Raw genomic sequence first — 60948 nt, forward strand, 5'->3', positions numbered from 1 at the left:
AAGTGCTCAGAACAGTGCCTGGCCCGTTGCGATCACTCAGTAGATGGTAGGTGGGTTGTTATTGTTATAGCTACTGTTATTATGTTAATTATTTTCCCTAAGCAAAGAGAAACAAGTCAAAATCTTAAAATAATCCAAACACTGAATGAACCATTGTTAAATCTAAAGTAAAAATAGTATTTAAAAATCTTTGAAAATTTCTTCGAACCAAAAAATTTCTATTTGCCTTGTATACTTGTTAATGTCACTTCCTAACATATATCTCTTAGAGTGGTCTAAGTACTTTGAAAACTCAATAACTTTGAAAAGTCAATAATCCAGACTGCTAGGAATAAAAAATCTATCTAGATTAAATGCATTCAGTAACCTCACAAAAATCCATGTTGCCACAAGAAGGGATGAGAAAGTAGAGCAAAAGCATATCCCATCTTAGTCTGGGTTAGAATGGATACATGTCTATGTATGGTTGAGTCACTTAGCTGTGCACCTGAAACTATCACAACATTGTTAATTGGATATACTCCAATATAAAATAAAATTTTAAAAATGAGAAATAAAAAAATAGCATACCCTATCTTTTATTTTTAGGTGTGAAGACAAATTGTTTTCTTTAGTCCAATTAAAGAGCTTCAGTGACAACAAATATCCTTATTGTGCACCTACTGTGTGCCTGGACTTGTTCAGGACACTTGGGTGAGCACATCAAACAAGAGAGACAGCCTCTGCTCTAATGTAGCTTAAAGTCTAATGTGGTTTTTTTCAAAAAGAGATCTTGGGCTTCCCTGGTGGCACAGTGGTTAAGAATCCGCCTGCCAATGCAGGGGACACAGGTTTGAGCCCTGATCTGGGAAGATCACACATGCTGCAGAGCAACTAAGCCTATGCACCACAACTACTAAGACTGCGCTCTAGAGCCTGTGAGCCACAACTACTGAGCCCACACGCTGCAACTACTGAAGTCTGCATACCTAGAGCCGGTGCTCTGCAACAAGAGAAGCCACCACAATGAGAAACCCGCACACCACAGCAGAGAGTAACCCTGGGCTTCCCTGGTAGCGCAGTGGTTGAGAGTCCGCCTGCCGATGCAGGGGACACGGGTTCGTGCCCCAGTCCGGGAAGATCCCACATGCCGCGGAGCGGCTGGGCCCGTGAGCCATGGCCACTGAGCCTGCGCGCCCTGGAGCCTGTGCTCCGCAACGGGAGAGGCCACAACAGTGAGAGGCCCGCGTACCGCAAAAGAAAAAAAAAAAAATAGTAGCCCTTGCTCGCCGTAACTAGAGAAAGCCCGTGCACAGCAACAAAGACCCAATGCAGCCAAAAATAAATAAAATAAATTTTTTAAAAAAGAGAGATCTAACTCTATTTTATAAATTGTTGGTATTGTCTGTTTTCATCTCATAAAGTTGTATATTAAATTAAAATTTGCATTTTAAAGTTTAAATTTAAGTAACAAATATTAAATTCTGGAATCAGGGATCAAATTAGATCTTTGTATATGTTTTCATTTATTTTTAAAAATGTATCAAATACCTACCCTAAATACCTACTTGTGCTAGAAAATGTGAAATTTTAGTCCAGAGAGTAATTATCTTTTTCAGAGATGTTTCTCTATATAAAATTAGAAAACAGAATGCTATTATCATTATAGATTTTATTGAGTAGTTTTAATAAGTGGCTTTTGGGGGGGGTTGCTGGAATTTAAATGTATTACTCTCAAATTTTGGACGAGTGGAGCATAAAATATTTCTAAACAATTTATACGAGAAATTCTTCAAGGTAAAACATGTCCACATAGTTTTCTTCAAGGAGAAAGTATATTTCACATATATCAATATACATAACTGTGGGGTTGTTTTTACTGAACTGGAATAATAAATATTGACAAATTCATCTCTGAGAACCAGTTACAAATCCAACTAATGAAAGTCCCCTACTTCCAATATGTCTGCCGTAGTATTACATCTAACACCTGATGAACAAATACATCATCAATAATAACAATTATGAAATATCACAGTCACCCAGGTGGGAATCTACTCTATTAAACTAAGATATATTTATCTAATCCTCATAGGGGTCTGATTGGAAAAACTATATATTCTTTTATTCGATACAATTGGCAAAACTGGAGGCTTACACCCGGTAGTCTGGGCTGGGTCAAGGTCTTATTCTTGGTCCCCACACCCTACTCTCATAGTCTAGCCTCCTTTCCAAAAGAATTTGCTGCCATCAGCAAAAACACAAGAGTGTTTTCTTCTGTTGTTTTTTTAATCCTAAGAAAAATGTTGCCAACTATGACCTGCTTCTCTCTCCTATCAGGTAACAATGGTTCTGGTGTTCTGAACATTGATTTAGATGCCTCTTTTCATCTCTAGGTTCTTTGGAAGCACCTATCACTATAATGCCTATGCCCTCAGACAAATAATATGAGTCATGCTTAAAAAGAGATAAATTTTCTCCAGGTCTTTATTACATTTTAATAGTGCAAAGAATAAGGCAGGGGACAGATAATGGAAAAGGCAAGGAATAGTGGAAGGAAACTTCTTTGATGGTTCTTTGGCTGAATCACCAGACCATAACTCAGATATCGGCTATCCTCGCTTAGATTTCTGAATCATGGACCAAAAAGACAGAGAAGTAATGGTGACATTGAGATGCAGTAGCATAAACCTTGCAGTATACATCTAATCTGTGCATTGTCACAAATTCATAGTGGAGGACCACGCTAAATGTTAAAGTGTTTTCATTAGGTTTTCTTATACTTCCAGTAATTACTTACAGTCCTTGCACAAAATACCCAAGTCTGCCTTATAATGAATTCTACAGTGTAGAACAATTAGAGCACTGTTAAAATAAGAATCTAAATTGGTTTTCTAAAATTTTTATTTTATATTGGAGTATAGTTTTACATTGGATTTACAATGTTGTGTTAGTTTCAGGTATACAGCAAACTGATAACAGTAATACATATACATATATCTATTCCTTTTCAGATTCTTTTCCCATATAGGTCATTACAGAATATTGAGTTCCCTGTGTTATACAGTAGGTCCTTGTTGATTATCTATTTTATACAGTAGTGTGTATATGCTAATCCCAACCTCCTAATTTATCCCTCCTCCCACATTACCCCTTTGGTAACCATAAGCTTGTTTTCTAAGTCTGTGAGTCTATTTCTGTTTTGTAAATAAGTTCATTTATATAATTTTCTTAGATTCCACATATAAGTGATCTCATTACATATTAGATACAACTTCATAAATTATTAGTGAAACAAAAATGCCATGTGTAAAGATACTAGAAACATGTCAAGATAACGTTTAACTCTGTGTTCTCACGTTTTCATGTTGTTTGGGGCATGAGTGCCTTGCTTTCCTAGTTTATTTACTTGTAAATAATTTAATTAATTTAACAATTTTAGTTTGATTTGGTTCTGTTTCTGTTTCATTGGAAGCATGTTCAGCTCCACAGTCAGGCATCGTCCTTGTGGGACACGTCTGGGAGGGCAGGTAATGGTCATTTGTCCCTCTTACTTGTTTTTCAAGCTTCAAGTCAGCAGGCAGAGGGATGAGGCAAGCAATAAGGCCCAGTCTTTCAAACCCCTTCTGAGACCACTCATGCTGGCGGCACCGCCAGGAAGAGCTGCTGGTGCCCTGGAGAAGGGCAGGGAGCTTCCCATTTAGAAACAACTCTGTGAATCCCCCCAAAGGCCATTCTTCTCCCAGCAACCACCAGAAAGGGCAGGGACAGAAAACAAGGAAATCTCTGTTTAAATTCAGTGCTTGTTCCAAATGTCACTTCTGGTGATATAATTTTGAAAGAAGAAAATCAATTATGATGGAAGTTTAATAACTTACAGAAGACAGGTGATTAAAAAGAAGTACAATAGTTTATCATGCCAAAACACCTTTCAACATTCAGAATTCAAAGCACTTTTCAGTCCTGAACTGAGTATAAATCTGATACCCACCAGGGTTCTTGGCCTTCCCCAATCAATAGAAATTGACTAGAGGCCAGACAAGAAATTCAGGCAAGGCTTTTTATTGGGGCCCCTGCTGCAGCAGGGGGAGTGAGAACAAACAGCAGGTTCCCTTGCTCGCTGGCTAAGGCGGGTGGGGCGAGCTTGTTCCTTATATGAGGTCAGGGTAGGGGTGTGTCCAAGGGTCAGGCCGGAGGGGTGTCTTAGGTGCTTTGCCCATCCCTTAGGTGGTGTTGAGCGCAGTGGGCATGTGCAGCACTCTGCTTTTGCTCCCGACACCCTGTATTTGCTCCGGGCTCTTCAGAAGTGGCAGTTGATTATTTTGGTCTTTTGTATCTTTTTGTCCATAATTTGCCCCAGCTGAGCATGCATGCAGTTATTTTTAGTCCCATACAATTTCTTTGTATTTTGTTGCTCAAGGAGAGGTGTGTCCATGTGCAAGCACTGCAGCACTGCCGCAAAGGGTCCAAGGTCCCAGGCCTGTCTTAGTTCCTATCGCACAAAGAGATGTGGAACTTCGTGCTTGTAAACTTCTTGATCTTATCCATGCTGTGAGAAATACACAAACCTGTTTTTTTTTTAATACAATGCATTAAAACTTTTATTTGTGAATACCATAATATTTGCACAGAAATTTCTCACAAACCTTACATGGCTTCAAAAAAAATAGTTAATTGGAATGAATATTGTGCTTACAATGAGACTTCTTGAAAGGTAGATCTTTCACTTCTAAATATATTTTCATTATTCTTGCAAGGTACTTTAATCATAATTAGAATCTTTTAATGTTATTTTTAAATCTTTATTTTCTTACAGCCTTTGTACTAAGGCTTTTGGAGCATTTTTAATATTATGTGATGATATCACGTTACATTAATCTTCAAAGCAATTGCAAAGAATCTATCAGTGACAAGGGATGTCAGCTTGTTTTATGTTGATTTCTTTTTGTTGATGTCCAATTAAAAGCAACATACAATAAAAAAATTAAGTTATTGATCTTGAATAATGATTCACTTTAGACCTTGTTTTATTGAATATCTGTCTCATCTCCATACTCCATATTTGAGTACTCATAATCCTGAGTACTCAAAAAGTAATTGTTTATAGTTTCGGTTGTGTTACACTCTCCACTCATCATTACATCATACTGTTTGATATTATAACTACTGTGCTAGGATATATTTCTCTCTATTCTTTCTTAGCCTTATTTTTACCCAAGCTTTTTAGTTACTAAAATTTTAAAACCAGTATCTTTTAATTCTGAAACCAAATCAATGCAGACAGTATTAATTTTCCACTGTTTCTATATTGTGATTTTTGAAATCTATAGCCACAGTCACCACTAAAAAGTAGTATTTTAAAAGGCAAATGATGCATTGCTGTATCTCACAGTGCCTGATCTGATAGCCAGTGGTATTCTTCCGTAGTTTATGTGGGCAAGAGATAGGGGGCATAAAAAAAAGTGAGACTCCTAAGTCAGAGAAACTGGGCTCTAATTCTGATTTTGTCACTTAATAGCATTATGACATTAGGAAAATTCTGTTTTTGCATCTGTAAAACCAGAATAATACATCTTGCCTCACTGAGTTGTTTTGAGGGTTATAGGAGTTATGATTGATTATTGTGTCCAACACTGTGTGGTCAATAAATGTTAACTTTTTTTCCCTCTCTTCAGCCCCAGTGTCCTCATCTATAAATCAGCAATAATAATATCTTTATTGCCCAGTGGTATGCTGGAGCTGGCTCATACCAGCTCACGAGAGCTGCTTGTTAAATTTTTAAGACCTTCGTAAGCCTGTTTTTTTTTTTTTAACACAGTCGATAATAAATATTAAATTACATAAATTTACAATTAAATAAACTATATTAAAAACAAAGGCAATAAATATTCAAACTCATCACTTCTTAAGTATTTTACTATTATCATGCTCCTAAGGTTATGTAGGTGTGTTGGTAATCAGTGTGGGGGAAATATTATATAAACAACACCGCATTCAGTGAAGTCATTATATTGGAAGCTTGGAATTACAAATGCTTTAAATCAGGGCTTTTTTCCCACTAGAGAGCTGATTGCTAAACATTTATCAGTACTGTGCATATCTACCTGGTTTTTAAATGGAAAAGCACCCCACACATATAATTTTAGAAGTTTATTCTAAGTTTGGAGTTCTAATATTTCTCCAATGTCATGTTGAAAACATTGAGGAACAGATGCTGCTAGTGATCATGGCAACATCAGTAGTTAATAGCACGCTGAGTATGTACCTTGGGGGAAGGTGGCCCTGAAGTCTGGGTGTGCAAAATGATTGGATCCTTGTATTCAAATAGATATTAACCTAAATGTCCGTCAACAGATGAATGGATAAAGAAGATGTGGCACATATATACAATGGAATATTGCTCAGCCATAAAAAGGAACGAAATTGAGTTATTTGTAGTGAGGTGGATGGACCTAGAGTCTGTCATACAGAGTGAAGTAAGTCAGAAAGAGAAAAACAAATACCGTATGCTGACGCATATATGTGGAATCTAAAAATAAAAAGGTAAGAATAAAGACGTAGACATAGAGAATGGACTTGAGGACACGGGGAGGGGGAAGGGGAAGCTGGGACGAAGTGAGAGAGTGGCATGGGCATATATACACTACCAAATGTAAAATAGATAGCTAGTGGGAAGCAGCCACATAGCACAGGGAGATCAGCTCCGTGCTTTGCCATGACCTAGAGGGGTGGGATAGGGAGGGTGAGAGGGAGATGCAAGAGGGAGGGGATATGGGGATATATGTGTGCATATGGCTGATTCACTTTGTTGTACAGCAGAAACTAGCACAGCATTGTGAAGCAATTATACGCCAATAAAAATGTATTTTTAAAAAACAGATACTAAACATATAACAGTAATCATTTGCCAGGCATGGATTTCAAGAAGTAAGCCCTGCAAATGGCACTAAATATCATGTAGTCTCTCATTCTAATTATAATCTGTAATTCAGTGCCTCCATTTTTAGAATAGACTTGACAGTACTTGCATGTTTATTCTCTACAGTGTCATGATGTGCATTTATAAGGTGTCTTTTGATATAGAGGTCAGTGAATTGTGTAAATGATTATTTCTGAGCAGTTACAGCCTTAAACCTAATTCCATGAGACATAGAAGCTCCAATGAAGTCAAAGGTTTTTACCCCTGAAAAATATACTTTAATTATTTAAGACTATGATATCCGCAAAAAATGGATTTACTCAAAAGTTCCAAGAAAAAAAAAATAAATTTAGACTTTAAAATACGTACTAGTGATGGAGTATTCCCATATATTTTTCAATTATTATTTAGAGTATTTTTCTTGTCAGTGCTGTTTTTAAAAGCTCTTAAATCTCATAAACCTGTACTTTGAAGAAGCTGTTTGCACCTAAACCCTTTTTCATTTTGAAGTAGCGAGTTGAATCTGTTAAAAAGGAATCTCAGCATGCCAACTTTGAAAGAATAAGAAATGACAAAGTGTAATGTTTGGGGAAAATACTATAAATTAGCCATTTTGAAAATAAAATCTGGAAAATATAAAGAATAAAGAACAAGTTAATATTTGAATAATATTTCCAGCAATGATTTATCTCTCTTACACTAAAACTCATTTTTTTAATCCAAGAGATTAGCTTCTATTACAAATTACTTTATTACAAAGAAAGTTATTCTAATCTGATTATGTAATTTGAGAGATAATTATGAGAAAATCACATTTTATTGTTAAATTTCCTAAATTTTATATTTTGCTTTTAAATTAGTAAATCGTTTTTCTATCCACATATTTTTCCTGTGTTAGTACACAGTGTTCTTTTTAACTTTACAATTATGAGATTCAGTTTCGTCTCTATTGCTTACTGATCATGAATAAATTAATAAATTAATTAATATAATACAATTAATAAATGTATATATAAATAATAAATATAAATAAATTAATATAATTCTCCTGATTAGTTTCTTGCACTCATAAAAACTAGGAATAACAGAACCTAAGAAGCAGTTCTAAAAATGTTCATGTCAAGCAAAAGTTGATTTCCACAAATGTTCCTTTTGGAGATGATGTTAGCATTTCTCCTGACACTAATGCATGGTAGGGTAAACACACTGTACTGATACAAGGGTTCAAAATGTCAAAATACCAGTCCTTGTTGAGGTCATTTTAACTTGCCACTGAAACAGAGAACATAGAAAGAAATGAACATTCACAACACTAAAAACTGAGATTGGATGTATTACCTACATGAGACTGTGGAAAGAATCTATCCAAATTGTAAGGCATGGAGTAGACTATGAAAAATTTGGCTGCCCTCAACTCTCACTTGAAATAAAGAACATTTGGAAAATGGTACAAGATACTTTGAACCCCTCAACTCCACCCCATTTGTCACTGGCTTCAAAGAATGAGGGTATTTACCCATTAGAAAATAAGATAGTCAATTTTCCACTTCCATCACAGCGCGCACGCGCACGCACACACACCGTATTCCAGTAAGGACTGGAGCCAATGGAGAGATGCCCTTGCCCTAGCACTTGCCCTTGAGAGAGGCAATTCTTCAGTACAGTTTACGTGTTCCTTCAAAAGTCCTCACTGGAATAAAGTCCCAGTGGTCCACAGTTGTAATGAACTCAAAACACCACCTTTATTGACTTTCTCTGCCTCACTCGAGCTTCTTGAGATCATACTTCAACGGAACTATCTAGTCATGAGTCCTTATGGCAGACTCTCTTTTCAGGGACACCCAAACTAACAGGAATGTCCTACTTCCCCCTTCTTCGGCTTCTTTCTGCTTTTATTCACCCTTTGAGACTTAGCTCAAATATCACCTCCTCAGGACAGCCTTACCTGACTCCGCCACTCTGATTAGATTCTCTTTTATTATAACATTATAATTGCTCTGAAGTGATGGTGGTTTTATTAATCTGATTGTGGTAATCATTTTACAAAGTTTATGTGTAGCAATCATCGTAATGTGTGCTTTATACAATCTTATTTGTCAGTTATACCTCAATAAAGCTGTGGGGGGAGAACAAATTTTTTGAAATGTCAAGCAGTATTTTTCCTGCTGGGAATGTCGGTTTACTCCTATTTTTCAATCTTACTCAAAACCCCTTATTGCATAATTTATGAGCTACAGCAGCTTTTGACCATTGTTTTTTAAAATTACAAACTGCGAAACCCGTGGTGGCATTTTGCTAAATGGCCTTGTACATGTTGGCTTTTGAACATGTATAGAATAAAAGCACACAATAAAAAAAATCAAAATGCTCCCTTTTTTAAAAAAAAATTTATTTGGCTGTGCCAGGTCTTAGTTGCGGCTTGCAGCCTCCTTAGTTGTGGCATGTGAACTCTCAGTTGCAGCATGCATGTGGGATCTAGTTCCCTGACCAGGGATCGAACGCGGGTCCCCTGTATTGGGAGCATGGAGGCTTAACCACTGAGCCACCAGGGAAGTCCCCAAAATGCTCACATTTCTGTTGGAATATGTATGTGAGTGCTGGGTCACAATGTAAAATGTTTTGTTAAGTGAATTGTGGTTTAAAGTGTTTGAAAGTCCCTGCTCTAGGCTGGTGCTTCTCCCAAATGTTCGGGACCCTCAAATCATAATAGTTCAGCTAAAAATGCAGCTTTCTTGCCTCATCCCAGAAATTCTGATTGAATAGGTCTAGGGTGGGGCTCAGAAATTTGCATTTTAGAGGAACTACAAGTGATTCTCACTAAATCACTAATTACAGACACAGATGATAACACTTCTGGGGTTGCAGTGAAGGGATGTAAAGAATTGCTTGTCAGTTCACTTTTCTAGCATTGCAGAGGGCTTCCCCATGATCAGAATTGTGGAGAAGACCTTAATTCGTGATATGAAGCAGCGTAGGGCAGTGGTTAAGAGGGTTTGTAAAATGAGACAGACTCGAGTTCCAATCCTAGTTTGTCATTTACTAGTTATGAGATATTGGGACTCTCTTTTACTTTGTTTGTGTAAATGGGGTTAATAACTGTTCCTACTGCATAGAGTTGAAAGGATTCAATGAGATAAAGCAGCTTCTGCATGATAATAAAGGAAATATTAGCCATTGTCATCTTTAGGAATCACCAACATTTTGAGAAAAATTCTACTTGCTCACTTAATTTGACAGACATTAGTTGAGTGTGCAAAGAACCGTGCTAAGTGCTTTTAGAAATGCAAAGATGAAAAACAGCCCCTACTTTCATGGAGCTTACAATCTGACATGGTCATAGACTTTTACAGCAGAAAATAATCAGGTTACCCAATCGGGCTCTCATTTAACAGGTGAAGAAACTGAGACTCAAGAGCCTAAGCAAGTCGTCCATATAGTTAGTGGAGAAGTCTGAAGTAGAGCCCAGACACCTGACCCAGGCCAACGTCCTTCCACCAGCCCAGACTTCACTTCATGGCTGGGAGCCCAGTCCTGACAGTGGTGTGCTGGTAAATGTAAACAGCCAGCTCTCTGGGCACAAAAATGTTTGTGCATACATTTATATGTAATTGTATTCAACCCTTTACTCATGTAAAGGATAAGTAACACATGGTCTACAAATGATAATGACATATGCAATACTCTATAAGGTAAATGCCGTATGACCAACTGATTCTCAGTGGATGTTTTGATTTTCCTCAATTCTTCTATCCATAGCCAACCCACGGTTGCAATTCAACGATGATTTGACTAATGGCATTGTATCTCAATCCACTAAATCTTTTTTTAATTGTGGTAGCACACATATAACACAAAAGTTACCATCTTAACCGTTTTTAAGTGTACAGTTCAATAGTGTTAAGCATATTCACATTGTCGGACAACTAATCTCCACAACTTTTTCGTCTTGCAAAACTGAATCTCTGTACCCATTAAACAGCACCTCCTCATTCTTCCCTCTCCCTAAATCCTGGCAACCACTCTTCTACTTTTTGTTTCTTTGAATCTGACTATTCTCGATACTTCACTTAAGTGGAATCATACAGTATTTGTCATTTTGTGACTGGCTTATTTCACTTAATATAATGTCATCAAGATCATCCATGATATAACGTGTGAAAAGATTTCTTTCCTTTTTTAAGGGCTAATGTTCCATTGTGTGCACATACCACATTTGTTTGTCCATTCATCCATTGATGGACATTTGGGTTGCTTCCACCTCTTGGCTCTTGTGAACAGTGCTGCTATGAACATGGGTGGGCAAATATCTCTTTACAATCCTGCTTTTAATTCTTCTGTATATATACCCAGAAGTGAAACTGCTGGATCATATGGTAGTTCTATTTAAAAATTTTTGAGGAACTGTCCTTCTTTTTTCCATAGTGGCTGCACCATTTTACATTCCCACCAACAGTGCAAAAGTGTTCTCCCGCTTCTCCACATTCTCACCAACACTTATTTTTTGGTTTTTTGATAGTAGCCATTCTCATGGGTGTAAGGTGATCCACTAACTCCTTTCCCAATAAAATTTGTCATTAAATCTGACATCATCTACTGTTAAACTGTGTGAAAATTAATAAAGTAAAACCTCACTAAAATGGAGTCAGGAGGCCAGAGGGAGAAGTTCTCACGTCAGTACAGATCCCAACAGGAAGAGAGATACTTTGCCTCTCTGGCAGGGAGTGATACTACTTCACTACCACCAGAAGGAGGAAGAAAGATTTTTCTCCGGCCTGACAACAGCCCAGCCAATGAGAGACTGTCACAACTCAGCCAATGAAAAGCCACTATACTTTGAGCTTTCACTTTCCTCCAATGGACTTTTTGTTTATGACAGCCCCACCCAACTTCCCCTTCTCTATAAGAGTTTCCCCTCCTGCGCTTCACCAGATTTGCATGTGGTTTGCCGTAGTTGCGTGTCCCAAGTTACATTTTGTGCTGCTCCTAAATAAACGCGTTTTGTTGGTAAATAATTTGCTGTTCTGTTGTTTTAAGTTAACGCTAGATGGAGGTCCCACAGAGATCCAGAGAAGAACGCTGACAACTCCGAGGCTGGTGAGCAAACAGGTGTCGCTACCTTGGAGCCCACGGAACTCCTGCTTTCTTGCTGACCCTGAAATTTGAGGGTAAGTGTTTTTGCTGGATCCAAGCTCCACTCTTTTTGCATTTTGAAGCTCTTCAGCCTTTATTGAGGATCTGTTTAAAGCCTTTGTCCTTTATTTGTTAAGGCGTTGTTTGGGCTGTGAGTACTCACACTTCCGTTTCTTTTGAAATCAGGCAGTTCCTACTGTAACTGTGCTGGTATTTGACCTGCCGGCTATTAAAAATTATTCTTTGCTCTAGGGAAAAACCTCTGAAAAATTGGATCCCAGTTATCTAAATGTTTTGAGGTCACACCCCCCCCTCCCAGGCCCCAGCCAATTTTAGTTTAAAAACCGTGGTGCCTCCTCGTGTTTATTTGATTTATGACTTAACCAAAAGTAACATCGATGGCCATTATGGGGCACTTCTGGACTCTCCAAACTTACCTTTCTTAAAATCTGTTACACAGTCACGGCTCTGAAATAGCCAAACTCAATTGGATGTTTATTTTGATTGGTATTTTGAGGCTTCCAACCATTATCAGGAGTCTAAAAAATTGCCTCTGTGCAGAATACGATAATTAAATTAATTGAGGTGAGCTGTTAAAGAAAGACAAAATGCCTTCCAAAGGCTCACGTTTGTCCCCCGCTTTCCTCCGTCTCAGGCTCCACCTCTAGTGCCATTTTCCTCCTTCTCTGAACCTAGCAGAAACTGCCCCTTTAGTGTTAAATCTTCTGAGGAGCCATATAAACCCCCAAGTACTTAGGTCCCCTGAACTAAGGCCAAACTGTGAGCTGCAGTTAAAGAGTTCCCTGAAGTAACCGAGGACCTCCCCACCATATGTCTGCTGAAGAATTTCACATAGTTATTCAAACCTACCAACACGGTTTCTCAGGTTTATATGAGTTAGTCCACATGCTTGCTGGTGAGGGTCAAGCCGAACACTGGATGAAACTAGCCCAATGGGAACATACTGGAAGGGATTAGAAAGGCAAACCCCTAACTTGTCAAGAGGCTGCAGCACTCACTGAAAACCCCCAGTGAGCAATTACAGCAGCCTTTCCTAAGCCTGTTGATGGGAACAAAATTCAGGCTTGCGCACAAAAATCCGATGACGCTGTCCGTGACTATTGTAGTTGACTTCAGATTATTTTTAAAGAAAATCCTGTCTGTCTTCAGATGTTTAAGTCCACTGGGTTAGGCTTTAACTCCATGTTTATTAATGGGCTTAATCAGGACCTTTCTCTTTTAGTTGAAAGGACCAGGATGGAATGGGAAAGTATGTTCACTCCAGATTTAGTTAATTTGGCAAATCAGCATACTCAAACCCTGGAAGAGTCGCCCAAAAGACTGCTAAAATTCTTTGTCTTCACCTCTGGCAAATGAAGTTCCCTAAACAGAAGCAAAACCTTCCAGTTTCTGCTATCATTGCAAAGAGCCAGGACATTGGAAAAATGGTTGTTACAAATGTAAATGTTTCAGGTATCTTTAGCTTTCTCACCGGCCTTCCCAAGGTCCTCCCATTTCTCGGTGACAGGCTTCTGAGCACCTCCAGTCGCGTTTCCCATGCTCCTCCTTAGCTCAGAGGAAACAGCTCTCCAGATGTGGAATGAGTCTCTCTCTGTCCTAACGGACACTGGAGCCACACCACTTGGTGCTCAACCCCTCTGCTGTGAAGCAGCCCCTGCCTCGTAGTACTAAGACAGCTCACATAGGGGCTGTCTGCAGTGAACCTCAAGAGGTTCCTCTCTCTGAACCGATTCCCTTTTGTTTAGGCCCCTGGAGAGATGCACACCCTTTCTCCTTTGCTCCTCTGCCCCTATCCATTTATTAGGTTTAGACTTCTTGGAGAAGTATCATGCCAGGATTTCTTTCTTCCCAAAGGGGGAAATAATTCTAGAATTTGACAGAAACCATCAAATTAGCCAACCAAGAGAAGTAACCAAGAGATGTTAATTAATTAACATCTTTTTCTTGCCTTTGACAGTACAGGAGCTGGTTCTGGAAACACTGATCATTTTTCCCTGTTGAATCAGCTACCATCACCACCCTTACGGGCAAAATCTCTAATAATGGAAAAATTCACCGTGCACAAAAGATTCAAATAGATCTCAGAATCTCTCCCCAGAATTAGACAATACCCTATGAGTAAAGAAGCCCTTCAAAGAGTAAAGCCCATAACAGAAGATTTCAAGGCTCAGGGCATCATCATCCTTTGCAGTAATCCCTGTAATACTCCTGTTTTACCTGTGAGAAAACCCAAGGGCCAAGAATGGAGGTCTGTCCAGGACCCCTGAGCAATACACAACGCCATTATCCCTCGACGCCCTGTTGCTCCTACTGACATCCATTCCCACTGGGAGCACATTTTCACTGTAATTGATTGATGTAGTGCATTCTTTAGTATTCTAGCTGGTAAGGCAAGTCAATATCTTTTTGCCTTGGGAAAGATGACCTTACACCTGGAGAAAAATGCCCCAGGATTTCACAGAAAGTCCGTTTTACTTTTCACAAAACTTGAAAGCTGGTATAAAGTTTTCTGCGGGTTCTACTTAGTTACAGTATATAGATGATTCACAACATATAGATGCTCTCCTTCTTGAATCTGCTCACAGGAAGACAGCATCCACTTACTAAAACTTTTGACTTAAGGTCAAAAGGGACGTAAAGTCTCCAAAGAAAAGCTGCAATCTGCTCAAACTCAGGTTCGATATTTAGAGCACCTGATCTCAGAACGGTGGCTACGTCTGGATCCTGAGAGCCTTCATGGCACCCTGAACTTCTACAAACCTAAAACTAAGAACCAATTACAAGGTTTTCTCAGGCTAGCTGGTTACTGTTGAAATTGGAGTCCAAATTTCTCTCTTATGGCTCAGCCCCTCTATGCTTTATTGAAACCCAGCAAACCTGACCCCATTAATTGGGGAGGTCAAGATGACACAGCTTCTGAAGGCTTAAAGAAAAGCTTATTGAGACCACCTGCCCTTGGACATTCTAACTATCAGCTTCCCTTTTCCCTTTTATATGTGAGAAGGAAGGGAATGCCCTTGGAGTACTCACCTGCAAACATGGGGACCATCATTGACCCATAAGGGTATTATAGTCTGACACCTGGTAATAATCTACAGGAGATTCCTCTAACCAATGCAGATTTTTCGTGGTTTACAGATGATTCTTATTTAAAGGGAGAAAATGGTAAATAGAGTGCTGGATAAGCTGTTGCAACTCCTTTTGATATCACTGAGGCAGCACCTTTACCAATGGCTACTTTGGCCCAACTCGCTTCATTATACAATCTTTTTTTTTTTTTTTAACATTCTTATTGAAGCATAACCTCTCCACAATGGTGTGTTAGCCTCTGCTCTACAACAAAGCGAATCAGTTATACATAGACACACATCCCCATATCTCCTCCCTCCAGCGTCTCCCTCCCGCCCTCCCTATCCCACCCCTCTAGGTGGTCACAAAGCACCGAGCTGATCTCCCTGTGCTATGCGGCTGCTTCCACTAGCCACCTATTTTACATTTGGTAGTGTATATATGTCCGTGCCACTCTCTCACCTCGTCCCAGACCACCCCTCCCCCTCCCCGCGTCCGCAAGTCCATCCTCTATGTCTGCGTCTCTATACCTGTCCTGCCCCTAGGTTCCTCAGAACCATTTTTTTTTTTTTAGATTCCATATACATGTGTTAGCGTACAGTATCTGTTTTTCTGTCTCTGACTTACTTCACTCTGCATTATACACTCTTACTTGGGCTTAAAATTTAGCCAAGGGCAAAATGACAAACATTTATAGCAATAGTCAGTAAGCCTTTGGAGCAGCCCACGACTTTGGGAGGCTATGGAAACAACGAGGTTTCCTACCTCTAATGGGGAAGAAATTTTAAATGGCTCTTATATCCAAAATCCATTAGATGCCATACTCTACCCAGAAGCCTTGGCTATTATTGAGATCCCTGGGCATGGCAGGCTTGACTCCCTAGAGGCTAAAAGAAACCACCTTGCGGATACTTGTGCCCAAAATGCTGCTCTCAAAGGAATTAACGGCCAAATTTCTGTTATGGTCCAAAGGACTGCTCCCCAAAATAACAATCTAGAAAAATTGATGAGAAATGCCCAACATTTGATCCCAGAAAAGGAAAAACAATATTGGAGATCTAATAATCGTTGGTTTGATAAAAAGAACTCCAGTTCAGGTTAAATAACAAACTGGTCCCACGAGGAATTCTAAGATTCCTGCTTCTTGCGATAGTCCACTGACAAAATGATAGTATTCATGAACCACTCTGGTTGGGAAATACTAATAAAGACACAAAGAGTGCCTCCCTTGCTTGTCCCCCTGTCCAGAATACAATCCGGGGAAACCTGGCTGCACTGCTCCTGGGTATTTTGAAATGCTGAATGGGCCATTCAAGGTTGGCAAATGGATTTCATACAGGTGCCCCCATCTCATGGATATAAATATAAATATGTTTTACTCATGGTATGTATGTTTTCTCCCTGGATCAAAGCTTTCCCTTATAGACAGGCTACTGCTTCTTCTGTGGCTAAACTTATGTTAGAAAATATTATTCCTACCTGGGGAACTCCTCTTGAACTTCAAAATGATTAAGGAACCCATTGTACTGGCCAGGTATTATGACAAATCTGTGCTTTGGGCCAGTTTTACAACACTTTCACTGTGCTACATCCTTAATCCTTAGGGTTAGTCAAATGAACTAAGGCCAGTATTAAGGCCCAATTGATTTACATTTCTCTAATATTAGCTCATGGAACTATACTCAAATTTTTTTTTTTTGGCTGCATTGGTTCTTCATTGCTGTGGGTGGCTTTCTCTAGTTGTGGCGAGTGGGGGCTACTCTTTGTTGTGGTGCACGGGCTTCTCATTGCAGTGGCTTCTCGTTGTGGAGCACGGGCTCTAGGCACACGGGTTTCAGTAGTTGTGGCTTGCGGGCACTAGAGCACAGGCTCGGTAGTCGTGGCACATGGGCTTAGTTGCTCTGTAGCATGTGGGATCTTCCCAGACCAGGGCTCGAACCTGCATCCCCTGCATTTGCAGGCGGATTCTTAACCATTGTGCCACCAGGGGAGTCCCATACTCAATATTTTGTAATAACCTATAAGGAAAAATAATCTGAAAAAGATATATATATATATATATATGAACTGAATAAATTTGGTATACACCTAAAACTAACACTACTTTGTGAATCAACTATACTTAAATAAATTTAAAAAAAAGACCCACTTGGCAAAATTCCAAATACCCTGGCGAAAAGCATTGACATTGGTCCTTCTAACTCTCAGACCCACTCCTTTTGGAGCTTATAAACTCTCACCCTTTGAGATAATCATAAGACATCCAATGCAATTGGCTTCTGCTTCTTTTGACCCACCGTTGACAAAAGAAGATATACTTCGATATTGCACAGGTCTAATTGCTTCTGCTAAAAATAACAATGGTTAGAGTAATCTTTTCACATTGTGCTCTCAGGAAATGAAGACCTTAAGCATCACATCTTACAACCTGAATATTCCATCTATTGGAAAAGACACCTCCAGAAGGGCTCTCTTCAACCTCGCTGGAAAGGCCCCTATCAGGTACTGCTAACCAACCTTCTGGATTCTTATCTGAACTCATAGTCTCTGACTTTGCAACCTATAGGCTATATAATACTGAGAAAACATTTACTTCCAAACAGTTTCTTTTGAGGTAACAATACTGTTTAATTACTTCATGTTTATTCCTACAATGCATCTTCCCAAAGCATTTCTTTAATTCCTTCAGTTTTTAGTGTGTCCTCGCTATATTCACTATTCTAAGATACAGACTTTATTTTTAAATTGTATCTTATTGAAGTATAGTTGATTTACAATGTTGTTATTTTCTGCTGTACAGCAAAGTGACTCAGGTACATATATACATTCTTTTTTTATGTTCTTTTCATTGTGGTTTATCACAGGATATTGAATATAGTTCCCTGTGCTATACAGTAGGATTTTGTTATTAATCCATTCCATATATAGTAGTTTGCATTTGCTAACCCCAAGCTCCCAATCAGTCCCTACCCCATTCTCCCCCCAACCCTTGATAACCACAAGTCTGTTCTCTATATCCGTGATTCTGTTTCTGTTTCATAGTTATGTTCATTTGTGTCATATTTTAGATTCTACATACAAGTGATATCATATGGTATTTATCTTTCTCTTTCACTGAATACGATAATCTCTAGGTCCATCCATGTTGGTGCAAATGGCATTATTTTATTCTTTTTATGGCTGAGTAATATTCCGTTGTATAAATATACCACATCTTCTTTATCCATTCATCTGTCGATGGACATTTAGGTTGCTTCCTTGCCTTGGCTATTGTAAATAGTGCTGCAGTGAACATTGGGGTGTGGGTATCATTTCAAATTAAAGTTTTCTGTGGATATATGCCCAGGAGTGAAATTGCAGGATCATGTGGTAACTCTGTTTTTAGTTTTTTGAGGAACCGCCATACTGTTTTCCATAGTGGCTCCACCAATTTGCATTCCCACCAGCAGTGTAGGAGGGTTCCCTGTTCTCCACACCCTCTCTAGCATTTGTTGTTTGTAGACTTTTTGATGATGACCATTCCGACTGGTATGAGGTGGTACCTCATTGTGGTTTTGATTTGGATTTCTCTAATAATTAGCGATGTTGAGCATCTTTTCATGTGCCTGTTGGCCATCTGTATGTCTTCTTTGGAGAAATGTCTATTTAGGTCTTCTGCCAATTTTTCGATTGGGTTGTTTGTTTTTTTTGTTGTTGAGTTGTATGAGCTGTTTGTGTATTTTGGAAATTAAGCCCTTGTTGGTCACATCATTTGCGAATATTTTCTCCCAATCCATAGGTTGTCTTTCGTTTTGTTTATGGTTTCCTTTGCTGTACAAAAGCTTGTAAGTTTGATTAGGTCCCATTTGTTTATTTTTGCTTTATGTCTTTTGCCTTGGGAGACTGACCAAAGAAAACATTAGTACAATTTATGTCAGATAATGTTTTGCCTATGTTCTCTTCTAAGAGTTATATGGTGTCATGTCTTACGTTTAAGTCTTTAAGCCATTTTGAGTTTATATTTGTGTAGGATGTGAGGAATTAACTTCATTGATTTACATGTGGCTGTCTAGCTTTCCCAACACCACTTGCTGAAGAGACTCTTTTCTCCATTGTATATTCTTGCCTTCTTTGTTGAAGATAAATTGACAGTAGGTGTGTGGGTTTTTCCCCAGGCTCTCTATTCTGTTCCATTGATCCATGTCTCTTTTTGTGCTATGCTGTTTTGATTACTGTAGCTTTGTAGTATAGTCTGAAGTCTGGGAGGCTTATATCTCCTGCTTTATTCTTTTTTCTCAGGATTGCTTTGGCAATTCTGGGTCTTTTATGGTTCCATATAAATTTTAGGATTATTTGTTCTAGTTCTGTGAAAAATGGCATGGGTAATTTGATAGGAATCACATTAAACCTGTAGATTGCTTTGGGTAGTATGGCCATTTTAACAGTACTCTTCAAGAGCATGGGATATCTTTCCATTTCTTTGAATCATCTTCAGTTTCCTTTATTAATGTTTTATAGTTCTCAGCATATAAGTCTTTCACCTCCTTGGTCAGGTTTATTCCTAAGTATTTTTTTTTTGATGTGATTTTAAGAGGGATTTTTTTTTTTACATTCCCTTTCTGATATTTCATTGTTAGTGTAAAGAAATGCCATCAATTTCTGTATATTAATCTTGTTTCCTGCTACCTCGCTGAATTCATTTATCAGTTTGACTAATTTTTGTGTGGAGCTTTTAAGGTTTTCTATATATAGTATCGTATCATCTGCATATAATGACAATTTTACATCTTCCCTTCCAATTTGGATACCTTTTATTTCTTGTCTGATTGCTGTGGCCAGGACTTCCAATACTATGTTGAATAAAAGTGGTGAGAATGGGCATTCCTCTCTTGTTCCAGATTTTAGTGGGAAGGCTTTCAGTATTTTGCCATTGAGAATTATGATGGTTGTGGGTTTGTCATAAATAGCTTTTATTATGTTGATATATGTTCCCTCTCTACCCATTTTGGTAAGAGGTTTTATCATGAATGGATGTGGAATTTTATAAAATGCTTTTTCTGCATCTATTAAGATGATCATGTGGTTTTTGTCTTTTGTTGATGTGGTGTATTACACTGATTGATTTACATTATGTTGAACCATCCTTGGGACCCTTAGATGAATAAGATACAGACTTTAGAAAGATGTCTGAGACAAATCCCTCCTACCCTTCCTTATTACTCAAATGGGACAACAATAGGTTTCCTGTCTGTGTACTTTCCCTGTGATGGGGGACATGACACCCAGGAAAGGTCCTTCCTGGCATTGAGAGATAAAAAGCCACTGAGTGCTAGTTAAAACAAACAAACAGACTCTTGATCAGCAGTGCTTTCAGAGAAAGGTCTTGATCAAAAGGGAGAAATGTGAAAATTAATAAAGGAAAATCTCACTAACATGGAGATGGGAGGCCAGAAGGGGGAGCTGTCATGAATATACCACTCAACACCACTACAGATCTCAACAGAAAGAGACGTACTTTGCATCTCTGGCAGGAAGTGACACTACTTTACTACCACCAGAAGGAGGAAGAAAGATTTTTTTTCTCCTTGCCTGTCAACAGCTCAGCCAATGAAAAACCACTGTACTTCAAACTTCCAGTTTCCTTCAGTGGACTTTTTGTTTATTAACAACCCCTCCCAACTTCCCCTTCTCTTCTATAGAAGAGTTTCCTCTCCTTTGTTTTGCTGGACTTGCATGTGGATTGCCATATTTGTACATCCCAAATTGCAATTGTTTGCTGCTCCCGAGTAAACCTATTTTGCTGGTAAAATAACTTGCTGTTTTATTTATTGTTTTAGGTTAACTGTTTCTCAATCCCATACAGATTATATTCATTACACTAAAATTTGTCTTAGTTTAGCATATTTATGTTGGAATTTCACTCACTTACCAAGAACGTGAGTGGTTATTTTGCTGAATCAGATAATAGCTTTCCAATACTGGAAGATTCTTCCCTCAGTTTTTTGTGCTATTCACAATGTAACAATTGCAAACAACAACATGCTTTTAGTTTAATTTGCATTATTAACATTTTCCTCATCACTTTTTTAAGTCTAGATGGGGGCTAGGCCAACTTATATCATGGACCCGATACTAAATATTTTACACTTTGTAAGCCACACTGTCACTTTCAAAATAATTCAGCTCTTCCACTGTAGTGTGAAAGTAGCCATAGACAATACATAAGTGAATGGGCAATGCTGTATTCCAATAAAACTTTATTTATAAAGATACGTGATGGGCAGGCCCTAGTTTTCTGAACCCTGGTCTAGACAATCAACAAAACAACAGATCATTAGCCCTGCTGCTTGCCGGTTTCCCTTGTGTCGATACTCTCACCATTGGCTACTTCAGGTTACCAACATGAAGTTATTGAAAGTGAAATCAGAAAGAGATGCATAGAAGCATGCTATTTATAGCATTCCTAGCATACAGATGCGATAGATATAAATAACCTCAACAGTACAGATACTAGTAAAATATAATAAAATAATTAGGAAGTGATGAATTCTGGGTATGTATTACCTATCTTTTTACTATCACTTATTTAATTGAAAGCTTATTTAATGTAATTTTTATTAATAGCTCTAATTAAAAACTGGCTTACAAAATTCCTGAAAATTGAACAACTGGCTCTCACAACCCCCTGTTGGCCAGCTGATTCCAGACACCAGTCTCCTGCCAGTTCCCTCAGAGAAGTAAGAACCAATCAATGTCCTGCTCCTTGTACCCTTTCAAACTTTAAGAAAATGTTCTCTCCTGAAAGAGGTCAGAAAACTAAGTTCTATAAAAACACCTCCTCTTCCAGTTATTATTTAGACTGTCTGCCCTTAAGGTAATTACATTTCTGACCAAACCTGCACTGTCTTGGAACTTACAGAACCAAACAATTGCTCATGTGTTTGTATTGTGAGTCACATTTGGTCTAAAAGAATTCCTGTACTCTTTAGAAGTTTCTAAAATTACAGCTTTGCCCAGTCTGGGAACCAATAACTTTGGTAGAAAGTAAGAAGGATATAAGATAGCATGTGTGAACAGAATGAGTTGATCTGTATTTTCACTCAGCCCCAGCCTTCACAATGTAATCTTGAACAACAACTGATTTCACTTATTTATTTGAGTCTGTTTTCTCCTTTCGACAAACCAATGCTTGGTACTCTTAAAGTTTGTGAGGGCAAATATTGCTAAAATGATTTGAGAACATTGGCTAAGGGGGTGTTGGAAATGTAGGTCATCATTTATCATCTGGACATGAATGTGAGGCATTAAAGATTGTAATTCCATGAACCTGACATAAACACTTTAAGCGCTGAAAAATGTGCTTAGATCATTAGGGCAAATTGAAACCACCAGCTGAAATTAGCTTTTTAAATTTTAATCTTCATTTCCTTCACCATGTTCTCCCTTTCTCCCTATGTCCTAAGTAATTGAGAGGTGATGGCTTAATTTATTCAGACATTTTCCTTTGTGTATCTTTTGGACCTGGAATAGACAGTCTGTGGCACCAAAAATCACCATTTCCGTGCCTCTCCTTTCTCTGCTCTTCCTTTCCTACTTGGTACTTCCCATCCTTTATTTCCCCCCCCATTCTTCTTTCTTTCACTTTACCTTTTTTCTTGCTTGCCAGAGTACATGTATACCCAAACAGTCCAACCTGCTGTGACCTTTAAATCTGTTTGCGGTATTAAGTTACATAACAATATATATGCTGCTTCTTTAAATAAGAGGCAACCTAGATGTGAATGATCATTGAATCCATGTTTATTAAGCCATTAACTTACATCATCCTTTTTCTGTTTCCAAGTTACTTCCAGGTTCTACCTCTCGCTTTGCTATTGGTACATATACCAAAACAAAGCCCTCTAGCATTAATATGTCTCTTTAGTCATAAAATATGGGGAAAACACAGGATGTGGGTACTGGAGTTCACTTTGGTAAAGCACAGCCTTTGCATGGTAACTCTAGTTCTCTGTAGTCTGTCGATCCCAATTGGGTTCATGCTCTAGTCTCACGAGAATGCCAGCTGACCCATGGGTCCTTCCAGAGCCTGACCTATCTCCCTGTTATGAAGACCCAGTGTGAAATCTGTATGCTTAATATCCCAGGTCTAATCATTCTTTTCTGGCATTGCATGTAATGGTAAATGTTCAAAACCACATCAAGTTGGGAAATATATTTCTCATTTTTAGTGGAACACTGTATTTATTTATACGGAAAAGCTTTTGTTGATGAGCATTTTGTTGAGGAAGGTAGCTGTGAAAGGGTTCTGCAACCCTGGGTTTTATTTGCCCTTTGTATGTGTATGGATTGGAAAGAGAAAACACTTGCTTTTGTATCTGCTAAGATTAGCTACAAGTAATTGTGGTGAGCTTTGCTGAAATTCCTCCTCCTAATGATGCAAACAGAAATCACAGAGCACGGAGCTTCAGGTTTCGGAGGTGACTCACAGAGTCTAGCAGTCCATCTTGGAAGTCTTAGCAGGCCTATATATAAATAAGCTATATAAGTAATATAAATAAGCTACCCACTGACTTCGTGTACTCACCTAGTACACACTTTAAACAAATATTTCAATTTTGGCATTTTTCCAAAACAATTATTTTAAAAGAAAATATAAATTAGATTAACTTTTAGAAAAGAGAAACAAATATACTCTAAATATTGGGGGAAATGATATACAATGGTTATTTTTTAATACTGATTTCTTGAAGATGTACATTTGTTTATTGAACATAATTAGAAAATAATTTTAAAACGTGTATGTAGTATAAATTGCTATGGCTTTCAACTAGGAAACAACAATTTTTTCCAAAAATATATTATTAAATGTTTGAGCCTCCTAGAACAGGCTAGCTCAGTTTTCACTTCTTTGAAATACGTGTATTTTAAACAGTAAGTGTCACAGTGAGTTCAGCTCACTTTTGGAAGTGTTAGGAGGATCCAATGAAGAGCTACTTAAACACCAGGGAAGAAACCAATTATTCAGAAACAACTACCCTATGTAAAAGCTTCATCCAAATAAGGAGTTTTGTGCAATGTAAATGAACCCCTTTTACTAAATGTAGACATTTACCATTGTTATTAACACTTTATCCCCAGGAGGTACAATTTTCCCAATGCTAAGCAGTAACAGAAAAATGCACAATTATTCTTCCTAGAAAAAAAACAAACTGCATTCAATTTGTATTATTTTACTATTTTGCAAAAACACTGGAACATAAAGAAGAATACACCATATAAGATTTCACTCTACGTAAAACTAGTCTTCAGAAATATTATCCAGCCTGCCAAATGTTTTCCTCCCAGGTGTTTTCCTCCTTTATTATAAATTAACAGTAGTGATATAGAGGAGTTTGCAACTGTATTAAGTCTCCTGTTCCTCATGTGTTGGCATCTTATTTATTTGCAATAAATAAATGTATGTGTATATCTATAAACACACTAAAATTTGTACTTGATATCTTCTAACTGCAAAGCTGCTCTAAAAGATACATTGTTTTTCCATTAAGCTAATTTCTATTACTCCATTCCACCTCATCTTGTAACTGACAGCCAAAGAAAATGAAAAGATTTGCTCTTGTTTGCTTTCATGAGAAAATGCCACTTTGTTAATGTTAAAATAATCCTATAATTTTCCAGTTCTTTTTAAATGACTCCGGAGAAGTAATCCAAGATAAAGAAAAGTGTTGATAAAGTCTGGAAGCACAAGAGGGAACTATACAGGCAGGAAATGTCACTGCACCAGCGCTGCCTGGTGGTTCAGAGCAGGAGAGTTACGGGTGGAAACACACTCACGTGCACAGATGTCCTTGCACACACGTACACAGAATGCACCGTCAAGCAGATTCTCCTAGTGTTATTTGGAACTCCTTTAACAGATAGCATTCTACACCAAAATGTGGCTAAATCAGACCTGCTCAGAAAAGCAGAAAGAAACGTCTTTCCTGGAGGAGCTCCAGTGTCTGAAGCCTGTTGCAGTTCTGGTATCAGATCAGTGAAGGTTCTCTTGCCCACTGCTGCCAAGAGAGCATGATTCTTTTTTTTTTTTTTTAATTTATTTATTTATTTTTGGCTGTGTTGGGTCTTCGTTTCTGTACGAGGGCTTTCTCTAGTTGGCGGCAAGCGGGGACCACTCTTCATCACGGTGCGCGGGCCTCTCACTATCGCGGCGTCTCTTGTTGCGGGGCACAGGCTCCAGACGCGCAGGCTCAGTAGTTGTGGCTCACGGGCCTAGTTGCTTCGCGGCATGTGGGATCTTCCCAGACCAGGGCTCGAACCTGTGTCCCCTGCATTGGCAGGCAGATTCTCAACCACTGCGCCACCAGGGAAGCCCGAGAGCATGATTCTTAAACCTTTGGAGTCAGTTACTCCTTCTCAAAATAAGGCTAATAATAGTCCCAAGCCGTCACTTTGGTTTTACACAGCATCTCTTGGATTGCACCTCTAAATGCTTTAGGGTTGCCCAGGTAGGAACCATAATATGGGCTCTTATTGGTGGTATTAAAAGCTCAGAAACCCAGTGGACAGAGAATAGGTCGGTATCATCCTCAATACAATCTTGATCTTTTGGCCAACACAGTAAACACTGAATAAATTGATGTAAAATTAAATCTAGGGCAAACCCCCATATCTTCTTAATAAAAGAAGTGAAAACTTGTGACGAAACATAGTCACAATTTCAATACCGTCACTAATTGCCTTTTGTTTACTCTGGCTTCCTCTAGGAGGTTTTGATGCTATCTTAATTATCACTGTTGTTTTATGCCTAATAGTTAATGGTTTAAGTTTTGTACTTTTATCCTGAGGCAATTTTATAAAGGGAAGTATTTTTAACAAATCAAAATGTTACCCCCCAGTTCTTCATCTTAGCCGGCTGCACAGGTGTAATGGAGCGCCTGGCTAGGTTCCATTCCCCCTCTGGCAGTCTGAGAATACTTGTTATGAAGCCTAGTCGGGACCAAGAGAGCATCTTAATGGATGTCGGTGATGAGGTTCTCTGGCTGGCACCATCTGTTCATGTCCGTACAGCACTGGTTACCAAAAGCTTGCTTGGGACTTCCCATGATACAAAGCCATAGACTAGGAAGGGGACGGGGAGGTGCAGGGCTCTGTTCCAGAGCAGACGCCACAGTGGAGGGTTAGCGTGGGTGAGATGCTGTTTTGGATAATGCCTGCTACAGAGTAGATACTCATTGAATGCTCAACTTAGGTTAAATCGCTTTGATGTGGGGAGGAAGAAGGGTGGTAGCTGGGGTTAAAAATGCTGTGCACTAGAAAACAAACTTATGCTTACCAAAGGACACTACTATAAACAAAATAAACAACAAGGTCCTACTGCAGAGCACAGGGAACTATACTCAGTACCTTGTAATAACCTATAATGGAAAAGGATCTGAAAAAGAATAGATAGACAAATAGATGACTGAATCACTTTGCTGTATTCCAGAAACTAACACAACATTGTAAATCAACTATAACAGGAACAAGTTCCATTCCAAGAGTATGTTCGTAAGTCCAATTTGCTTGTAAGCTGGTACTAACTTTGCAGTACCAGCTACGTCACCACTGCTTTGACGCTTGCTTTTGGACATCCTGGGCTTGAAATAAAGATACTGTACTGCCGTACCCTATACAGTACTGTACAGTAAAGTACGCAAAAGCACAGCCACTTTAGAGGATGCACACACGTGACAATGCACGCCAGACACGGGAGCGAACTTACGTGATTGGACATGCAAATGCACATTCGCATCTTTGAAAGCCTGAAACTTGAAGGTTTGTATTAGGGGACTTACCGTATTTCAATAAAAAAAAGAAAAGCAAGTGATACCCATGAGTCCGTCAATCAAAGATCATCAGTGACAGCATTTTAGATATTTTTCTATGCACTTTTGTTTATAGTGATCATATCAATTACACAAAATTTTTACGGTTCTGTATCCTGTTTTTCCCCCCACTTTAGATTAATGTAAAATTTGTTTTTAAATGCTGTACACTAAAGTATGACTAAATGTCTGGCATTTAACGAGCAGGCAATTGTGTATCAGATACCATACATCTTCCGTCATAACATCTCTTGGCTTATTGTATAATGGCATTTCCGTTCTTTCTTTCTTGGATATTTATTTCTTATTACTTCTCATTTGTAATGAGGGAATTTTTCCTACTATAGAAACTGAGATCTACATGCTAGTGAGGAAACAATAACAATTTGAGAATTTCAAGTGAAATGAAAATATCTTTAGGCCAGTAACTGACTTACCAGAGTCTGGCATTCTTGTAGCTTATAATTTAGGTATCACTTCCAGTTAAGATTTGTGGTGCTCATCGCTGACCTCAGACTTGATCTTTAAAAAAGACGAAACATGACAAATGAACTTTGACAGAAATATATTTAATGACTAGTTTGCTGACATCCACAGGTAAGGCAGAGAAAACTGCCAGTTTTCAAAAAAAAAACTAATTTGCATCTTTCCTCAGGAGCTGCCTGGAGGGGTTAGTTCTGTGCAGGGGAAGGAGTCCTACACAGCGTGCCCTGCACCCATGCCTGGCTGTGCCTAACCAGTGAGGTAAATATTTACTTCCCTTCACCTTTACTTGTGCAAGATGATTTTAGTCAAGGGGTGGGGGAAAAATCAGCTTTGCAGAAATAGCTTTCTGCTAAATGCCCAGAGTTCAGTATTTTTTTTTTAAAAAAAAACACAACCTCTATATAATTATATCTCATCTGTTATTAGCTACGGAATTAGTTCTGCCTAAATTCCTTCCTTTCCCACTTCATGAGTGTTTATGAAAGACCAGTAACTAGCCTGAATGTCTGCAAAATGATATCGAACACAAATCCAGCATTTGCAAGACAGGAGCTCACGTGTAGCTCCAAACAGAGCATTAATTACTTGCTAAGAGTATTTAATGAAAATGACTGCACTTAAATATGTTCATAGACTTGGAAAAGACGGATTCCAAGTTTCCTTCCACACACAGATCCAAAATACGAGCTTGTATTTGATGTTTGGAGTCTGCAGCCTAGACTAGTTTAAACCCATTGGGGAAGAACATCAGGGCTATAGAGTGATGAAGGGCACAAAAGAAAAACATTTTAGAAAATGTAACTAAGTTAAAATTTCATGCATTTTTGCAGTTGCAAATCGCTGAGTACTGAATGATGGCCTTTCCTGATCACAGCATTTCATGACCAGTTTACATGTGATTAAATTGATCTATCAGATAGTTTGCAGAATACATTTTTCTGGTTTGGTACCAGGAGCTTGGTAACAGGAGGAATTCTTTTTTCTGTTCCTCTAAAACCAAGTTATTAAAAATGTAGTCAGTGAACCAGAAGCATCAGCATTGAGGTTGTTAGTGATACAGAATTTCAGGCTCCATCCCAGACAGCTGCCCTCTAGAAGATTCACGTGCACACTACAGTTTGAGAAGCATTGATCTGAAACACAGCTACGCATCTTTCTTATAAAGAGATGGGTTTTTTAATTTTCAAAACTAATTATTAAAGTTAAGTCAAAAATGTTTTTTTAATTCTAAATTTTAAACATTTAAAATATTTTTAAATCAACTCACGCTAGTGTAACAGACTTCTAGCATGACTTTGATTTTTTTTCTAGAAATTCTCCCATACAGTTGGAGGTTCGTTACAATGGTCCCAAACAATGTGTAACAAACAAATTATGTTACAAAATAAGAGAATAATTCTTGATGACAAACCAAACAGCAACAGCTAGTTTTGTCTGATATAATATTTTTTAGTGGGCCAAGTTTATTATTTTGCCCTCATTTATCAAATACTTCGTGCCTTACATGCGGTATTTTCAGAATTTATGAAAACAGAATTATGCTTTAAATCGTCTGGCAAAATTCTAAAAAGTTTTGTTCAGAACAAGAGTAACGTCTACTGGATTGCTATTGTCTTTCTAGAAGTCCAAAGCCAAGTTGAGGTTTGCTCAGTTTTTACTAAGGAAGAGTAATTGCTCTGTTTACTCTGACATAATCTGCCTTCACTTTCTGAAATAAACTGAAACTCCTAATGAATAATATGCTTGTTTCCTGAAGAACATATTATCTAAATAATAATTTAGAGCTATGATATAAGATTTTACTGCCAAATCATGAAGTCAGATTTATTTGGTTCACTTACATAAGCCAATTACATATTTTGTACTTGTTTAAATATTATAATGCATCATCTTCAGTCCTTTAAAAAAAAATTCATTTCAGGAAAAAACCTAAAGGGTAAGTAGTGGTATGAGGGTAAAGGAACTGATGTTGATTAAATTGCTTCAACTCCTGGTAAAACTACAAAATAATTGCACATTAAAATAGAATGAGCATCTCTGATAAGAGTTCTTCTCATCTGCAAATGTCCATAAAAATCACATCTTTTCATTTTAAAGATGCCTAAATGAGAGTTAATTAAAGGGAAACTACCTTATGCAATTGTAATTGTTAAGGAGTTATGCAAAGTTAACCAGCAGTGGTATAAAAGGCATAAAAATCTGTCCCTCTTTTTGTCTTTGTAAGTGACATGTTCTTGATGACAGGATGGAGAAAATTCAAAAGGAAAAAAGTGTAACCATGAGAAAGTATGTGTGTGCGTGTGTGTTGTGTGATATTCTTCCAAAAAAGCATAGTTTTGATTACAGTTCTCCCTACGCAAAAACCTTCAACTGCTCACTGTTTCTTTTGAATAAGTTCTAAACTCTTAAATATGCCTACAAAGCCTTCCATGCTTTTGTCCTAAACTATCTTACCAGTTACCTCCCATTACTCGCCACCCTCTCTTCTCTTGGCTCCAAACAAACCACTTGCTATTTCCCTAATATAACCTGGGTTTTTCCTTTCCACACTTTTTTTTTTTAATTTATTTATTTTTATATTTAGTTTTGGCTGCGTTGGGTCTTCGTTTCTGTGCGAGGGCTTTCTCTAGTTGCGGCAAGCGGGGGCCACTCTTCATCGCGGTGCGCGGGCCTCTTCACTATCACGGCCTCTCTTGTTGCGGAGCATAGGCTCCAGACGCGCAGGCTCAGCAGTTGTGGCTCAGGGGCCCAGTTGCTCCGCGGCATGTGGGATCTTCCCAGACCAGGGCTCGAACCCGTGTCCCCTGCAGTAGCAGGCAGATTCTCAACCACTGCACCACCAGGGAAGCCCATCCTTTCCACACTTTTGTTCACACTGTTTCTGTTGACTGGAATATTCTCTCTCCAGCACCACTTCGCCCTACCCCACCACCTACCATAACCCCAAACTGACTGGGAAAAATCCCACTCTCTCAGTTAAGATGCTTATAGCTTCCGGTAGCAGAATACTCAACTAACTGCTTTAAACAATACAGACATTTATTATCTTACATAGCAAGAAGTTCTGAGAAAGAGCCATGTGCTTTCTTTCATTCTACTTTGCTGTCTTTAGCATGTTGGTCATTGTCTTGAGGCTTGTTTCCTTATAGTCACAAGATAGTTGCCACTGCTCCAGGCATTCCTTCCTATGTCAACAGAGAGGAAGAAAGGAGTTCCTTAAAGGAGTTTTTTAAGGGAAGGAAAAGCTTTTCCAGCATGCACTTAGCAAACCTCTGCTAAGGTGCTAATTAAAAGGAATCATCCATGCTCATTCTCTAGCTTCAAAGAAGGCAAGAAATACAAGCATCTAGTACTTTCAGCCTCTAAAACGGGAGATGGGCTGTACTATCCAGGAGGAGGATAGGAATGGTGACCAACTGTTGCCTCTAGTCCTCCAAAGCCCTGATCTAATGACTTTGACTCCATGAAGCCCTCTCTGAGTCATCCAGTAAAAGTTACCTCTCCTTTGGTTTTGCACAACACTGTGTAGCTTTTATATTTACATTTTGCTTTGTATTCGAGTTATCTGTATGCTTGCCTCATTTCCACTATGAGAATGCATCAATCCTGTCTTGTTCATGTTTTATTCCCATATCCTCTAGCATAGTCCTTGACCCTTAGAAAGTGTTGAATAAATATTTCCTGAACTGAAAACCTCACTAATTTGAACGACAGTTAGATGATTCACTTTAGCTACGGGGGGAAAAAGAAACATCATATCCGCCTCCCCAAAAAAAACCTTAGAACTTTCACCACATTTGCAATTAATACAAATGCTGCTTTTCAATAAGCAAAGTACAGAGGTAACAGTCAGAAACAAAATTAAAAATAGAGAGAGGCTGACCTTATCCTCTCTGCTGACAAAACAAAAACAAGCACAAAATCATCCTGGCAAATGTGCTGTTTTCTCAAGACTGGTCCACTAGCTACTGGATGAAGGAAGACTCCCAAGGGCTCATCCTAAAGTATCCCAGACTCAAGCCAACTTAGACCAAAAGGATCAGGGCTGCCTACCAGGGACAGAGCAATGAGCTAGGAGCATCCTGAGTTCCTGAGGATTTCATGGAGCAGGGCTGCCATATCACCTCTGGACTTCAAATCTACGAACTTGTAAGAGAAAGAAGTAAATTTACTTCTACTGAGTTTTCCGCCATTCACAACTAAGCCTAATCCAAATTAACGCACTCGATCTACCCTGCGGACTATGGTACTGCCAGAACCTTTGGAGCCGGTCAGGGCCTCCAAGAAGCCATTGCCATTAGGCAAGTCCTCTTGAGTTAAGCCTCAACCCAGCTTGGAACTCGATTCAGTTTGAAGATGGGCCCAAACTAATTCCATCCAGTCACGTACCATCAACTCTCTGCACTCATTGCTCTTGGCAAAATGTTGGCTGCATATTGAGTTTCTCAAGCAAAACAAAGGATAGTAACAAATCGTCAAACATCCTAAGCGTCAACATTGCTGACTGTGTTTAGTTAAATGCCATTTTTTCCTAACACAAAGTCATAGGATTGAGTGAGGCCTTCCCAAGGAAAAAGCAACTTACCTCCCTCCAGGGGGTAGGTGAGACATACGGAAAAATCTGATTTAATGGTTCTTTGCTTTTTATTTATGTTGCTATATCTTTTATTAAAGATCATCTGGCTAACACTGTGGCAACCTGCGCAAGCAAAACAGTCAAGTGTAGGGGAAGAAGAGGCAACGTAAAAATGCATTTTGTATTTATTCTAAATGTCAACTTAATTGAAAAAGTTGTTTCTTTGCACGGAGAGGTTATTTTGCTGATGCGACCAACAGAGTCAGTTAAAGTAAGCTGGTTTGTACACGAAGATGCAGATGGCTTGAAAAATATCCTTATCACAGCGCACGTCAGGGAGGGTTTACATAGACAGCAGAGGAATCCGTGAAGCTGGGCCTTGCTGAGAACAGTGGGATTAACACCCTGGAAGATACACAAGAAGGCCAGGAGCACTTGTTCTCAGTTTCTCCACCCAGAGGGCAACTGTCCAGCCAAGATTAAGCTGAAAAGACAGGATAAATTATTCTTAGCTCTAACAGGGAGAATTTTACAACCACTCTGATTCAAGTGATAAACACAGACCTCACATCAGATAATTAAGGTCCAAACATTGAAGAGAAGGCTTGAACTGTCTGATTTCTCTCCATTGGTCTTATTATACTGATTTTCAAAACTAAGTTTCACTTTGTGGAAAACATTTCCCCAGAATGGATGCAGCCAATCGCATAAAACTGATTTAAAGCCACAAAGGAAGTCTATGAACCCATCTAGATATTGAAAGTAAAATAGTGATACTATTTGTCTTAAAGAAAGTGCTGTTTTTTTAAGCTATTGTGATTTTTTTTTTCCATTTCAGATTTGCAGATGGAATTCTCACATTGCTCTCTTCCATATACAATATCTTATTCGGGGCCTTATATTTACCATTTCTTCACATACATTAAATACCATTGAAATGTAGTGATTTTGTGTTTATACTTTAACATCAAAAAATGAAAACCTAAGGACTTTGAAACTGAAATTAAATTATTTGGTGACTTATCCATAACCCCAAATACCATACTTGTTAAAGAGAAACCTGTTATATATAGTCTTAACTTCCCTAAGAATATAGCATTGTGGTTATCGTGGTATGTGTGAGAAGAGAAGCAATATAGCACAGTGGTTAAGAAGTGGACTTTAGAGCCAGATTCAAATTCTAGGATCCCGGCTTCCAAATCTTAGCTCTACCGCTTACCAGCTCTGTGAACAATGGGCAGATTATTTAACTTCCAAAGTGCCTCGGTTTCCTCATCTATGAAATAATCCCTACTACACCCTCCCATTAAGAGGACAAAATAATTTAATGTTAATATAGCACTTGGTGCCAAAGCACTTTCTTAAGTAACACAAAACGTCTCTGCAGTTAACAGTAAAAAGCTAATTTAAAACTCCCTACCTATATGTGACCAACTTACTCTCAGGACTATTAGAACATAATACCACCCAACACTTAACTTGATTAGCCAGTATTAAATTATTAAGATTGCAGATTTGCTCAAGCAGTCTCTCTGGTGAATTCATTTCTCATTAGAACACAAATCGAAGGATAGAAAAGATGAAGAAAGGACAGAGTATGAAGTACCCTGGCTGTTAGAGCCAGTCTCCTCCATTCATTCATTCATTCAAAGGTCAAAACCAGCTGGCCCTAAGAACTGACACACTAAATAGTGGCACCATCTTTCGACTTGATCAGGGAAACTTTTTCTTTTTGATTTGTGAGATAAAAACCAATATAAAGTACCATCTTACCTTAACTATTGAAACAGCCATATATCTCCTATCTCTCACTACATCACTGCCAGACAGGTCTTCCTGGAGCAAAACAATAAGAGTCTGACTCCATTTTTGATGTTTGTTCTCTGATACTTTCAAGCCCCACTCCTCCCTATTCATTTGTTGCCTCACATCTGGGCAAACCAATAAGAAGTGTGTCATGTATATAAATGTCAAACCACTATGTTGTATACCTGAAACCAATACAATATTGCATGTCAACTATACTTAAAAAAAAAATTTTTAAGGGGCCAAGGATGCCATTACTCTGTTGGATAACTGCAAAATGGACCAACAAAGACTATGGGTTCTATTGCGTGCAGAGATTTATCAACATGCCAAAGAGTTATTTGAAAACTGACTTAAGACCAGTGTCTCTCAACCCATTAAAGCAGTAATCACCATGGAGGGGCCTCTAACCCTGACAGTACTGAGTTGGGACTCTCTGTAGGAAGAAACTTATAAATATGAGCAGAGTAAAGCAGAACCCTCCAGAGTATATCCAGTAACCACCAAGTAGAGGTATGGGGGACTTTGCTGTAGGGCAAGGAATCAGAAATGAAACAGAGTTCAGCAATTTGACCCAATTGTGAATCCAGAATATACTAAAATAATTTATCCAACAGAGCACTGATTGGCTTTTGTGCCTCTACAACACTGGTTCTAAATTAATTTTAACATCAGCTAAGATGCACCCATTGGCCTTAATCAATACTGGTGCCCAAGTTACAATTACAGCTGGGGATCCCAGTACATTTAAACAATTATAGCTGGGGATCCCAATACATTTGCCTCCTTAGGTAGGAATAAACCTACCCAAGGAGGCAGAAAACCTGTACTATGAAAATTATAAGACACTGATGAAAGACACTGATAACGACACAAGCAGATGGAAAGATGTACTGTGATCTTGGATTGGAAGAATCAATATTGTTAAAATGACCATACTACCTAAGGCAATCTACAGATTCAATGCAATCCCTATCAAATTATCAGTGGTATTTTTCACAGAACTGGAACAAAAATTTTTTAGTTTGTATGGAAACACAAAAGACCCTGAGTAGCCAAACCATCTTGAGAAAGAAGAACGGAGATGGAGGAATCATGCTCCCTGACTGCAGACAATACTACAGAACTATAGTCATCAAAACAGTATGGTACTGGTACAAAAATAAACACCTAGATCAATGGAACAGGATAGAAATCCCAGAAATAAACCCATGCACTTATGGTCAATCTATGACAAAGGAAGCAAAAATATACAACGGATAAAAGATAGTCTCTTCAATAAGTGGTGCTGGGAAAACTGGACAGCTACATGTAACAGAATGAAATTAGAACATTCTCTAACAGCATATTCAGAATAAACCCAAAATGGATTATAGACCTAAATGTAAGACCGGATTCTATAAAACTTCTAGAGGAAAAAATAGGCAAGACATTCTTAGACATAAATTGCAGCAACATATTTTTGGATCTATCTCATAAAGTAATGGAAACAAAAACAAAAACAAATGGGACCTAATTAAGCTTAAAAGTTTTTGCACAGCAAAGGAAACCATAAACAAAACAACCCACAGAATGGGAGAAAATATTTGCAAACAATGCGACCGACAAGGGATTAATTTCCAAAATATGCAAACAGCTCATACAGCTCAATATCAAAACAACAAACAACCCAACTGAAAAATGGGCAGAAGACCAAATATATATCTCTCCAAAGAAGACATACAGTTGGCCAAGAGGCACATGAAAAGACGCTCAGTATCGCTAATTATTAGGGAAATGTAAGTCAAAACCAAAATGAGGTATCACCTCACACCGGTTAGAACGGCCGTCATCAAAAAGTCTACGAATAGGGCTTCTCTGGTGGCGCAGTGGTTGAGAGTCCGCCTGCCGATGCAGGGGACACGGGTTAGTGCCCCGGTCTGGGAAGATCCCACATGCCGCGGAGCGGCTGGGCCCGTGAGCCATGGCCGCTGAGCCTGCATGTCCGGAGCCTGTGCTCCGCGACGGGAGAGGCCACAACAGTGAGAGGCCCGCGTACCGCAGAGAAAAAAAAAAAAAAAAAAAAGTCTACAAATAATAAATGCTGGAGAGGGTGTGGAGAACAGGGAACCCTCCTACACTGTTGGTGGGAATGTAAATTGGTGCAGCCACTATGGAGAACAGTATGGAGGTTCCTTAAAAAACTAAAAGTAGAGTTACCATATGATCCTGCAATCCTGCTCCTGGGCATATATCCAGAGAAAACTTTAATTCGAAAGGATACCTGCACCCAGATGTTCATAGCAGCTCTATTTACAATAGCCAAGATATGGAAGCAACCTAAATGTCCATCGACAGATGAATGGATAATGAAGATGTGGTACATATATACAATGGAATATCACTGAGCCATTAAAAAGAATGAAATAATGCTATTTGCAGCAACATGGATGGACCTGGAGATTATCATACTAAGTGAAGTATGTCAGAGAAAGACAAACACCATATGATATCACTTATATGTGGAATCTTAAAAAAAATGATGCAAATTAACTTATTTACAAAACAGAAACAGACTCACAGACATAGAAAACAAATTTATGGTTTCCAAAGGGGAAAGAGGGGGGAGATCTGCTGGCCACCTGGAGAGTGTGTGTGTGTGCGTGTGTTTGTGATTACTCAGGATGAACTTTACTTTATCTGTGATAAGGTCACCATAACATGTGATGGAGCCTTCTAGCAAGCTGCTGCTATCCACCACCTAACCAAGTCAGCCTAGATCAAGGACGAGATTCAAGGGTCAGCACAACTGGCCAAACTTCATGCAGTCATCTTAGTGATGGAAAATGCTTGATCAAAAATTGGTCCAAAAAAAAGAAAAAAAAATTGGTCCAAAGTGTATGTTTTTGCTGCGGAGCAGCTAGGCCCGTAAGCCATGGCTGCTGAGCCTGCGCATCCGGAGCCTGTGCTCCGCAATGGGAGAGGCCACAACAGTGAGAGGCCCGCAGACGGCAAAAAAAAAAAAAAAAAAAAGGCCAAAGTGCATGTTTTTACAGAATCTGTAAAAAAAAAAAATGTCCAATTAGTCTCACCAATGGCAACAACTCCTTATCCAAGGAGTTGATTGCCCTTTAGATACCTAAGATAAAAATCAAGGTCCACATAAAGTTTGCCCATACTAGAGCCAAAATAAAAGGCCTCCTCAAGACATTTCTTATCCCTTTCAGAGTTCCAGACATTACTGATGGTGACCAAGGCATGCATTTCACTTCTCAAAACAAATACCATAGACTCTAGAACAAGACATTCAATGGAACTTCCGCCTTACTAATGGCCACATGCTGTAAGCCTCAGAGAGCCATAATAGCTTACTTAAATAAGTTCAACATCAATGAAATGAGACATAGCACATCAGCAATCAAACATCAGTGGTGAATTATAATTGAGTCTGATTTCATCTGTGATGTCTGAGTACTGACAGCTTTCAAGCCCATACCCCCCCCCCCGCCCACTTTCTGTCCCACACTGGGGCAAGCTCCTAAGAAGGCCCATGAGCTTCATCCCTTGGCCCCTGCTGGGTAGTTAAAACCACAAATACCCCAACTCTCACTCTGGTCCCACCCCTTAATCACAATGAAAAACAAAGCCAAGCTCTACCCTCCCAGAAAATCCCGTATGGGAGTCATAAACCTTTTGCTACCCTCTTTATGCATGTGTGGTGTCATCAGGCTTGATATCCAAACTTATTTGGGGAGGGGATGTGGATCTTACCCACGAGGGGATGACCACATCTATGCGTATCACTCCCCTGCTCATAGACCTCCAATAACACCCCCACTGTCCACTGAATTAAATAGAAACTATTGATCGTAACTACAGATTTATCTTTCTAGTCTCACTCTCCACTATTCTCCTTGATAAACATCATGCTTCAAATGCTGCTGTTCCCAGAACGCACCTGGTCTTTAATTGCCTCCATTCTCTGTGCTTATGCTCTGTCCTGAGTTTTCTTTTCTACCCACTGTATCTATCGGCCCTTCTTCAAAATCATCTTAAAAGCCAATCCTCCATGAACGATTTTCTGAATCTTCCAATTAGACAAGCTCTCTCCCTGCTTTGAACCCCATATCACACAGTTTGAATCTCTAGCAGTGCTTTATCACATTCTACCCTATAACAAAGTCATTCACATCTTATTGCTCCTGAAGCTCAGGGGTTGACAGCACAGGTCCTGGAAACAGACCAAAAAAAAAAAAAAAATCCCACATCTGATTCTTGCTACCTGGTTGTGCTTGGGCAAGTCACCTAGCATCTCTAAACCTCAATTTTCTCTTCCAATGAGAATAAGATCTTACACATGAAGGGTTTTGCCTAGAATCTGATGCATACTAAGAACTCAATAAAATGTTAGCTATTATCATTGTTTATCCTCTCAACTGGATCAGAAGCAATTTTATGTCATAAACTCATTTTTTAATCCAATGCAACAACAGTGTCTGGTATATAGAAAGCATTGAATAGATATCTATTGAATGAACTGAATAAATGGCTCATAGGACTTCACTGAAATTTTAAAGCAGATTAACAGTAAGATCAGCACAGTTAAATCACGTGCATGAATGTAAATTAATTCTAAGAACACACACACACAAATCATCTAAAAAGAGAGTAGAATTCAGGAAAACATAGGTTTGTCTTAAAAACTGCTTGCTAACTTGTAACTAGTTTCCCAGAGGTTCCTCCACACCCCATATCACCTCTCCCAACCCTGCAACACACACATACACACTCTTATAACTGGGTTATGGACTCAGCTATCTTCTAATTTTGGTATTTTAACAGAGAGTAGACATTTGTGGATCAAAAACAGTGACAAGTTAATTAGCCACTTAGAGTTTCTTTCTGTTCAAAATCCTGTCCACAGAGCATTCAGTACTTTGTTTAAGAAAATCATATAGTGAACGATGTTGTTCCACATTTAATATTCTTAAATAGACATCAAAAATATTTTTAGAGTTTAGAAGAAAAAGATTACCCTCTGCTGCAGTAATTCTCATTCACGGATCTGCTTTAAGGGAAAAATATGGGAGACGTAGAAACACAGGTAGGTATAACGATGCTTATGAGAACATTAGCAAGAAACATCCTATGTGTGTAAAATATGTGATTGTCTGCAGTACTTTAAACTATTAAAATAGCTTTTTTTTTTTTTTTTTTTGCAGTATGCGGGCCTCTCACTGTTGTGGCCTCTCCCGTTGCGGAGCACAGGCTCTGGACGTGCAGGCTCAGCGGCCATGGCTCACAGGCCCAGCCGCTCTGTGGCATGTGGGATCTTCCCGGACTGGGGCACGAACCCGTGTCCCCTGCATCGGCAGGCGGACTCTCAACCACTGCGCCACCAGGGAAGCCCTGAAATAGTTTTTAATGGTAGTAGGGGAAGGTCACAACATTGTGAGTGGAAAGGCAGGTACAGCGTGATGCCAACAGGAAGCAGTTTATCTCAACATTAAGGCACTTTTCCTTAGTGATAGGATTATTCATGGTGTTTGTCACCACTGTATTTTTAAATAATCTACGAGAAACATGAGTTAATTTAAAAATATGTCCTTTAGGGCTTCCCTGGTAGCGCAGTGGTTGAGAGTCCGCCTGCCGATGCAGGGGACACGGGTTCGTGCCCCGGTCTGGGAAGATCCCACATGCCGCGGAGCGGCTGGGCCTGTGAGCCATGGCCACTGAGCCTGCGCATCCGGAGCCTGCGCTCCGCAACGGGAGAGGCCACGACAGTGAGAGGCCTGCGTACCGCAAAAAAACAAAAAACAAGTGTCCTTTAAATGTTTGATACCCATGTGTTTGCCATGATCTATAAAAATAACTACAGAATGTGTCTAATTGAAAGATTAAAGCCTTTCTTGGAGGCATTTAACTAGCTGTATTGTCAAACTCAGAGAATCTGCATTGCACATAGAAAGGAACGTTTGTAAATTGACTGACCTGATGTTTCAGTCAGTCCAGCTCTCCTGTGTGCAAGTCGTCACCTTGAAATGTTATGTATCATGGTTCTCTTTAGGGGAAGAAAACACAAAGTTGTACAAATAGGACTGTGGGGGGGGCGAAAGGGAGGTCAGGAGAACTGTAAACTTCCACTTTAAAAAAGCCTATCTTGATAACATCTTCAGGTACTTGAAAACATATTCCCAAATATTTACTTTTCACAAAAATATTATAGTTGGTAATATTTTAAGCTTTGGCTTCCTTAAAAGCAAATGTATCCTTACATTCACCAAGTCCAAATGGGAACCACCAATAAATCCTATTAGCAGAACATGTCAGCTAAACTGCATTTCTGTTTTTAGAAACACTTACATACAGGTTTGTGACGTGGTAACCATGATCCTGAATCTTATACCACATTTTCATGTTCAGTAGCCAAGCAAACCTCATGAATTTCCCACGTGACACATTAAAAGGCACCGATGATAGATTTTTCTCAAAATTCACGTAAGATGAGAAACCTTTTGCGATCTGTGGCATGCATGCTACAGGACATTGGGACTGTCCTGCGTTCGGTCCTGTATGTGTAGAGACAGTGAACTGGTACAGCAGCAGCAGAGCTGCTGGGGTTTGGCCCGTCAGTCCACTGGTTTTCCAGGGTGATGATGGATTTCCGTCGATTTGGATTCCCTGTTTGGTCTCGGTCCTCAGAGGATGGGTGGTAGCCTGCACCCGGAGTGGGTTCCAGCCGGGAGAGGCGAGCAGAGCATGCAAAGCTGACTGCTCACCTGGTGACTGACCGACTTCACGGCCTGTGAACTTGGTCTCATTTGTTTGGTGTTCTCACCAGCTGAGCTAACTCATCTTTTAAGATAGAACTACACGGGCTCGCACAGCTTTCCAGAGTTGTTTTCTCTTCCAAAGAAATATCACCATTAAATTTCCGAAATATTTCCTATCATACTATGGACTCAGAGGAACTTTATGGAAGCATGTTCTGGGGTCTGACACTAATTTTTTGCATGCACTGAAAGTGAAATTTAAACAAATGTAGTGAATGTTTGAGCACAAAGCAAAAACAATAAAACAAATTCACGTCAATTGCCTTTTTTTAAATTAGACAAGAGAATTTCAAAGGTCTCAAGGTAGGCAATTAGCAATACCACCATGTGGCAAAAAAAGAACTAGAAAGGGAGTCTGGAACCCTGAGATCTAGTCCTAGTTGTTGCTATTTAACATGTCACAATTATCAGGTTTTCATTTGTAGAATGGGAAACTGGGCTTGACACATTTAAGAGCCCATCCAATTTTGAAATACTAAGAATTCTTTTTCTTGTCAAAAATACATAAATCATATATTAAATGTTTTTAAATCTAGATTTTTTAAACCCATGACAAAATTAGAGCTGCTAAAATGTTTTAAGATAAAACATAAAACCAGCCTGCATTTTCATTTTATTTTTTTTTTGCGCGGTACGCGGGCCTCTCACTGTTGTGGCCTCCCGTTGCGGAGCACAGGCTCCGGACACGCAGGCTCAGCGGCCATGGCTCACGGGCCCAGCCGCTCCACGGCATGTGGGATCTTCCCGGACCGGGGCACGAACCCATGTCCCCAGCATCGGCAGGTGGACTCTCAACCACCGTGCCACCAGGGAAGCCCCAGCCTGAATTTTTAATCAAACATTACTAGGGATGGAAAAATACCTGTACAAAACATCCTCAAGGAGCTGTTTTTCTCCTCCTAAAAGACAGGATCACCTAGACAATACAGAATGTATTTTCTTAAACTAATTATTTTCTAGTGCAGTGCTGCAGTATTACTGAAAGATTTTAAAAATACATCATCAAGGTATTTTTCATATATGATCTAGAAATATAATTTCCTCCTTCCCTCTCCTTTACTGTGAAAGATCCTTGCACAAGTGTAAAAGTGAAACTTGAATCTCATCTGAAAAATGTCTGTCTTCACTGCAGGGTGCTGCTCTCTGAAGGCTGGATTTTGGAGCAGAAAGAAAGCACGGGCCAAACTGGTTTTAACTTGCAAACCAGCAGAAATGATAGGAAAGATTCCCAAGCTAGAGCTGCAAAGCCTCTGATGTCCTAAAGAAGGTAAGCCTCCTATTTGGAACATTAGTCCAAAAGGGACAGAGTCAAACGAAATCCCTAAGGAAACAATCATAGTTCATTTGGGACCTTCTTTTTTTCCACCCACTTTAATTAAAAAGTCAGATAACAAAGCTGTAACTTATTTCCGATTAAATATTGAGATGAGCATAATCCACATTTGCTGCCAATCAAGGTATTTTAAAGGAATGTACCTTTTATTTCAACCAATCCTTCCTCCGCCTCTGAAAAAAAAAAATCTTGTCTATTATCGATAGTATCAATTTAAGTAGCTCTTTTTTCTTTAAAAAATGTTATCAAATGTGCTTCAAAGAATCCTTATAAGAAAGATCTATCAGTTATAAGGTATAAATGTGCCTCATGGGTCACCATTGAGTCACATGGGGCAGCAAAATTGATGATACATATATTAATGTTGCAAACTGAACTGTTACATTGAAAAGGGCGAGTTACAATTCAGGGTCAAATAGCTGTATTAGCCTAAACTCTTGCCACTTTAAATTGAAATTTATTGGACATTTTAATAGCTTTTTAAATTGAGGGATTTATCAAGTACTTAAATTTTTAAGTATTTTTCTAACTTTCTTCACATGAAACTTGTAAAGGAAAAATGAAGGGTGTTTTCTGCTGAAACCTTTGCTGAGTAATAAAATGTATCACCAACCAAAATAATTTTGAAAAATGGACTATTTGTAGGTTTCTAGGATCAATAATGCATAATGGTACTAAAGAACAGTGTTCAAAACAAGTACCCTTAAAGCGGTACTTTCATTTTCTTTTTGCCTATAATCATTATTGGATTTATATAGCACCTATCTGCCAAGGAACTCAGAATGCCTTATAAGCTTATAGACTTCGAGTATTATGACTACACAATAACAAATGTTTTCAAGCAGTAATATTTTTTACCTTAAGAATGTCTATTTCCGTGTACTGGGGAAGAGCAAGCAGTGATATGATATAAAATTGGGAAGTTTATACAAAGGAAGAAGCAAGGGGGTGAAAAAGAAGCAGAAAATCATAAACTTCAAAAACGCCATCACCTAATGGGCAAAAACTCGGCTTCACTGTATCACAGATTCTGCTTCAGTGAGTTGATGAGAAGAGCTAGACTGACAAATCGAGCGCTTTCCTGGATGTTAGATAGAGCTCAGTTTTTAACTGTTAGATTATCACATGATGAAGGAGAAATCATTCTTCTGAACGGAGACTCTATAAATTTTACAATTTGTTGTTTTCTACAATATCAGCAGACTTAGCAATGAAAGCCCATCGGCAGTGTATTCCTAAGATTGGTGTGCTTTTATTTATTAGATGTTTTCACTATTTTTTGGCATCACCCTTAGGAAATAATGGCAGCCAGCCAGTTTATGAATTCCTGGTGAACACTTAAAATGTTTAATGGAATAATATTAAGTACCATATATTTAACCTTTTCTTAGGAATTGTAGGATCTGACGTATAACCCCAAAATAATGCATACTATTTCATAAAATGAGCCTTAAGGAACTTAATATAGTTAAAATTAAAACATCATATTCTGTCTGTCTAATCTAAACAAGGAACAGATTCAGATATTTTTAGCTCTATTTTGAAAACTTCTGAATTTAACTCAAAGAGGAAAAAGCTTTCTATGCTTCTATTGTAAAAAAGATTTCTAGAACTAAAGTACTGTCTAATCCTATTTCATTTATAAAAGTATGGAAAACTAAATTTTATTTCAAATATAAAACACCCCCGAACATGATCTTTTTTTTTTTTTTTTTTCTGTACGTGGGCCTCTCACTGTTGTGGCCTCTCCCGTTGCGGAGCACAGGCTCCGGATGCGCAGGCTCAGTGGCCATGGCTCACGGGCCCAGCCGCTCCGCGGCATATGGTATTTTCCCAGACCGGGGCACGAACCCGTGTCCCCTGCATCGGCAGGCGGACTCTCAACCACTGCGCCACCAGGGAAGCCCACCAGAACATTTTAAAGGGAAAGAAGGGCCCTAAGACTTACTGGCACGAGTTTACCTACACTTTAAATTAAGCAATAATGGCTAAATTAAAAGTCACTTTATGTAAGAGTTTAGAGATTAATGGAATTTACTTTTAAACTTACTTGGCAAATAATAAACTCTGAAAAAAAATCCTGTCTATTATTGACAATATCACTTGATTAATCAATTGCTTTTATTTACACCGAAGTGTGATTTATTCTTCACAAAGGTGTATATACTAACATAGAGTTTAGCTAAAGTCAAAATGTCCCCAAATTCTTAAGTGCTGAACTGAACATAAGAACCTACGATTAGTTGAGACACTCATTTGTAAACATAGACATCTCTGGTTATTTCCTCAAATTCATATCCTACCATAACAATTACTTTTTAAACACATTAGCAGTCTCTGATAATCAAACTGTCAACCCTATAGGTTGCATTTTAAGCATTTAAAAAAATATATTCTCAGGAAAATCTAAGTTCCAATTTACATTATGACCTTATAACTCTTTAAAGTTACTCTTTTAAATCTTTTATTTTAGAATATTCTATGTCTTAAGACACTTCATTTTCATACATTTATTTGCATTATATTTGTTTCATACTCTGCTCTAAAAATCCACAGAACAATTTCACATGGAGAGTTTTATTATGTAAATAATTTTGTTCTGTCCTAACAACTTAGTCTAGAAAAAGCCCCACACTGTGAACTGCTTATCATACCGAACTCTTCCCTCTTACGAACTTTATAATGCTTTTACAAAATAGTTTAATGAATAGCATTAACTTTCACATGAATATTCAAATTCTCTATGTAAACCCTGAAAGGATCCACCATCTCAAAACTATCTCCAAAGTCTGTCTGTATAAGACACTGCTCCCCTTTCATTCTCAGCTATAATAACGAATACCTTAATTATCATCAGAACCAAGACCATTTAATATCACTGCCCCTAATCTTTTTTTCAAATAGTAAACTTGAACACAACTGTAATTCTTTTAAGAATCTTTATTTAATTTTTTTGGAACAATTTAGTTTGCTGGATCTCGATGCAGTTTATAAAAAAACGTCAGCACAGTTTCATATAAACTGCAATCAGAAAAGTAACTTGTCAAAGAAGTTATCTGAAGTTGCAAGTTATTTTCTGTAATATGCAGAACAGGAAAATGTAAGCATGCTCTCAGATGCAGGCACTCCTGTGTGCTATGGAGTTACTTTGAAGAGCTTGCTAAGGTCTGCGGGCAGTTTATGGAATGCAATCATTCTCTCCACAATTTTGGTACATGAGAATAAAACTGATATTTATGAAATACGTCTTTTTCTCAAAAAATTTGAGGCAGCTTTTGTTGAATGCTATCTGTGGGAGTACACTTGATAACCTTGAGCTGTACTAAGAGAAACAGCCAGCCAGGAGGCCATGTTCATGCTGAAACTTGAAAACATCCCTCCAGACGTGTTGATTTCCCAGAAAAGGAAGAGGATAAAACACTAAGCACAGTTGTCCATTGTCTTACAGTAGCAGAACACACCAAGAAACTTTACATAAGGGAGCAAACTCCCTTCACTGCTTTCAGTCAAGGTCAGTGGCAGCTACAGTGGAGGGTGGTGGTGCAGCAAGCCTAGGACAGGACAAAAGCTGAAGTCTACATCTCATGCATAGCTGTCCTTGTTCTGTCCTCGCGCGGTTCTCAGACATCCGAATTAGAACTGAGGTTTGTTAACCTGGGGTCCGCATTGATTTCATATCTGTAATGATACCCTTCCATGTGATCCCTGCAGGCATCTCTGATGTTATGCATCCACTTTTTTATCCCTTTGCGGTTCAAATACAAAACCAGTAGGAAAATGGCGCCTATCAGGGCTAAAACAATACCCAGGAAGACATAAGACGTCTGCAGGGATGGAGGAAGGATAGGGTCACAGTCCAGGTCGGAGCTGTTGAGTTCCAAGAGGACCCGATTCCTCATTTTTTCCGGGAATGCACAGGTGAGCCTGGCTTTGCCCTGCACTACCTCTGTCTCCTTGAGCCAGGCCACCATGTCCGCCATGTGGCAGTCACAGACCCAGGGATTGTCGTCCAGGAAGACCCTGACGTGAGGCAGGCTTTGCAGCTCTGCCAGGGTGCCGTTGTGCAGGACCTTGAGGGCGTTGTTCTCCAGGTGGAGGCTTTCGAGGTGTGTCAGGTTGCGGAAGGACACATAGGTCAGGCTCACCAGCGAGTTGTTGCGCAGGTCCAGGTGCCTGAGGCCGGGCAGCTGGGCCAGGACGTCGCGGGGCAGGTAGAGGAGGCGGTTGCTGACCAGCTCCAGGCGGCGGAGCCCGCGCAGCGCGTGGCCTGCTCGCAGGGCCGCTGCCACCGCACCCTCAAAGCTCCGGTTCTGCCGCTCGGCCGCAGGGGGCACGATGCGGTTCAGGATCAGTTCCACCAGGGGGCTGGGGGCCGCGACGCTGGCGTTGCCGCCCGAGAAGGCGAAGGGGCTGAGGTCGGCCAGCGGGTTGTGGCTGAGGTCGAGCTGGCGCAGGCTGGGCAGATGCGCGAAGGCGCCGGCGCGCACCTCCTCCAGGTGGCTGCCGCTGAGGTTGAGCGCGGCCAGCTCGGCCAGCGGCGGCCGGCGGGCGAAGGCCCCGCCGGGGAGCACTGCCAGCTGATTGCCGGTGAGGAAGAGGTTGCGCACGTAGTGGGGCAGGTCCGCGGGCACCTCGGTCAGGTTGCGGTTAACGCACTTGACGGTGCGCGCCGCCTCGGAGCACTCGCAGGCCGGGGGGCATCGGCCCGACAGCTGGGGCTGGGCGGACGCCGCGGAGACCGGGAACGCCGAGGAGGTGGACGAGGACGCAGAGGAGGGGAGGGAGGACGACGAGACCCAGCCCAGGAGGACCAGCGCCAGCCGTGCCAGCCGCAGCCTCCCGTCCCGGGCGGCGGGGCCCCGGGAGCACCCCCCAGGCATCGCGGCTCGGGTCTCCCCGGAGCTGGGCTGGGACGCTGCCCGCTCCGAAGGTTCGGGAGGTTGGGCCCGGAGGGCGCGGGCCGGACGAAAGCGTCTGGAGAAAACTTTCGTCTTGTGGAAGCTGAGGAGGGCCGCTGCCGCCGCCGCTGCCGCAGGAACTTGGCTAACCCCCTCGCCGCCGGGCGTCCCCCTCCCGGGGCCAAGTCCCCCGCCCCTTCCCTCCAGAAAGTACGCACGGCGGGTCGGGACGCTCAGCGCCGCGCTCTTCCTCCGCGCCTCTTCCAGCAGCCGCCCCCGGGTGGCACCTCCTCGCCTCTTTTGTTGGCGCCTCGCGCAGGATCCGCGGCGCGACCTGGGACAAGCGGGAGAGAAGCGTGAGGGGCAGCGGCGCCCGCAGCTCCCCGAGTGCAGGAACCGGCCTCTGCCAGCCAAGTCGTCCCCACTCGGTACCCGAGACCTCCCTCCTTTAAGCCCGTCCGAGCCGAGCCTCCCCCAGCGCGCCACGCAGATCCGTACCCCAGGAGAGGGGCGCGCGACCCGAGATGCCGGAGCGCAAAGTCTGTCGTCTGCTGCGGCCCCTACTATATATACCCTTGCAGCTCCCGCCCTCCTCCTTTCCCGATCCCACTCGTCCTGTCCCCCACCCCCCACCCCCGCTCCCCCGCTCCCCCGCATCGAACTTCTCGCTTAATCCCCAGCGCCTCCCGGCCAAACTTCTCACTCTCCCAGGTCCTTCCCCCCACCGTCTCCGCAGACTACCTGCCTTCCGGGGTCTCCGCCCCCCGCCCGGACTTCTCCTCCCGGCCCAGGTGAGGATGAGAGGGAAGTTTCATGCTACAGGAGTATTTTCATCTCTCAGAACCCTCTCGGATTAAGTGGAGGAGCGTATAGCTGGCGCCCCCAAGCCCGCGCCCCCTCCAGCCCCTCGGATCCGAGGGCATTCCAGTCATCTCCGAAAGGGAGGGGAGAGGCCTCGAACAAAGCGACGGCGGAACCCGGACCTGCGCTCCTCTCCTGCCAGAGGGCGGGGAGGGGCCCTGGAGCTGCCTTCTCCGCCACCTCCCAACCGCTCACCTCCGCGCGCCCGCCCGCCCGCCACCTCCCGAGACAACTCCCAGTCCCACCGGAGTCGCGGGGACTTCTCGGGTCCGAGCTGCGCGCCGACTCTCCTCGCACCCCAGCCCCAGGCCCAACCTCCGCAGCTGGGAAAAACCAATCCGGGGGGCGGGGGAGGGCAGGCCTGCCGGAGTGGCTGCTCCGGCCGTGCGGCCAGCCTCGGCGGACCTCGGTGGGGGGATTGAATAAAGGAGGCGAGGGGGGAGTCTGCGCCGCGCACCTCCCCCTGGTGGAAACTGACGAGGAATGCGCCAGAAAAGGTGAGGGAATCCCTTCTTCTCCCCCTTCCCCGACATTCCATGGTGGTTCCTCGTTTTGCATACTGGACTTACCTTGGACAGGAACAAAACCGCTGGTGAATCTCGTGGAATTCGTCCTGATTCGGGCACTTATGGCAGTAACCGGGTAGATTTAGGCGTCACAGAGCAACGCGAAGCAGCAGCGTAAAGAAGGGAGCTGAAAATGCACAGCGGCAGCGGTAAAACGCCCAGCAGCCTGCAAGGGAGTTTCGCGAGTCTTCCCACCAAAGTGATAACGTTAGACTGCCAACTTCAGATTTAGGTGTAATTAACGTCCCTACCTGTCCCGCCCCCGCACTTCTCCGGATAAGTTACGGAACTTGTGAAGGGAGAGAGCTAACTTTAAGAAGGGGGGAAAAGATTGGTGGAGAAGAGATTCACTTTTGATTCATGAGCCTTTCCCTTCCCCAAATTAAAAGCAGAAGGAAGAAAACGGCCGCCAAAGCGTCCTAGAAACAAAAGGCATACAGAGAGGACGTGAGTCACCCGGAAAGCGGACCCGCCCCGCTCACCAGATGTGGCAGCGATGTGTCAGTGCAAGTCACTTAAGATGGGAGAGCTCACGGGGTGGGAGTGGGAGGAAGGCCGCCTGGGGAGAGCAGAAGTTTGGTACCAATATCTAACACCCCAGGAGGCGCCAGGTAGGCAGGGAACCGAGAGGCTGAAGTCGGGAAAGGAGACTCTGAATGACTGAGTATAGGGGGGATTTGTTACATCGGAGAGGTTTGGGGTCCTGCAGGCTCAATCCTTGTTCTCTCAATGACTCTGTATCTCCTTTCTCCCCATCAAATAATTTCCCTGAAAGGATGAGAAGGTGGCTGGTTATTCAAGGCTTGTTCATTTTAGAAAGAAAATGGCAATTAGAGAAAACAGTTGGGGAAATTAAGATCTGGTAATATGAAAAGGATCGAATAAAGAATGCCGAAGTTTGTGCCTGTGACGTGTGCCTTTACTGTGAAAAAAGGCCCCAACTCTCAAGTTGATTCCTTATTACTTTTGTGGGAAGAGATAGCCTGCAGAGCCAATAGCCAAAATGACCCAGACAAGACCTGGAGGGGTTGGAGAATGCAACAATTTGTGCAAAAAGCCAGTTTTGTTCACTTGTATCTTCAGCACGTTTATCTAAATCTCTTTTTCTTGTTTTTAAAAGTGTTTTTTAACACGAATGTGAAACACTTTGACAAAAGAATCTGAAAAGCTGTAGCGATGTACTGTATCCCGATGGTGGTTACATAAATCTATACATGTGTCAAAATTCATAGAACTTTGTACACCGAAAAGAATCAGTTTTACTGTAGGATAATTTTTAAACAAAATTAATTACTCATGGGGAAAAAACTGTCGTAATGCTCTGGCATGATATTAATTCTGGTTCTGTTCTGTTAAGGAGAGTGAGAAGCACTTTAGGATTTAGAAAGATAACTTTCTCATCCGATCTTAGAGTCAGCTCGGCAATATAGATACCATTAGTACTATTGTCTTGTTATTCGTGTTGTTATTCTGTTTCACAAATGAAACAACTGCGGCTCTGAACTGAGGATAGCTAGCATTGACAGTGTCTTTTACTTGCCAAGCCCTGTGCTTATCACTTTACAGAAGTTATCTCTTTTGTTCTCCCCATCAGTACTCAGGTAGGTTCTCTGGCTGCAGTTTTAAAGAGGAGAAAAACTGAGGCAGGAATCAGTTATATAACTTGTTCTAATGTGTGGTGGAGGTAGGGACCAGGCCCGGATTTGTCTGCTTTTCTTAAATAGCTCACATTCTGCCTCTGGGTAAAATAGAGGAGTTTGTGCAAAGTCCTAGTCTGTATCACTTAGGCAGACCCGAAGCCTCTCCCCTGGTTCTCTTCCTCCTGATCTTCCTCTACTTGCCTGCAGCTAGCAGTTGCTTATGGCTGCTGAATCAGGACTCAGAAATTTGGGGTCATTTTTAGCTCCGCCACTTACTCTTTGTGTGGCTTCTGTTTACCTCCGTTTCTTAATCTGTAAAGTAGGGCCACTAATAAAACGTTATGGCATTTCCATGAGAACTGAGATGACAGGCAAAATTGCCTGTTATTATTGTGCTCTTAATTACTCGCCCTCTCGCCATTTATTGTGCACCCACCATATCCCTGTAACTGTGTTAGGGATAGGAATCCAAGGATGAATAGTGTAAGGTCTCCTTCAAGTAGAATTGCCAGATTTAGCAAATAAAAATACAGGACACGCAGCTAAACTTGAATTTCAGATACACGATGAATGATTTTTTAGTATGACTATGTGCCACGCAGTATTTGGGATGTACTTACACTAAAAAATTTTGTTCTTTACCTGAAATTCTAACTTAACCTGGCATCCTGTATTTGGTCTGGTGACAAAGGAGTTCATAACCTGGTGGAAGAAACACAGAACCAAGAGCTTTCAATGCAGAACACTGAATGCAGTTTAGTATGTGTATCTTTCCAGTCTCTCTCTTTGTATATATTTTACTTCTGTTTTTGCTTTTTTTTATATGAATGGGATCATAGTATATGTATTATTCATGATTGTTTTAGTTTTGAAATAACCGTATATCGTTCTGTGTCCATACATATAGGTACGCTTTCTTCTTTATAGACTGTAAAATGTTCTGTTCTGTGGATTGTTTTACCACATTTTTTAACTGCCCTATTGAAAGACATTAAGATCAGTAACTACTTTTTAAAGAAGTTTCCTTCAAGTGAGAAAAGCTTACTAGGATCAGTTCTATTTTGATTGTCTTCAGAATCTAATTATGCGGAATTATCATACTTGCTTTACTCCTGACAGCTTGAACATTTTTTTGTGCATGATGCTATTTACATGCTCTAAAGCAGAACAGAGAATTTCAGAGCACATTTTCCCCCATTTATTCTTCCATTCCAAAATAAAATAAAAGAAGGATCTGAATGTCCTAATGGAGAAGAACCAATCTAGTGTATTTCATAGGTCATTTTGTAGCCTCCAGGAAAATGTCTCTGCACTATTATTTATTTAGCGCATTGTTTCTGCAGGAACCGTTTTTCTTCTAATGACCCAAAGGAAAGTCATTAGTAAATTTTTGAGTTATTGCTGCTAAATCCTGGGAAGGCAAGGAATAATGTAGTTTCTTAAATGATGGGCGATTATGGCTACCCTCATAGTAACTGGAAGAGAGAAACCATGTGGTGCAGCATGGACAAACATCAAGATTATTTAAGACTAGTTAATTTTGGTCTCTGCCTTAAATGAGCAAAGGAGTTGATAAAGGTGAACACTCTCAAGTCTAAAAAATTTCTAAAACAAAATCAAACATTGGTGAATGTCAAACCCACATGTCGTAAAACCATGAGCCAACACTTAAAACCAGAACAATCAACTTGACAGTCAATTTTGGGGGGTGTATATATATATATATATATATATATTTTTTTTTTTTTTTTTTTTTTTTTGAGGTACGCAGGCCTCTCACTGCTGTGGCCTCTCCCGTTGCGGAGCACAGGCTCCGGGCGCGCAGGCTCAGCGGCCATGGCTCACGGGCCCAGCCGCTCCGCGGCATGTGGGATCCTCCCGGACCGGGGCACGAACCCGCGTCCCCTGCATCGGCAGGCGGACTCTCAACCACTGCGCCACCAGGGAGGCCCTGGGGGAAAAATATATATTTTAATTGTTAATGATTAGAAAGAAAACTCTTCTCATGTGCTGATTTCAAATCATTTGTGAAAGAAACAAGCTTCTTGTCTGAGATATATAAACTAAGTAAAATATTAACTAGGGAATGGGTTGGAAAGGACATATTTGTTTCATGAGTCAGTACCATGGGGGTTGGAGCTAGTAAAAGAAAAAGTATAGCAAAGACATTTCAGGATTTATCAGAAATTAAGTAAATACTAAAGAAAGAACAAGCTAAAAGGCTGTAAAATTGGAAAGATTAAACTGGATGTAAATTTGTGATTCTTCAAGGATGAGAAACCCTTGAAACGTAAATAGAACAATTATATAGCAATCTGCAGAACTTTCCAAATAGTGAACATTACAGGATTATTCAACTTTAAGTGTATTTAACTTTTTAAGTCGTTACTGTATGCCCTCCACCTATTTGATGTTCTTGGGGTACAGAGGTAAATAGGATAAAAATCCCTGCCTTCAGATAACTCACAGTCTAGTGGTGAAGGCAGATTACCTAACAGTTACAAAACATATGGTGACTGCAAGGGTCGTGGTGGAGTGGGGAGACTGGAGAAGACTTCATGGGGGAAGTAATGCCTGAATTGCATTTTGAAGTATTAGTAGGAACTTGCTAGACAAAAGGTTGACAAGTTGGTGAAAAGACTTAGAGAACTTGTTCAGTTCTAGAGACTACGTGGGGAAGAGCACAGCACGCATTGGAGAGAGTGGTACAAGGCCAAATTTGAAACACGGTGGGATCAGATTACTGCCCTCTATTGGAAAAAGTTTGATTTCATCCTATAGAGCTGGGGAACCTGCGAAGATACTTAGCAGGGGAACGACGTGATCAGATGTGCATTTTACAAAGATCACCTCTGCAATCTGTTTGAAGAGTAAGTTATAGGCAGAGAGACTGAGGGTAGGGAGAGAAATTGGGAGATCCAAGTGATGCATGTTGAAGAACTAAACTAAAGCAGTGTTAAAAGATTGACAAGGCAGGAACAGATTATATAGACCAGTGGTTCTCAACAGGGTGACACTGCCCCTAGTGGGCATTTTGGATATTTGTGGAGGCATTTTCTGGTTGCCACAATCAAGTGGGGAGAGCTACTGCCCTTTAGTGTGTAGAGGACAGGAATGTTAGCTATCCTGCAATTAGAGAGACAGTATCGTACAATGAAAAATTATGCTTCTTCCCACATGACTTTCAAGTATCCATCTCGGCATTCTTGTAGGTGAAAAACCTGATTATAATCATCTCAGCCTAGAAACAACTCCATTCTACACTTAAATTGCAAATAGTTATAAAATGGTTTTAATATACACTGAATTTTCCAGGAATGCAGCTACCATGTTCATTGAAGAAAAAATATTGTTTTGTTTGGGACTCTACCAAAATTTTATCTCTGACAGCTATGCCACTCATGCTATGTGAGACACTAATACAACCCAACTGTATCAGCGTGCATTTGTATTTATTGCATTTACAGTAACTCTTATTTCAAAATGTCGAATGTAAAGACAAACTATTATCTTTTCACTATTCATTTGAATCTTAGTCTAATTTCTCTTAAATCCTAGCCTGTTTATAGGTAGATGGAAGTAAATTACCACTTCATTAGATCTTCTAGTATAGTTATTTATATGTTATACTACATGTTAACATTTAATTATGCTCCTCTTATTTCTCTCTTATAGTTAGTATAATATTTTAAAATTTGTGTGAAGGTATGCTTTATATAAAGGGGCTTTATAAAATACTTGTTTTAAAAAGTTTGAAAGTAACCTGTATAGATACTTGAAAGGTAGAATCTATAAATCTTGGTGATTTATTCAATATGGAGGCGAGAATACAGGCATTTATAATTCTAAAACATGTAACATAATAGTTTCTCTATTTTAAATGATGCCCAAGAGAAATCCTAATAACCCTAGATTGAAGAGTCAAATTTGACTGTAAGGAAGCTGAAAAATACCTAGAGTAAAGGATGGAACAGTGAATTTATTTGCTTGAAAAAGACCTGGCTTATTTGGTTGAAATTGTTGTCTTTTCAAAAGAAATTGTGATAAATATTTAAATCAGCAGTGTTACCTAATACTCTTTTTCTAATGTAAATTAATTCAACTTTGAAGTTGACATTGAAGATTTTCCATTTCTCTAGTCCTTGCCCAAACTGGGTTCTAAACCAGAACTGGAATTCAGCCAAGCAATGGGAACAGTTGCAATTGTAGCTACCATCCAAATTTAATTAATTTCAATTAAATTTAATACAGTTCAATAAATGTTCACTAATGTGGCTTTTTTGTATGGAATTCACTTTGTCTTCCAAACAGAGCCACCGCCAAAACCAGAAATTTTCCTTAAAAATTTTCTAATCCTGGCACACTGACAGGCAATCTATTGCATGTCCGTGGCAGAGGTTCAGCAGATAGACTTGGGCCAAAGCTCAGATATATGACCCAGGTGTCTCTAATCTATCTTACAAGTCTCATCCAGTGAGCTAAAGCACATAGGTCAATAAGTTGCCTGCTAGCACTGCTTGAAATATTCAAAGCCAATAAGTGAATATTTATCAGATTTGGTTTAGCTCCCCATATAAAAGTCCAGGAAAAGAAGGCTGAAAATATTGTGTATTTTGGAATAGAACTTTATCACATTACCTTGACAGTGAAAAAAAGAATGAAGTTAAAGAGTTTAACTAGAGAGACAAAATCAAGCCAGCATCAAATCATATGGCCTGAACAGTGGGTGGGTGTTGAGTATGTGTTTTCTATATTTAATAACAAAATATTTTAATTCATCTAAAATGGTAGAATAAAGGAGTTGGGTGCAAAGGGCATGTCAGAGGATACCTACTATTGAACTTGAACAGAAGCCTGCTGGAGGAATGTGTGACGTCAGGAGGTACTTGAACCCACACAATATTGGTGTGATGACATTTGCAAAGACATGATATTCAAAATAGTTTACAACTAGTATGGCATAGCCACTGACCAGTAAGTGTTCAATAATCAGGGTGCCACCCGTCAACAAGTAGTAGGGCTTTGGTGTTGCAAGCTGCCTGAATACAAGCAATTATATATATACTGAAGGTTTCTTATTCTCTTGGCACTCCCCACAGTACAGGCAATCATTAAAATTGTTTCATAACTTCGAAACTTTAAGGAATTGGAAGTCTTCCTTAAAATAAGAAAATAATCAATAGTTATGAATAAATTGAGTTTATTCATTATTTGTTAGATTAAATAACTTTGGAGGGCATAAGTGCTTCTAGGCACTGTCCTGAGAACTGAGGATGCAATGGTGAATTAAACAGACAAAAGCCTTGTTTTCATGGAAACTTATTGTTTCCATCAGTTTATTAAATCAATTAACTCAAGTGTGGGAAATCTAGTTTTCTTTTTTAATTGAATTAAAATATTCTGTTATTAAATATAGAAAACACATAACAACAGAGGATTATATAACAAAAGCTTGTGTCTACTACTCAGCTTTACAAATCCTAATATTTGGTTTCTTTTTCAGTTTTCTTTTGTATATAATTAAAGTGAACAAACTGATAACTTTTGACACATACATACTTTGTTGAAACCATCATTCAAAAAAATTGACATATAACCCTCAAAAGTTTTCTCATGACCTTTTATAATCTCTCTATCCACATGTCACCCTCACCCCAACCCATGCCCAGGCAACCATTAATTTGATTTCTGTCACTATAGATTAGTTTGAATTTTCTCGAATTATATATAAATGGAGTCATACAGTATGTGCTCTTTTTTATCTGGCTTCTTTTCACTCAGCATAGTTAATTTGGGATTTATACATGTTGTTATGAGTATCAATAATTGATTTTCATTTCTTTACTAAGTAGTATGCTATGATACAGACATAGGACAATTTGTTTATCCCTTTACCTATTGATGGACATTTGGACTTTTCCCAGTTTGGGGCTATCACATATGAAGCTCTGATAAACATTCACATTCAAGTCTTTGGGCATATGCTTTCATTACTCTTCGGTAAATATCAGGAGGTGGAATGGATAGGTCATATGGTAGATTCATTTTTAACTTTTTGAGGAATGCCAAACTAGTTTCCAAAGTAGTTATACCATTTTACAATCCTCCCCTCAGTGAAGAAGAGTTCCAGTTGCTTCACATCCTTCCAACACTTGATATCGTTAGATTTTTTTAACTTTAGATATTCTAAAACGTGTAGTGGTATCTAATTTTGCTTTTAGTTGTTGCAATGATATTGAGCACCTTTTAATGTGTATATTTGCTACCTGTGTATCTTCTTTCATGAAGTGTCTGATCAATTCATTTGTCCATTTTTATTGAGCCATTTATCTTCTTACAATTGAGTTTTAAGAGTTCTTTACATATATATTCTAGCTATGAAGAAATAATAAGAGAGTTCTACACCTAGGCCAACATCATTGAAACTCCTGATTTAAGGAAATAGTAAAGAATCCTACAATTATCGAAGCAAAATTGGCACTGGGCAAGGGAAGAAAAATTTAACTAATTTTCGAATTTTTTCTGCTTTATTAGATGCTAGAAGAATTTGGTGCTCTATGAGTAGCCTCAGTTTTTAAAATTAATTTCTTTTTTGAAATATATAATGCATTTAAACGGTTGAAAATTCAAAAGTGGCAGGAAGGTAATACAAGGGGAAATCTCCTTCCAATCCTATCCCTCAGCTATCCAGTTAACCTCTCCACAGACAACCGACTTTTTTCAGGTTTCTGTGTGTATCTTTCCAGTTAGATCTTATGCACGTGTATGCAAATTCCTTTTCACAAATAATTGAACACTGCACATTGTTCTGCACTATGTTTAATTGAACAATGAGACTCAGATATTCTTAGGGTAATAATGGGCAGATGGCGTTCACTAGACTTGTTTATTAGCTACCTATTGCTGTGTAATTAACCATCTCCAAGCTCAGTGGCTTAAAACAATTCTTTATAAGCATAGCTTATGCATCTGTAGGTTGGCTGAGGATTGGGTCATTTGGGTTGGGCTTGGTTGGCAACCTCTGCTAATCCGGGCTGGCTCACGCTTCTGCAAATTGATTTGATTGGTGGGCTCTATTCTAGGTTGGGCTTGACTGAAACACCTTATCCAAAGACAGTTCTGCTCCAAATGGCTATTACCTTCCTCCCAAGACCAGTGGAATAGCCAAGGCAGTAGAAGCATGAGAGCAAACAAGCTTAATCCATATAAGTCCCTTTTAAGATACAGCTGGCATCACATCTGTCACCACTCTGTCAGCCAAAGCAAATCAAATGCTAAAGCCAAGGAATAAGGAATTAGACCCCTCAGGTGCACAGTGAGCGAGTGCCGCAAAGTAAAATGCCAGGGGCTTGTATAGAGGATGGGCTGAAGAAATGGAGCTGCTGGTGCAATCTACCACAAACTGATATACCACGATTTATTTCAACAACCCCTATTAAGAGATTTTCAGCTTTTTGCTATTACAAGCAATGCAGCAATGACTGAGTACACATGTCATCTTTCACATATGCCAGTATAGCTCTAGGATAAATCCTTAGAAGTGAACTTCATGGTTATAAAAATGGGCTTTTATCATTTTGATAGGTATTGTGAAGCACTGTTTGGAGATTATTGTAACAATGTATATTCCCATCAGCAATGTAGGGACTATGTTATCATTTGTTTTTAATCTTTGCCAATCTTTCACGTGAAAATATAGTTTTTGCATAGCTCTGATTTGTATTTTTAATTATAAATGAGGTTGACAATCTTTTCACATGTTTAAAAACCATTCGTATTTCCTTTTTAAATCCATCTGTTCATATCTTTTGCCCATTTAGTTCTCATGGGTTTTTAAAATTTTTTCTCAATTGATTTATATATCTTAAAGAAACCAACACTTATTAAATTAAGGGCACATGCAAAAAAAAAAAGCTTCTATAATTAAAAACAACAAGCAGAACCATAGTCCAGCCAGTTCACCAGGGAGTCATTGAAAGAGAGAGCTAAGAAGAGCCCTCCTGAGGTCAGAACAAATCTTAGAGATGGCTTCAGAAACTACTCCTACTTGAATTTAATTGTTAACTTAATGGCTTACCTCAGGCTGACATAGCAAAATGCCATAAACTGGGTGACTTAAACAATATAAATGTTCTTTCTCACAGTTCTGGAGTCTGGGAAGTCCACAATCTAGATGTTGGCAGGGCAGGTTACATTCTGAGGCCTCTTGTCCTGGCTTACAGGCAGCCACCATCTCTGCTATATACTCACTAGACCACTTCTTTGTGTGCGGCAGAGAGAGGAATCTCTGGTGTTTCTTCCTCTTCTTATAAGAACTCTAACCTCATGGGAGCCTCACCCTAATGACTTCCTCTAAACCTAATCACCTCCCAAAGGCCTCACCTTCTAATACTATCACATTGGGCTTTAGGGCTTCAGCGTATGAATTAGGAATTGGGGGTGGGTGGGGGAGCCACACAGTCATTCAGTCTATAACATTTAATTTATTTGAAACTTACTTTATTCAATTAATAAAATAATTCATTTTAGCTATAAAAGATAGTATAAGTGAATGTTCTTATTTCTTTTCTTAACTGATTTAAAACACAATTGTATAAAATACTATATATATATATAATTGTACTGTTGGGCCAGAACATATAGAAATGTAATATATCTGTCAATAACAGCAGCAAAAAGGTAGATGGGAGCAAAGCTGTGTTGAGCTAAGGAAATGACCCCGATGGTAACTGGAATCCTTGGAACATACCTAGAGAACCAAAAACAGTAAACAGTAAGGTTACTATAACAAACTCTGTAAATATAAACTTGTTCTCATTCTTTTCTCAGCCTGTTTAATACACTTACAAATATACAAGCTAGTACTATTGGTGGTTTAGTAACATATATACGTGTATCATGTATAACAATGATAGTGGGAAAGGGGAATGAGAGAATATCATTGCATAGAAGTTAATGTTTCTATATCATATTGTAATTAAGTTTGTATAAATCTGAAGTATCAATAGATTTTGATGATATGTATATAGTAAGCCCTAGAGCAATCACTAACAAAATAAGTTTAAAAATAGTGAAAAAGTAATTAAAATATTACTCTAGAAAATATTCCCTTAATTCAAAATAGAGCAGTAGGGGGAACAGAAACAGAAAAGACATTAGACAATAGAAAACAAAAATTTAAATGGCAGACATAACTCCAGTTATATCAATAATAATACTAAATGCAAATGGGTTAAATAATCCATTCACAAGGCAGAAATTGTCAAACTGGGTAACAAACATGATCCAACTATATACTGTCTACAGGAGAAACACTTTAGATTCAAAGATACAAATTAGACTGAAGGTAAAAGAGTGGAAAAAGTTATACAAACAGCAACCAAGGAAAGCTGGAATAACTATAATAATATCAAATACAATAGACTTTAAAATGAAAAGAAAATGGTACTAGAGATAAAGAGGGCATTTTATAATAAAAGTGTCAAACCATCAGAATGTTATAATAATTATAAACATATGTGCCCGTAGCATCAAAACTCTGAAATACATGAAGCAAAGCAAACAGCATTGAAAGGAAAAATAGACAATTTGACAAAAATAGTTGAAGAGTTCAATACCCCCCCATAATGGATAGAACATCTAAGTAGAGTATCAAAAAAGGAAATGGAAAACTTGAACATTATATGCGAAATAGATCTAACAGACATATTTAGAATATTCCACCCAACAACAGCAGAATACACATTTGTCTGAGTATATGCTCAGGACAGACTATATGCTAGGCTATAAAACAATCCTCAATAAATTTAAAGGGATTGTAATTTTAGAAGTATTTCTCTGATCACAGTGGAGAGAGGTTAAAAATTAATAGCAAAAAGAAATTTGGGATATTCACAAATAATGAAAAAATTAAACAGTACACTACTAAATAACCAGTGGGTCAAAGAAGAAATCAAAAGAAAAATTAGAAAATTTTAGGATGAATGAAAATACAACCTATTAAAACTTATGAGATGCAACTAAAGCAGTTCTTAGGGGGGAATTTATAGCTATAAATGCGTACATGGAAAAAAAAAGAAAAGAAACAATCTCAAACAATGATTTAACATTCCATTTAAGACTCTGGAAAAAGAAGAGCAAATTAAACCCAAAGCAAGGATAAGGGAGAAATAATAATGATTAGAACTGAAATAAATGGAATAGATAAAAGAAAAATAATAAAGAAAATCAACAAAATCTAAAGTTGGTTCTTCAAGAAGATCAACAAAATTGACAAAACTTTAGTTAAAGTAAAAAGACTCACTGTCATACAGAGTGAAGTAAGTCAGAAAGAGAAAAACAAATACCGGGGCTTCCCTGGTGGCACAGTAGTTGAGAGTCTGCCTGCCGATGCAGGGGACACAGGATCATGCCCTGGTCCGGTAAGATCCCACATGCCGCGGAGCGGCTGGGCCCATGAGCCATGGCTGCTGAACCTGCATGTCTGGAGCCTATGCTCCACAACGGGAGAGGCCACAACAGTGAGAGGCCCGCGTACTGCAAAAAAAACCAAACCAAAACAAAAAAAAACAAATACTGTATGCTAATGCATATATATGGAATCTAAAGAAAAAAAAATGGTACTGATGAACCTAGTTGCAGGGCAGGAATAAAGAGGTAGACATACAAAATGGACTTGAGGACATGGAGTGGGAGGGCGAAGCTGGGGTGAAGTGAGAGTAGCATCGATATATATGCACTACTGAATGTAAAGTAGCTGGCTGGTGGGAAGCAGCAGCATAGCACAGGGAGATCTGCTCGGTGCTTTGCAATGATCTAGGAGGGTGGGAGAGGGAGGATGGGAGGAGGCTCAAGAGGGAGGGGATATGGGGACATATATATGCATATGGCTGATTCGCTTTGTTGTGCAACAGAAACTAACACAGTATTGTGAAGCAATTATACTACAATAAAGATCTATTAAAAAAAAGACTCAAATTACTAAAATCAGAAATGGAAGAGGATACATT

General features: G+C 39.6%; 1 protein-coding gene and 1 long non-coding RNA gene across 6 annotated transcripts; one reads left to right on the forward strand and one right to left on the reverse strand.

Annotated features, from left to right (window-relative positions):
- The first annotated feature begins 11930 nt into the window (after positions 1 to 11930).
- Positions 11931 to 41876, forward strand: LOC132530348 (uncharacterized). Its single transcript, XR_009543773.1, has 4 exons — positions 11931 to 12063; positions 17514 to 17620; positions 27617 to 27705; positions 41774 to 41876. It is a non-coding gene; the product is annotated as an uncharacterized LOC132530348 (long non-coding RNA).
- A 3020-nt stretch (positions 41877 to 44896) lies between these two features.
- On the reverse strand, positions 44897 to 48685 carry TPBG (trophoblast glycoprotein). Of its 5 annotated transcripts, none has more exons than XM_060167233.1 (2): positions 47614 to 48141; positions 44897 to 47206 (listed from the first exon to the last, which is right to left on the reverse strand). In XM_060167233.1, the coding sequence occupies exons 1-2, from the start codon at positions 47685 to 47687 to the stop codon at positions 45595 to 45597; spliced, it is 1686 nt and encodes a 561-aa protein (XP_060023216.1). In that variant the 5' UTR covers positions 47688 to 48141; the 3' UTR covers positions 44897 to 45594. The 5 variants fall into 5 exon arrangements, 3 of the variants coding, with proteins under 3 accessions (XP_060023216.1, XP_060023218.1, XP_060023217.1); XM_060167235.1 differs by having other exon boundaries at positions 44898 to 47206; positions 47979 to 48138; XM_060167234.1 differs by having other exon boundaries at positions 44898 to 47206; positions 47856 to 48138.
- Positions 48686 to 60948: the final 12263 nt, after the last annotated feature.

The sequence above is a fragment of the Lagenorhynchus albirostris genome, chromosome 12 (assembly GCF_949774975.1).
Source record: "Lagenorhynchus albirostris chromosome 12, mLagAlb1.1, whole genome shotgun sequence".
NCBI lineage: Eukaryota > Metazoa > Chordata > Mammalia > Artiodactyla > Delphinidae > Lagenorhynchus > Lagenorhynchus albirostris.

What these genes read in the sequence shown, in the direction of transcription:
- TPBG (XM_060167233.1), bottom strand. Translation starts at nt 47,687, where the DNA reads ATGAAACTTCCCTCTCATCCTCACCTGGGCCGGGAGGAGAAGTCCGGG. An exon ending in GCGGAGACCCCGGAAGGCAG is followed by an intron (nt 47,207 to 47,613) that starts GTAGTCTGCGGA and finishes CGCTTGTCCCAG; the next exon opens with GTCGCGCCGCGGATCCTGCG.